The 72,089-nt window shown below is 38.2% G+C and overlaps 2 protein-coding genes across 5 annotated transcripts; one reads left to right on the top strand and one right to left on the bottom strand.

Moving 5' to 3' along the window:
• The first annotated feature begins 24,867 nt into the window (after positions 1-24,867).
• Positions 24,868-30,470, top strand: otulina (OTU deubiquitinase with linear linkage specificity a). Its single transcript, XM_028792073.2, has 3 exons — positions 24,868-25,053; positions 25,946-26,067; positions 29,978-30,470. Exons 1-3 carry the CDS (start codon positions 24,916-24,918, stop codon positions 30,432-30,434), a joined length of 717 nt encoding a protein of 238 aa, XP_028647906.1. The 5' UTR covers positions 24,868-24,915; the 3' UTR covers positions 30,435-30,470.
• Positions 30,471-35,339: 4,869 nt separating this feature from the next.
• LOC114643506 (mediator of RNA polymerase II transcription subunit 1-like) lies at positions 35,340-69,551 on the bottom strand. Of its 4 annotated transcripts, none has more exons than XM_051928861.1 (9): positions 69,234-69,551; positions 66,685-66,750; positions 66,195-66,313; positions 61,021-61,145; positions 52,173-52,292; positions 47,902-48,106; positions 42,253-42,348; positions 36,816-36,918; positions 35,340-35,488 (listed from the first exon to the last, which is right to left on the bottom strand). In XM_051928861.1, exons 5-9 carry the CDS (start codon positions 52,197-52,199, stop codon positions 35,374-35,376), a joined length of 546 nt encoding a protein of 181 aa, XP_051784821.1. In that variant the 5' UTR covers positions 52,200-52,292; positions 61,021-61,145; positions 66,195-66,313; positions 66,685-66,750; positions 69,234-69,551; the 3' UTR covers positions 35,340-35,373. The 4 variants fall into 4 exon arrangements, with proteins under 4 accessions (XP_051784821.1, XP_028647907.2, XP_051784823.1 ...); XM_028792074.2 differs by having other exon boundaries at positions 66,208-66,313; XM_051928863.1 differs by lacking the exon at positions 61,021-61,145.
• Positions 69,552-72,089: the final 2,538 nt, after the last annotated feature.

Raw genomic sequence — 72,089 nt, 5'->3', positions numbered from 1 at the left:
CTGATCATGAGGGCAGAGTGAGGAAGTTGCTGCTAATCCCACGAACCTACCGGCGGCAGGTTTGTGAGTTGGCACATGCCCACCTCCTGGGAGGCCATCTAGGCACCGAGAAGACTTTAGAGCAGATTAAGCTCAGATTTTATTGGCCGGGAATAAATGAGGAGGTTCGCCGTTTTTGCATTTCTTCTCCAGAATGTCAATTACGGCAAATTCCTAGGAAGGACCGTGCTCCTCTCGTTCCCCTTCCCCTGATTGATGTTCCCTTTGAGCGTATTGGGGTCAATATAGTAGGACCTCTGGAGCCCGAGGACATAAATATATATTAGTCCTCGTAGATTACGCTACCCGATATCCAGAGGCAGTTCCGTTGCACTCTGCCACTACTAAAGCTATCACACGGGAACTAGTGGGTGTATTTGCACGTGTCGAGATACCTAAAGAAATCCTTACAGATCAAGAGACGCACTTTACCTCGACGGCGTTCAAGGAAACGGCCAAATTACTCAAAATAAAGCACTTAAGGACCGCTGTGTATCATCCTCAAACCGATGGTCTTGTCGAGAGGTTCAATCAAACTCTCAAGCAAATGCTGCGCAAGGTGGTCAGCGCAGACGGGAGGAACTAGGATCAGCTCCTCCCCCTCTTACTCTTTGCTCTTTGCTTTGAGTCCACGACCTCTCGGACAGGTCCACTCGACCCAGTGGGTCTGGGCTAAGGGGGGGGCCTTGTCACACACATGCACATGGGAAACAGCTGAAGGGCCTAAACACTTGTAATTCTACACCAGGCCAGGGGGCGGCGGAGTGTACTGACTATCTCTCTCAGTCCCTTGCAGACCTTTCCCAGGAAATCCCGCTTCTTGCCGGCCCCAAGGATGACGTCACTTCCGGGCATGAGGACGCCACTCCCAGTTCCTGCAACGCTGACGTCATTTCCTTTCCAGGCCTTTAAAACTGCCATCTTGCCTCAGGACAGGCAGTTCTGTTCTGGACTCTGAACTATACACATCGTGTACATAAAAAGAGCAATTTTGCAGCCGAGCATAATATATGGGTGGCTGCCCCAACCCTTTATGATGTCTCCGACTCATTCTTGTGACACTGCAAACCTGCATACAGAAGCGTAGAAAGAGTGAGCTTTTAAACTTTACTGAATTAGTGCGGAGGTCAAGTATTACATAACCACTTCCCCAGTAACTGAGACGGAGTCCCAGACAACAGGTACCAGAATAGCATCTCCCATAAAAGACAAAACAGAGGCAAAACAGTTCAAACATAAAAATACAGAATATAAACAATATGATGAAACATAATTTTGATAGAGAAACAGATTCCTTGAACCAGAAAGTAATTTAATGTAATATTAATATCAATAAACATAAAAGCAAAAATAATTAACCTGTTATCTCATAGTAGTGTGTTTTGCATAAACCTGAAAATTGAACCAAGTGTTTAAAAAACACTCCACAGTAAATTGAAGCTTCTGGTACATTGGACATTTGTTTAATGACACAGACTGTGATCACTGAATGGCTCAAACATCACTAGAGGTTTATAGGGATATTAGCCAAAGAGGCGTTGCCTGGATATATTTGTATAGTGGGTTAAGTTAAGGAAATATTTCTGTTTTTTAAATGTTGACCCTTTTGTGGGTGTGGTGTGTGTTCACCCTATGATGGATTGGTGCCTTCACCAGGATTTGTAACTGCCTTGCATCCCTATATTAGCTAGGATAGGTTTCAGCCAAGCAACCCTGGTCTGGATTAAGGTTGGGAGCGCAGAACCTTACCACACCCACCACATGACGAACCACCTCAGGATCCCAAATTAGGACACAAGTGCAGTCATGCAATGGGTGACACCTCAGCACCAGACTAATTCAAATGGAATGGAACAGTGTGAGGTTTTTTACGGTGGTTGGAGTGCCAACCCCAAACTGACCGCCAACCCCAAACTTTTCCCTGCAAGTTGGAGGACCTGCTTGAGGGGTTGGATGCAGGTCAACGTCATACCCAGGAAGGAGCAATTGCAGGGTAAGGACCATGCTCAAGGGATTAAGAGAGTTAGAAAAAGACATGACATGACAGGACCCTTTTATCTTTGCTGGCTGACATGTAATTGTCCCGTCGGTCATCTACACTCCTTCTCCATCAATTTAATTGCTTCAAAAGTCAAGAATTTGTTCTTTTTGTGTTTGATTACAGTAGGTTCCATAATTGCAGTAACTCCTTGTTGGGTTGGAGACATGAATGTACCATATTTTATTGTTCCTGGTTTACTGTGGTTTTGTGAAAAGATGTTGAGTCATACATTATTAAACTGAATGTGTGTTTCATTAGTTGAATCACAGAAACAATGGAAAGAGAAAGAGAACCTGTTCAATTTATTCTTTTCAAAATACATATTTTTGAGCATCTGGTGTGTTCAAACCAGTGGAAGGATAATGCAGTTAACAGTATGCAGTGGTTTCACATAAAATGACAATTTTTACACTGAGTTTTTAATATCAAGATGAAGCAAAGCTTTATGGGAAATATACTGCCACAAAGCATGTGAAAATGTAGACCTTCTTGAATTGCGGTTATAAGGCACATAATACGCACAGTTGCATCCCAATAACCTTGCTCACTTTAAGGACAGTTGTAAGTCCTTAACATTTTTAAAATGAATGTTATAAGCCGCAACACTCACTCACTACTCATTTCACATCCGTATGTTTCCCTTCTCTCCATGTGTTGGTTCATGCAGCTCAAGATGCTACTTTTTTCTTTAAGTGGAAATTGCAAATTTATACAGTAAAGGCAAAATGTCTGGAGCACTTTGCATTCCTGCTATAAGTGTATTGACTTCAGAGCAATTCCAGTGCATGAGAAACTACAAGCCATAAATAATTCAAATTAAAAATCCATTGTCTATTCAATTATAGATCACGAAAATAGAGGTTTTGGTATACAATCTTCAGATTTCATCACAGAAAGGCCAGGTCTGCACATGTGTCTTTTTTGAATGACAGTTACTTAGCTGCTTATACTTCTGTTCTAACAAAACTCCTATGAACAACAGCTCATAGTAAATTTAAATGCTCAATGAAAAGTGATATTGCGGGTTGGATAATGGATGGATGGATGAAAAGTGATTTTTTTAAAACTGTCAGTCGTTAACTATTGTATTATTTTTATTTTTCAGATTTTGTGTGGCTTCTGTCATTATGAATATAAATGAAGAATATAAAACATGAATTGATTTATTAATTAAAATGTAATAAAGAAGTTGAATAATCCAATAAAATATATATCTTTGCTTAAAATATGATAAGAAGGTGTGCCATGGTGTATCTCCAACATCAACGGACTCCACAGATATATGGATGGGCTGATTTTAACACTCACAAACAGCTTTTAATTGTAGGGAGAAATCAAAGTATGAAAAGAACAGTCAAACAAACAGAACCTGCTGCCCCTCAGGACCTTCCAAAAACAGTGGATTTTGAGTTAAAAGATCTGGAAGATGAAAAGAAAGAGTTCGGGGCAGGTAAAAGTAAAAAAAAAAATTGTAGAATAATTGTAGTCAAATCCATCCATCCATTATCCAACCCACTACATCCTAACTACAGGGTTACAGGGATCTGCTGAAGCCAATCCCAGCCAACACAGGGTGCAAGGCAGGAAACAAACCCCGGGCAGGGCGCCAGCCCACCATAGTGTAGTCAAATGGCATTTGCATAATTCAAGCCTAAACTAAAAATACACAAGATGACCCATACAGTAAATTGAAGGTCTTCATCCCAACGCTAGAATGACGAGCATGCCGCATGACTGCCTTAAACAGTCACATGATGGTGACGTCACACATGCATTGACATCAGTCATGTGCCTCGCTTTGTTTTTAGTTTCTTCTTCAGATACTCCTTTTTGAAGCACTAATTACAGTACATGTTAAGTCAGTGTACTGACAAGTTTAGAGAGAGAATCACGAGATGGACATTTACACAAAAACTGTCAAAACTGAGAGATCAATAGCACGCGCAGTCAGTCAGTCTCCAGCCTGCTATATCCTAACACAGGGGTCTGCTGGAGCGAATCCCAGCCAACACAGGGCGCAAGGCAGGAACAAATCCCGGGCCCACCGCGGGACACACACACACACCAAGCACACACTAGGGACAATTTAGGATCACCAATGCACCTAACCTGCATGTCTTTGGACTGTGGGAGGAAACCAGAGCACCCGGAGGAAACCCACGCAGACACGGAGAGAACATGCAAACTCCACGCAGGGAGGACCCTGGAAGCAAACCCGGGTCTCCTTACTGTGAGGCAGCAGCGCTACCACTGCAACACCAATAGCACGAGCACCAAAGCCAAAATGTGGAACAAAAATTGTGGTCAATTGACAAAAAAGTACATTTAGAAGAGAAAGTTATTTTAAAAGGATCATTTAGAAAAGAGGTTTTGAATCCACAATTCAGAAGAGGAAGTAAAATGTTGGACAACCTTTTAACTTGTTGTTACCCAAAGGTCATGACATGTAAGGAAAATGCCCGAAAGAATGAATGGCACTACTACACTAATAACAGAAGCCTCAAATGGAGGCAATCATGAAAATACAATATGGTGCTCGAAATGATTCAAAATACTATTTAACAATTAAAGTGAAAAGAGAATCCAAAAAAACAAGTCAGATGCAAAGTCAAAGATCTAACAAAAAAAAAAAACCAATGGTACATGAAGGAAAAAAAAACATTTAAAGACAGAAACAGAAAACAAATCGTAACAGTACATTGACATATATATGAAAGGTAGGAGGTTCAGAATGATCACAAAATAAATCCTAAGAACATCAACTGTTATAAAGGGGTGGTGGGGGCAGTTATTATTATTAAAACACATTAGGGAAAGATGGTTGTAAGAAGTAACATAACTATACAAAATGAAAAACTGATTTTGTACCTGTTTTTAATAAAAGTAATGTGAATAGTGCATTGATGTCCTGGTAAAGAAAAGCATATTAAAGAATACAAGAGGACATGTTACTTGGGCCTTTTATAGTGGTCTGTCCGGCGAAATACAGGACTTATGGTCACTTACGTTACCTATCATTTCCTATTACCATTTTTTTCGTTTCTGCGTCCCTGAGTATGCATCTCTTGGGCACTTGCTCTGAAAGTGGAACCCACCATCCTGGCAGCATCCTCCCTGTTTTATCTGCCAGTTAGCTTAAATGCTTGCTTTCATGTTATTATACTTTATAAGGCCTCACTCTTCTATCTAGTGCCCCCTTTAGCCTGCAGTCCTGATCCCAAACCAGGGTATCCCACTATGCAGGGCTTACTGCACCCGGGACCCTCAGACTAAAGTGCAGAATTACAGCTTTGTCAGTTGAGGTGTGTTTCTCACGTCAGCAGCTCTCTTTTGACATTGTCCTTTCCTGTGTGCCACTATAGGTCTTGCAATCTTTGCCATTCACACAACGACATACCTGTACAGCTTTAAATGAAATATATGGTGAGTTTTCTGTTTACAGCAGTGCAAGTCTGCAGCCCTACCTTATACTTCAATAAATGCATGTCTGCATTTCACTGTTTGAATGCAGGTATATAGCTATATTATTTAACACAGTCGAAATAATACGATGATCTTAAAAAAGAGCTTCAAAAACTTCCATTTCAGTTTGTGAAACAGTAACACAAAGGTAAATACAATGCACTAACCATGTGGGCTGCACTTATAATAAAAAAAATGAAATCTGATGCACTGCTAAGTATATACTGTATAGTGAAGTAACCTCAAACTAAGGTGACATGTCTGCATTTTCCTTAGCAAATGTTTCTTATGTGCAGCTGTTAAAATTACATTTGAGTAACAATATTAATACACACACGTGTGATTATGAAAACATTTTACATTAATTGACTATCAATAGTTACAATAATGTCAATCAATAAATCCTATGTCATCTTGAAGTTAGCGCAGAAAATGTATTAATCAGCATTGACAAAAGCTCACCCGGCACAACCATTCATCAGAACTAAAATCCTGTACTTTCAGAATTAGGCTTTAGAGACTTCTATTGAATTGCAGTTAAATACAGCAGTTTATCGTGCAGCCTTGAATCCTAGGATTTCTATCATCTAGGACATTTCAAGGTTAAACCCACGTTTTGTCTCCAGCCGCATCAAGGAAAACAAGACGGTCATTGAAATTTTCTGTAATGCTGTTTGGCAACCTTGCTCACAATGGCACAAAGAGTTGCAGGTATTTTCTTTAAAGATGCTGTTGGACATAGTGTCTGTTTTTGTAAAGCAATGGGGTATATAATTTTCTTGAAAGCAAGAGTTGAAGCCAACTTAACATTACATTACATTACTGGTGCAAATGTGTGGCAGGGGAGTCCGCTAAAAAAGCATCACTTCCAGTTGCTTTAGCGTCAAGGTCTACTAATCTCTAATAAATAAACGTCCAAGTCCCTTTGCGTACATGTTTGCCTGCCTATGCTTTGCTTCATTTCTAAAATTAAAAACTGGGTATGGAAGGTGAGCACATAGGGAAGAAGCGTGAGAGGAAATGCAACCAGCAGAACAGGTTAACATCAGATCAGAACCCTGTGCATGGAAAAGAAGACTTAAGTGGCTTTAATACATTTTAAAAGTGACTGGGTTTGGTGTTGTGGTAAAATGGCTTTCTTTCAAAAGCAAAGATGTATATTCATACACATTACTGTACTGTCTTCCAAAAAGGTTACAAAAGTCTGTTTTTTTTTAATTTACAAGCAAATACAGCAATTGCTGTATTTTTATGTTATAACATGTTTTTTTATCATTTATGATCACCATAATACATGCCTTACACATTTCTTTGTGCATGAAATACACCTTATGGAAATATAAATTTGCATAGTCAGAAAAGTTACAAAACTCTCAAGAATTAATAAAAAAAAAATAACCTGCACAAAGTGTGACTGGAGGGCAGCATGGGGTGCAGCGTTAACTGTTACTGGTTCCAATCATTCCCCCAGTGTCAGTGTGGGTAGTCCGCTTTTCTTTCCCTATGCCAAAGATGTGAGGTCAAGTCAACTTTAAATCTGCACAAGTCAGTGTCCTACAATGGACTCGCTCTACCGTAAACGGTTGATTCCAGCCTTTTGTCCAATGCCTATCAGAACAGGCTCCAGCCCCTGTGACTCCGAATTTTTAAAAGACATCACAAAGTGAATGGGACATTGGAAATGTGGCCCGTAATGACAACCAGCTGACATTCAAACTGAATTTAAATTAGGACAGAGATTTACTTGCAACACACTAGCTGTTTGGCATGTAGTGAAATGACACAAATACAGAAGAGAATTGGCAGCACAGTATTATAGGAAGTATTGCTCCAGAGCAAACCAGGGAACATCTGACATGACAGGTCATGAATGAAAGACACTGTGAAGTAATAATAATGCATTCATCTATTAACTTCTAATCCACTTGTCCGTTTGAAGTTCATGGGTAATAAAGAACAGAAAAGTTCATTTTTGTTTTTAAAAAAAGAGGTAGACAAATTGATCACATGCTTCCTGAAGAGCTGCTTTACAAACAGAAACTTTTAATATATAATAGAACAAACATTGTTTGGCTTAACAAAATAAAAATAAACATAACTTTTTTTTACATAAATAATGTGTGATATGTGTCTTGTATCTCTAAATCAGCAATCAAATTTAACCGACATCTCACAGATGGCATTCGCTTTGTAAAAATCCTCACTACATAGGAAGCAGTGCCACCTTGTGGTCAACCTAGAGTACTGTATACATTCATTTTTTCTGACAATAACGTCCTTAAAGGCTTGGTTGGGACATCACTTAAAACTAGAAACAAGAATGTGTTTAAATATGAATCCTCTGAGTGTTTAAGGCTATACTATTTATTTTCTCAAAATCAGCATGTTATGAAATATAAAATAAATACATAGATTCTCTTCATGTATATTTGGGTGGCACAGTACTTAGCTGAGTGGAATGGTGTGGTGCAATAAACTAACAAGGCCATTGGACAGACTTCTAAGATACTGTTCAGATTTAATTTTCTCATGGATTTTTTTCTCTCCATATCTTCTAAATATTTTTGTGATAGATTAAACAGACAAGGCAGACTCCTTAAACTGCTGAAGTAAGTAATGATACAGTGCCAAAGACCTGCTTCATTTGTGAGTTCTGCTCTGTTTATTTCTCTCATTGCACTGCCTTTACAATGTGTATCTCCCTTAAGTTGCCTCATACCTGTTTTTTTCATACTCCGCAGATTTAACGATCAGGTTCCTCTTTGAAAATGACTATGTATTTTTTCTGTTATTAGGACAAGGGCCACATTTATAAATTAAATAAAATAAAAATATTTTACAAAGCCTTTCTCTATGTTGATATTTATTTAGTTGTTTTACTACCTGTATTTTGAAGGGGCCACACTCCCTGAATAATAGGTCGTTTTTTATCACAACTTAATTGTTATCCCAAAAACACACACACACACCTAAAAGTACATAGCAGTGGGAAAAAATATGGAATATCAGAGAAAAATAGCACTTGACTTTTCATGCCCATTTAACTTCTTGAAACTGTTACAAAGGCAATGCATCAACATCATCATACAGTATAGAGTGTCTAGTACAGCAGCAACAGCACAGGGTGGTTTGTGACCTATGGCTGAGGGTTTTTCTCTCCAGCTGTGTCTAGGAGACTTAGGTGTGGGAAAAAATTCCAAAGGCTGACTGGATGGATGAATTCCAACAAGACAACACTCAAATGTAAAGGCATTATGATTGACAGTCTGTGAGCAGGTGTGAGACCAGCAGCAAGCTTTTTATCATCTTATTCAAATTTGTACAATACTTGATATAACTACTCTCTCTCTTTGTCTATGTAACCAACATATTTCAGCAAGTTCCTGGCTAATGAAAGATTTTGTGCCTGACCTTCAGACAATTGGACTTCATGTTTTTGTCACTTGGTTTATTTGACTTGACTTGACTTACCCATCCCATATCTTATAACCATAATGTATTGCATAATATCACTGAAGTATAATGTAAAGAAACAATCTCCTGAGCGTGGCAAAGAGCTGGAGATCTTCAGCCTGACTCTGCTGGGTTTTTTTGCTGTTTCATGAATCATCAAACTAACATCATGTTGCACTAATTTTCCATTAATGAACAGAGAGACGGCTTGAAGTCAACACTGGTGAGGAGCACAGAAGAGAAAAGAAACACAGAACAGAGGAAAAAAAACGAAAGCACGAAGAAGCAGACCGTGCTGCACTTGCAGGTATGCTTAGAAATCTAAATTTGTTTTACTTCGAGTAATCTAGCTAACGTTACATCAACTGCTATTACACTAAAGTTAGTGGTTTGGTGGAGTTCACAATGAAGCAACAATACTATTATGTGTAATAATTTAGATTTTGAGAGTTTAGCCAATATCATTTGATATTTCTACTTGACACACAGTTGAGGATTATTTATTACCGCCATGTAGGTCTCAGGACCTTTACATGTTGTTAAGGGCTGCTAATGTTAGTCAACATATGAAGTGCACCAAGAATTGTTGCAGTAAAAACATGTTTGTAAATATTAAAAATATTAGAAATATTGAATCATTTTCACTTTTCAAATCTAAACTTAAAACTCATTTGTTTAAGACTGCTTTTTCTCTTTGATTACAATTGCTCTGTCTGATTTTAATTTTTGTATTTTAGTTTTGTTAATAATCTGTGTTTTATCAATTGTTTGGTGTCCTTGAGTGTTTAGAAAGGTGCCTACAAATAAATAAAATGTATTATTATTATACAGGCTCTCTTGGCTATTACTTAGTTATTGGCTGAATTGTGGAAATATACAAAAAGAGCAGCTAGCTCACATTAACTTGTTTGTTTGTTAATTTTACTGGTAGTTAATATTACTGATTTAATTAATGCCATATTGCTATCTGCTGTCATTGGAAGGACAAAATGAAGTTTACATAAATTCATAAGTGTAGGAGATAGTCACGTGTTGAATTTTTAAATATCTAAATATTGAACTTCATTTTGACTCTGTATTTACTGCATCAAAGTAAGTTTATTAAGCATGTTCAGTTGTAGTATTAGTAGTTTTTATTTTACTATTGTTATTAGTAGTAGTAGAAGTAGTGGTAGTAGTATTTTATATATTATTATTATCAGCAGTAGTAGTAGCAGTAGTATTTATTTACAAGTAGTATCTTCTTCTTATTATTATTATTGGTATTAGTAGTAGTAGTAGAAAAAATATTGTTTTTGCTGTTGTATAATGTCACAAGTGATACTGTTGACTATATAGAAAAACAAAGAGTAACAGTACATGATTCCCTGGACCATTATTATTATTATTAATAAATAATAATAATAATAAATAGGAAACAAATCAATTGATATATCATTGCCATTAAATACCATCCATCCATCCATTTTCCAATCCGCTGAATCTGAACACAAGGTCACGGGAGTCTGCTGGAACCAATCCCAGCCAACACAGGGCGCAAGGCGGGAACCAACCCCAGGCAGGACGCCAGCCCACAGCAGGGCACATGCACACACTAGGGACAATTTAAGATCGCCAATCCACCTAACCTGCATGTCTTTGGAGCATGGGAGGAAACCACAGCACCTGGAGGAAAGCCACGCAGACACTGCGAGAACATGCAAACTCCATGCAGGGAGGACCCCATTAAATACCATTAAAGTCCAAATCTATGGATTGCCCTAAGGATTGCAGCAACCCTCCCAGTTATTGTTGCATCTGCTGAGTGAAATTTTTCCAAGCTAAAGCTCATCAAGACATACCTGAGGTCATCCATGGCATGAGAACATATAAGCAGCTTGGCTATCCTCAGCTTCAACTCAGACCTTGCACAGAAGCTGTTGTTTGATGACCTAATAGAGTACTTTGCCTCCAGAAAATGTAGACATGTGCTGTTGTGATATGCAACAAAGAATCTGAAGAAACCCTTAAACAGTCACTTTCAAGTTTTTGTTATTTGAAAAAGTTAGTTTAGTTTGTGATGCTTTATTCTTTGTTTATTTTTTATTTATTTATATATTGTGACCATTAGGGGGCATTGTAGCACATCAAACCACAGACACAACTTCACAGTCATCAGTTCCAGCATAAATAAAAGGTTTATTAACATAAATACCTTGTACAAAAGGCACCAAACTCAACATAAACCACACAATTCTTCTCCTTCTCATTTTCCTCTTGCCTTCCACTTGACCAGGTGAACTTTGTCCTTCTTCCACCCAACTCCAACTCGCCTGATTTAGGTCAAGCTCCTCCTTTTATTTTGGACCTGGGAGTACTTCTGGTGCCAGCGCAATGTCCAATGAAAGCTCTTCTAGGTCAATCAAAAATCCCATAAAGTAGAGACTGTGAATCCTTTCAGCTCCCCCTGGCAGCCCTCATGGAACCCAACAGGGCTGACCCACAGGACTAGAGGTCCCAGTATGCCCTGTGGTCGTCCATGTGGGAATTCTAAACCAGGGAGGCTGCTACCTAGTGTACTGGGGGAAAAAATAATCAGCAGTCTCCCATGGTCCTTCCATTACAGTGGCCTCCCAGCCGAGTAAGGATTCCTGTTCAACCCTGGCTGGGATGCCAGTCCCTGCATGCTGTCTATTACAATATGTATTGCTTAAATTAAATCTGTTATAAGAAATAATAATGTAGCGGATTGAGGGAGGGGCAGGTTGGTAAGTTTAAGGAGCACAAGAAAAATATTCTGCTTTAGGCCCCAGTTTGGCTAGTGGAAGCACTGGGCTCAAGGCAGGAACAATCCTCGGACAGTGCGCCAGTCCATTTCAGGGTGCATTATCTTTTTGTACATTTGGAAAATGTTGAATAAGCACAATTAATTAAAAATATTAGATCATTAGAAAGTTTGCAGATTGGTTATTGTATGTATTCTATTCAAAAAAAGTGATACCAGGATGGACCTGGTGGAGCTGGCATGGTAATATCTTGCTCAGCTTGTTAGTAAGATTATTCATGAAAGTGCTCTGTAATTCAGCTCCCAACTGCTATTTGAGAGTGAAGCTTGCATATCAGGTACGGCCCTGATGAGTGTTTTTATGTGACGACTTCTGATATACACGACTCCTCCCAAGGCTTTCAGCATTGATAATCTAAAAAGCTGTTGTCCTTGTTTCCTGCAAAGCAGTGCTTTTAGTCAGATAACTTCTAGCTATCATTATAAAAAGGAATTGCATGAGTAGGAGGGTGATGCTTGGATTTGAGCTTTGCCTAACAACTTTTGCTTTACTTCTATATTTCCTTACAATTGCTAAGCCTTCATTTTCCACACTGATTTTTGTCTTCTTTTTGATAATTTAACTCTCTTTGTACATTTACCATACATTTTTGCTTGAGTACTAAAATGAGCTTTTTACTTAAAAATCCGAATTGTGATCCAGTTTGCTCAGAAATTGCCCAAGTTCAAAAAGGCAAGATTCAGTCCAGGGTCCAATATAATCTGGGGGTTCATCCATAAATAATGGGTTATGCTTATTGGTGAATGACTCTCAGAGTTGCTCTTATGAGCCACTTTTCAAAACTTCAGTAAATAAACACTTAAGCTATATATGCTCAGTATGAATAAGACATAAATTAACAAAATAACCAGAGTTGTGATAGTTACTGAAATAAATGAATCTGTTACAGATTACTAATTGGTTTTCTAAAATTGCAATGGGATTATGTTACTTATTACTTCCTGGAAAAAGTAATCATATTTCTAATGACATTACTTTTAAGTCATTCTCTAAACCCATGCAAATATGTAGCATCTTTACAATAAAAGGATGACACACAAATGTTCTCTCAGTATTTTAATAAGGAGGAAATAATTCATACAGTGAACTTGAATTCAGTAGTTAAACAACAAAATGATTTCATTTGCATTACCACTGTGCCATTTCAAACCTATGAATTAACAAGTACAGGCCTTTAGTTCACAAAACGAATTCTTAATAAAAACATAAACCTAAATAATTTATATAGAATAATTCATAATATCCTCTGTTTGCCTTTTGAAATTTTCCTCTTCATTTGATATTATTCATCTGTTTTGCAAATAAAGACTTAATTTCAACCCTGTCATTGGATCTTGTCTATTTATTTGTCAGCCAATCACACAAAAATGGCTGAACCACACCTCCTGACAGCAAGGACTGGAGGGCAGGATGACCACCACCCAGCTGAAAGCAACAACAACAACATTTATTTATATAGCACATTTTCATACAAATAATGTAGCTCAAAGTGATTTACATGATGAAGAAAGAGAAAAAAGACAAAGTAAGAATTAAAATTGAAGAACACTAATTAACATAGAATAAAAGTAAGGTCCGGTGGCCAGGGAGGACAGAAAAAACAAAAAAAAAACTCCAGATGGCTGGACACAAAATAAAATCCAGGTTCCAGGCCATGAGACCGCCCAGCCCCCTCTAGGCATTCTACCTAACATAAATGATCAGTCCTCATTGTATTCAGGGTTTTCATGGAAGGACTTGATGATGACGGTCACATGGACTTCTGGCCTTTAATCCATCAATGTAGGGACATCAAGGTGCTTTGATTAGGTGGTGGTGGCGCAGGAACAGGCAAACTGAAGGTGAGTTTGGAGAAACTTAAAAGGCTTCCCTGGGAACAAAGCGAAAGGCAACATAATGTCCTCTCCTGGAAATGTGGCTGTAGGTAACAACTCTAAACTCTTGTCTTCTTCTGGAGCATCCCCTGCAACTTCTGGAAAGCTTGACCAGGCTCCCAGTGGCCTTCGGTGTCACATCCAAACTTTGAGCAGACTTCAGAATACTCTTGATGACTTTCAGAAGCTATATTTTAAACACAACTTCAGGAGTTTCAGTTCCTTTACTACAACAGTATGAAAAAAAACCTCAAAAGACTGAACAGATGTGATGGTGTGCCTTGGGGTGGATGATGTTACGGTAGTAAAGAAAAAAACTGGAAGAAGTGAAACGGTTGAAACAGTGGCAAAAACAGGAAACTTGGCTTTTGTGTTGACTGGAGGCACGTGCACAGCACAAGCAGCTGCTGTTGCGTAAGGGGCAGTGGCTGGCTTTCATTGAGCCTTGATGCCTCTAGAAGTCTCTCTCTCTAAAAGGTATTCAGTATTACCCCAAGCCATTTCAACCTCATCATCCAAATTGTAAAAATTATCACCATCCTGTAAATCCTATATTCTAGCTAAAAAAAGATGAGGCTTCTACCAATTTATCCTAAATGCTTATGAAGTTATTATATGTACGCTAACATATGATAGGAGTTAGGCACTTATTCAGAGCTTGATAATGATCACAGGAATGACCATCCGCCGTATCTAGATAATACTTCAAAAACTGTAGTTCCCTTTGTACTGAACTGCTGAAAAGTTTTCTTTTTTTAATGGAAGTTTGTTTTGTTAGGAACTTGAGAGTTCCCAAGCATGAAACTCCCAATAATTGCTTAAAATGCCCACTAGAGGGGGGAAACCATCTATGGAGAGTAGCTTCCCGGCCAAGGAAAGCTTGTGAGCTGTTTGCTTCATGCACAATGATTCGATTCTCACCTAAAAAAGAGTAGATCATCAGCTTTTAGCTCCACCAAAAGAGAGAGAAGAGATGAATTATGATTATTATTCATGGTGGCTCCAAAATCCGTACTAACCCCTACTTTCTCTTCTGTTCTTTTTCCGGTTTCCTGTGGTGGCAAAATGCGCCGCCACCACCACCTAATCAAAGCACCATGATGTCCCTACATTGATGGATTAAAGGCCAGAAGTCCACGTGACCATCATCAAGTCCTTCCATGAGAACCCTGAATACAATGAGGACTGATTGATATCATTTATGTTAGGTAGAATGCCTAGAGGGGGCTGGGTGGTCTCATGGCCTGGAACCCCTGCAGATTTTATTTTTTTGTTTTTTCTGTCCTCCCTGGCCATTGGACCTTACTTTTATTCTATGTTAATAAGTGTTCTCTTATTTTAATTCTTATTTTGTCTTTTTTTCTTTTTCTTCATCATGTAAAGCACTTTGAGCTGCATTATTTGTATGAAAATGTGCTATATAAATAAATGTTGTTGTTGTTGTTGAATGCACCTAGTTTTGAGGGAATTCCTGTAATTCCAGTAACAGATCTAGTGCCTGCTTATAGGTACGTTATTTTGTCCATCATGTCTAGCCAGAGTTCATTTTGTGGTAAAAGGAATGTCCTTTTGGGCTAAAATGGAGGTGTTAACACAACTCTGATGTACACCTTTGTTGTCAGATGAAGAAAGGGGTATAGCTGCAGTTCATCCATTCATTTTAGTGTTCACTCTGGAATGCATTTGAGGGCGAGGCTGGATTTCTGCATCCATTAAATTGGCTCTCTTATCTGACATTGTTTGTCACTAAAAGTCTACCAAAATTAGCAGTGCCAACTTAGTTCAATACCTGAAAAGATAAATAAATGTCTCAAATTATCACAACTTCACTACATTAAATAAATATACTTTTTATACAAGAAAGTTACTTTTTTATCTGCATTCCACTTGTTATTGTGTGACTTTGTTTTTAACTCTTATTAGCGCTGATTTAAATTTAAAAATTACATTTTCAACCTATATAGTTTTGAGCATGGATATTTAAAATGTCTAAGTTAATATTCTGTCAAAAATGTATTTAAGGATTTGGAGATTATACAGTTTCTGGTATCATTTTGTGAGCCTGGTGCCATAATATGTGCCACAGTCAATACGGGCATGGTCACGTGGGTCGCAACATGAGACGTCAGTAGCATTATGGCTGAAAAGTTTTCACTGATATTCAATTCCTATGCAAGTGTGCAGATTTTCCCTTAAAAGATTTTACGGGCAATTTTGTTTTTTTTTTTATCTTTGTTTCTCAGTATGTTTGCTTTGTATTTTAGGTTTCAATTTGTGTTTGGTAATAGTGTTATCTGACTTTTGACTATGAACTTTCCATGTATTTTTCCTCCTTATTCTCTTGATCTCCCTCACTAAAATACTGTCTCTTTGTTTGAGTCTATATAACAAATCTTAGTGTATTTCAACAAAATTACACATACAATGACAAGCAGTAACTAATTAGAAACCAAAATAAGCACTGTGGTTAGCACTCTTTCATCTTGAAACTAGGGTCATGGTCTTGAATCCCACACCTATATGTTGAATGTCTGCACAGATTTTTTTTCTTTACTTCATTTTTGCTCTCATATCCCCAAAGATGTCTGTGTTAGGTTGCTTTGCAATATTAAATTGGCCCTGTGAGAGTTTCAGTATGTGTCTTAGCAGGCCCTGCGATGGACAGCCACTCTGTCCAGTGCTGGTTCCTGATATTGCAGGGAAAGGCTCTGGTCACCTTCGGGGCAGAATTGGATTAAGTAGTATAGCAAGAGGCACTATTGGATAACAGCATTGTCTATTTAGACTTTAAGGACAAGATGAAAGAATGGGAAACTTCCTTACAGCTATTAGGAAGCCCCTATGTCTGCAGAGGGACCTGTGAACCAGTTATGCAGTGTGCATAGCCTGTCTGGAGCCCACTTCTCCATTTTCATTTTCTGAGAGTGCAGTAGCACTTAGTGCTGTTATAGAGAACCCCAGAAAACTAGCACTAGAGCTTCTACATGTCCTCCATGATAACAGAAGTGATTCTGGCACATACTGGGAAGCATTCTTAAGCTGAGGCATAAATGGCTCATCTAAAGGATTAATTTGAGGATCCTGGACACCCTGAGACCTTCCATATTCTGTACCTTGATCCCCATTGATGCCCAAATAGTTTCATTAGATGTCCAAAACATTTTCTCTGTCTCTTTTTGATTCAAAGTAGCAGTATCTTCACCCTGAGGTTTTTCTTTGTCTATCTCCTTAACTTGTAATAGAAGGTGAACCAAATAATGTATCTACATGTATTTCAGTCACTTGTAAACATGTACTCATTATTTTAGCCACTAAGTAAAACTTATGACAAGAGATGAAGATTGGGCACAGACTATCCTGTAAAGTGAGAGGAAGACATCATACCGTATAAAAACATTGCAGTAAAATGAATAGAGGTGAATAGAATTTAAAAGTAAATAAAATATCAGGAACAATACGTAAAGAACAGGGAATACTAGAGGGAAGCAGGAGACCATCTATCATCTCCTCGTGTGTTTCACATTCTTTAGAGCTTTGAAAATGTGCATTTAAATATAATCTCTATTGCCATGACTTGTAGTTTCCAGACATGATGCTGTGTATTCCAACATCCTGTGGGCCTTTGGAAACATTTATGTAGTATGCCCTTTTTGTGAACTATGACTAATACATTAGGCCTCCCCTATCCTTCTCATATATTAAACCTTTCAGCTCCCATGGTGTAAGAATATATAACATCTCCGCTGCTATATACTGTACAAACACAATTCAAAGCTTCCTTTGTGCAACTCTAAGTCACATTGAGGTGTCTTTCTTGTACAACTAGGAAAAAATCTAAAAGCATGGTACCCAGATGAGGGCTTGTAGGCATTTCCACAGTCACCTAGGGAATGTTCTTAGGGCCAGTCCCAAGTGAAAGAGGACTCACAACATAATTAAGAATGTTTCAATATAGATGTCTAACCACAATATATCCTACCGTTGTTTGACAACCAACAAGCAAGTTTCCTTTACCAAAGTCTTATGTCTGAATGTTTTCACAGAGCTGGCTTTGCATGTGACTTCTCATCCTTGGCAGGTCCATCTGATCTAGCTCCATCCTCACCAGACACTTGTTGGTGACTATCTCCATGTTTGACTCAGGGTCACAGTATGTTCATTCCAGACATGATTCTTGATGTTTTCTTATTCACTGTGCCAAACACATCACATCTCCTTAGTGGGCATGTTCAGATTTCCTGAACCTCCCTCCTCCCTTTTTCCAATACAATGAAGGACCTTCAACATGGTGACTACTGGCATCACCTTCTCCTCTTCACCCTGTATTAAACACTCCACAGCACTGCAATTTGGCATTCTGTCTAGGACCAGTGTCGGAGTGTGACAACTTTTCATTAGATGTGACTTTCCATAACTTTAACCTGAAGAGTTCCCTTTTGTTTTTCTATGTACTTTTGTTTTGTAGCTAGCTGGCTGATTCATTAAACAGGGTTTTTGCCACAAGGCACCACAATTCTTCATCCTATTTTGTGTTCCACTTTGTCAACTGTTTTCCTGTAGTTTAATGGCTGACAGACCCACGCAACATGATAATTTGTGAGGAGAAGGTCCTGGAAGAGTGTAAAGGAAGTGTGCTCATTTCTATATACAAAGGAAAGGGTGATTGGAGCATGCTTTTGGAACAAATAATGAAGGTGGTTGAGATACTACTAGAGAAAAGGATCACAGAAGAGGTGAAATTTAATTAAATTAACTTTTATTTCATGCTCTGTGTTTTGTTTCGGGAGGGTCCTAGGGTGACCCTTTTTCTCTTTATACTCTTTATTATGTAGACCTTAACTAAATGCCTCAAATCCCATATGCTTACCTCATTTTCAGGTACTGCAGTTAAGCACTAACTCCTTCCTTGTAATCTCAGGCAATTAAAAAGAGCACCATAATTGACAGGAGAAAGTTACACATTTATTCATGTATTATAGATCAAACAGATAATGACATAAAACAAAAGCAAAATAAAATGTGAACCCTGGTATTACTAGATCTTTAGTCTTTTCCAGGAGGCCCATTTTTTTTGCGTTGCTTCAAGTTGCAGCCGTAAATCAGTGCATTCGTGGATTGACCTTTACCCAAGCAGCCATCTTCTCCACTAATCAGCTTTTTACTGATCCTATAAAGCTAATCTAGGTATGATGTGGTCATCTTACCTCCAACACAACTTTGCCTTTTTATAATTAAATTTCTTGTCTCCTTAAAGTTCTCCCAGATCCTATATGCCTCTGTCACTGGAGTCAGAAGGCTATAACGTGGAATGCTTGTGCAATTATGAACAGGGGTTGTAAGTAGTGCCCTTGTGCACATCCAAAGTTTAAAAAACTAAAATCATGACTCTAAAAATGAGTTGCTGTAGCTCATGCTTCTGACGTCATAAATGGCAGCCAGCAGCACAATATCTTTGTGTAACTCACAAAAAACAGACGTGCATTATAGTATCGGTTTTGCGTTATAGATGGCAGCAAAAACACCCATAGCCAATATATAGCAGAGATAATTAGTTTAAGTAAAAAGTGTAATTATCAGGTCATTCTTAAGGAAATACCAAAGCATTAGTTGACAAAGTACATTCTCAGTGAATAAGTATGCTTAGCCAAGCAGCTTTTAACATAACGCAGTATTTTAAAGGTCAGCTTCTTAAATATCACAGGAAAAGTTCTTTTCTTTCCAGAAAAGTTCTGCTCATTTCTCCAACACCATGGAAAGACATTTTTGTTGTCAAGCAAAGCAGGAAAGCATCTGGTGAAGGGGCGCATTTTTATTGTAAAGTTATTGAGAAGGAGGCACAAATGATGGCGAGTTGGACTTTCAGAAAAAAGGTGTGGATGAATGGCGAGTGTCTGCGGTGATGTCAGTATATGAGGAAGCCTGAACGATGGTCAAGATAGTAAATGTGGATAGTTAAAATAAATGGGGATAGTGAAAGGTTTATGGTAACCAGAGAAATGCATAAAAGACTGAAATTGGAGCTCTTTCTGATGACCTTGTCCAGTTGGCAAAAGATGAGGAGGACTTGAAGGAAAATACACTGAAAAGGAAAGCCAGTTTGGAAGTGAAAGGCCTCAATGTAAAAGAAAGAAAGATCAAGGTGACTTTTGGAGGTGAAAGGGCCAGACGTGTGAGAGCTGAGTGGGAGAAAATCCATCCAATGCACAAGTTGTCCTAAGTAGGTGCAAAAAAGATGTAGTAGTGTGAAAGGTATCTTGCAGGAGAAGAGTGCAACTTTTGCAGAAAGTGTGTGAGAGGGGTGCAGAATAGTGATGCTAATTTACATACAGGCAATGGGGCTGTTTTAGAAAAATTAAGGGAGTTATGCCAGAGCTTATATAAAGAATTTACATTGTTGAATTTTATTTTGTTCTTTTTACCTTTTAATGATTGTTTCAAACATCCCTTTGAACAGAGAATAACAGTGATATGAAGATAAAGAATCCAAATTGTACTCCAATTTAGTCCTTACACATCAAACACCATCATCAATGCACTAAGAATGCTCAAAAAGTTCAGATTAAGGATTTGCCATCTCAAATTGAAAAAGTCCGGTCCATGTGCTGTTTTTTCTTTTTGTATCCATGAAGACACAAACACAACAAATTGGAATATTAATTTTCCAGCAAACATATAAACACATTTGAAAACAATGAAGTTGAGGCAAATCTTTTAACAAGGCTAGTTCTGTTTTGTAGCAGGTGGAACCTGTTATTTACCATATTTCTGTTACAAAATACATGTTTCAGGGAGTTACTATATACTTATTCCTGCATACCTCTGGGGCAGTGCAGTGGTGCTGTATATACAGTGGTGCCTCAAACATTCAGCAATCTCAGCTCTGGTCATTGTCCATGTACAATTTACACATTCTTCCTGGGCCTCAAAGGGCTTTCCTCAAACATCCTCAAAGTTGTGCATAATGGGTAACTGCCGGTGGGCATCATGTAAGCCTGTGATGAACTGGTGTCCTATCCACCGCTGTTTCCTCTCTTATATTTAAAGATGCTGGGATAAGCTCCTCTATAACCCTGAACTGGATTAAGTAAGGTTGAAAATGTTATGCTATACTAGCTATGTTACGTGTCAAATACAGGAAAGTGAATGATTTAGAAATACATGATATATCTTGTTTTGCAACTGCTGCATTCCTCCTAGACCTTTCTTTGGTATCTTCATGTGTCTCTGTCTCTCATGGCCAGCACTTACTCCATAAAGACTCATTCTCGGACACATTTCGAAGCATCTTGCTTGCCTCCTGTCCGTTTTTTGACTACTACCAATGGTAGACAGGATCCCATTACTCACTGTGAAAACATTATTTGTATTCTTGCGGATACTTCCCATTCTTGAAAGGAACTCTCATCATTCGTACTACACCTTTCCTTGGTATCCTCATGTTTCTTAACCTGTCTTGTGTGGCACTTCCTTTCGACTGCACTTGACTGAGCAACCAAAGCAAAACGGGCCAGATTGCAGGGAAGAACTGGACACACACACAAGCAAACAATAGAGTTTTATTATATACTAGATTGTTATAACATGTTGGTCTGGTTTAGATATGGGATCATTTAAAATATCAGGGGAAGCCATCATGCACAGCCAAGACCTGAATATGGTCCTAAAGCCTCAACGTTCGCCCCAAATAAAGCACTTTGAATGGGGTAGGGCAAAATCCTCAACACCTCATTGCACTCTTAAAAAAAAGATGCCAGAGTGATTCTTCCAAGCAATGCAACAGGGGAACCATTTTTAGTTCCCAAAAGAACCATCCACTTGAATGTTTAAGAAAGAACCCTTTAGTTTCATCTAAGAAGTTCTATACATAGCCATGAACAGATGAATACAAATGTATGAAACACCAATGGGTTCATGATTTCAAAAGGGTTTTTGCAGCATACAATAACACAGACTAAGTTCAAATTTTCTTGATCTGTTAGTATCCTTCTATGTTGCCTACATTAAATATTTATGTTTTGTCCACATATTAGCAACTGTTTCAAAGCCCAAAAAAACAATTGCACATGCAAAGAACTCTTCTCAGAATGAAATGGTTCTTTCCCAAGCAATAGTTCTACGAGGAACTGCACAACCCTGTAAAGTGCCCTTTAAAGATTTATTATTTTTAAGTGCAAATGTTATTTCCATAGAAGATATCGGGACATGAAACCCCCAAAACACTACACTGGCATGTAACTTTGGTTTACTTCTATATTAAAAACTAAAGTAACTGCTATGCAGTATGTACTGAAAAAAGGAGACGTTACCTGAACTGTGCGATGCTATAAATGGACATGTGTTACTCATCCCCTCTAAGATTATAATGTTTTAAAATCTTTATTATGTGATTTTTATATATTATATATATATATATATATATATATATATATATATATATATATATATATATATATGGAATAGCATTAGAACATTTTACAGAATTAATAATAAGAAATTTTAATTTTCTTCTTTATTGAATATTACTTTTATCACAGTAAAACATTTCAGCAGAATTGAGAAATACATTAAAAATGATAGCTTGCAGGGTTAGTATTTTCCACTAGATGTCAGCATAACATTTCAAATTGACCTTAGTTTAACGTGTAGAAAAAAAACGTCGATTTTTTGATTAGAAGAATCAGATTCACATATTGTTTCCTATATATAAATTACAAATATTAATTTGCCACTTCTTTCGACTTTCAAATGCATACATTTATTTACATAACTCTCTAGATTATCCTGATTTCCAGCGCATTTCAGTCGGTAATCTAGAAACAGACATGTGAATATCTATTTTATTACGAACAAAGATCTGTTCAAACTGGAGTACATCCGCACTCTCTACACACACCCCTAGAAACAAAACGGGGACTTTGCCCTGCCGGCGGAAATGTCTTTAGCGTCATCTTCCCCTCACATTATTGCTATGTTATATTTAAAATTTTACCTTAGCGTTGATTTTCATGTATTAATTCCATATGTATTTAAACGTAAACAATAGTATACTTCATTAATTCAATCTATTGTTTCTGGTGAAAAAAATAGCGTTTAGCCGCCATCCACGTTTTACTGGCCTTGTTTTGTAGGTGAAATGTCAAAGGTTGAAAAAGTTTTTATTCATTTGCATTTCATAGCTTCCGCAGAATTGCGATACGGTAAGAAAAAAAAAAATTTTGTTCGTATCTGAAACATTAATTTACAGCAATTCAAATCGCCTCGTTATTCAGACCATAGACATATATAGATAGACGCCGCATTCACAGTATTGCCCAGTGGACACGATACGTCAGCGCGTCCGCCATATTGCGGGTGGCAAAAGTGCCATTTAAACTAATACAGGTAGACGTGGAAACCGGGTTTTCTGATGAAAAAACAATAACGTCTAAAACAGTATCGTTTACATACAACAGATTTTGGCGAATCGTTTAAATGCAATTATTTATATCCATTTATACACTAATAATGGAAATTATTAAATAATAATTATTATTGTTAAATAATTCCTATCATATAAGTAACATTTCTCGGACTGCCTTCTTCCATCTCCGAAACATTTCTAGACTTTGTCCTGTTCTTATACAACACAGTACTGAAGTATTGGTTAATGCCCTAGTCACCTCACGTATAGATTACTGTAATGCTATTCTATCTGGCATCCCACAAAAACCTATCCATCGCTTACAATTTCTTCAAAATTCTACTGCCAGGATAATAACCTGCTGTTCTAAATCCACTGAACATTTTGCACCTATTGCATTCTCTCTCAACTTCACTGGCTCCCTATTAACTACAGCAATACAAAATACTGCTCTTAACATTTAAAGCTCTCCACAACCTCACTGATCTACAGACTTACACTCAAGTTCGCTCACTCAGATCCTCATCTGCACCTCTACTTTCTGTACCACTCATCAAACTCGGTTCTATGGGAGCTCGAGCGTCTCTCATAGTGCTCCTCAACTCTGGAATTCTCTTCCCTCTCATATAAGTCAGCTCGATTCAATAACACATTTTAAAACTACCCTCAAAACTTATCTTTTCAAACTGGCATACCAATTGTGAATTTTGCACTGTTACTGTCAGTTATCTTTGTCTTTCTTTTAACAGTGAAGTGATACACTCAATGACAAAAATAAACAATTGTATACTAATTGGCTTAATAATTTCTGAAAACATTTCACTCATTCCTCTCTCAATCTCTCTCTCTCTCTCTCACACACACACACACACAATGTGGTTACTTAAATATATACAGGATAGGCTCTAAAATCCATGAAACAGAACTGTCTTACATAGCTTTTTCCATGTGTGTTGCCACTCTGTAATTTGAGAGAAGACAGACACAACTAAACACATGAGCATAAAATGATGGTTGTCAATTTCAAACTGTTTCCTCAATGTGCTCCTTGAGGAAAAAACACATCATCTGAACCAATCTCAGCCTGAACAAACTGATTGATCAAAGATACACTGGCAGCTTGTCCTATTGTCGACTGTCGGATAACACACTCAGCTACTTTGACCACCTTGACTGTACAATCAGAAGGAATCATCAATCCTCCTTTGTTTTTTAATGTGAGCAAGTGGTAGCTTTGATCATATGATGCAGGTACGGCATCTGTTACCAAACTAGCACGGCACACATCACAGGACATCTTTCTCAAAATCCCGTCTAAGGGCTACCTCCCACTGCTTCCTGTGGTGGATTTCTTTGGGAAACCTTTAAAGTTTGAGAAATGTTAACAGCTAACAACAATCTACATAGTTAGTGACTAAATACGTTTAGCCAAAACGTTGTTTGGAGGCTCACTTGAGAACATACAGTAAATGCACAGCTTTGTTATTTTAGCCTGTCGTAGTAAAACTTAAGATTATAAAACGGGATTTTCTAATGGCCAAATATAACCAAAACAATTGTTCAGCTTTACCTACGAAATGTAATCCCTGTGATCTGGTTTGGAGCGTACAGCAGTTTGTACAATCCCAAGCAGCACATGCGTGAGGCACCTTTATCCATTAACGCCACAGCAGTGCCACACGCAATATGGCGGCGACGTTGACGTACGATGCTGCTGGTCATGCGGCGTCTGGTAATTCTATGTCTATGATTCAGACTTGCGCGGTTCGCGGAAAATGTGTCGCATGGCGATGACGTCAACGCGACGCCGTCGAGTTGTTGATGAGAAGTTCGGCTTGGAGGGTCATGTCGTGGGTGCAAGCGATATCGTCGTCTGGGGAGGATGTTTTTGATGAATATATGGATGATATGCAGCCCCAGCAGAACGAATGGCGGTGTAATATGGAAAAACGTGTTAAGGTAAACGTCTCCAGTTTGAACGCAGATGGTACAACAGTTGGCGAGTAAGTTTTAAGTTTGAGCTGGAGTCATTAGCCTGAACATGTAGTTAAAAAAAAAAAGAACAATTCAGAATCAGTTATAATTTACCAAGACGAAACCTAGTTCAGGGGTATAAAACAGCTGATAAACAAGATTGCCAGCTTGACGTTTACAGTGTCAGGTCAGTTTCTCGAAACTGGCTTTGTGTTTTCGACAATTGTAAATGTACATTTGCTGATAAAGTCATTAAAATGTTTAGGGGAGCATGTCTGTCTGTCTCGCGTTATCAGATTAAAAAAAAAATAACGTTTTTAATGAGGAAACCCTTAAGGTTAACTTTTGTATTGTTTGTTCTCTCAGCCTCGGTAGGTGTCCACTGGTTGTAAAGTCAGAAAAAAAAAATCTGTTCAGGGTCCCCAGTGCTCTTACAGTTTGGCCGTAATAGCTTGATCTAAGGCACCTGCGTCAGTTGGTTCCAGGAGAGAAGCAGCTCAGTCCCCCCTAACCCTTAGCTGTACCCTGAGAAGCAGCAGCTCACTTTGAGGCTCTTTGCGCAGGTGAAGCTCCATACCCTGCTTCAGAGAGTGTAGTGTGTCTTGAAGCTTTGCACATAAAAAAAAAAATATTTGACCACTTTTATCTACATTATTATTCTTTGGGTTACTGTTCAAAGCTCGTTGCCGAGTTAAAAGCTTAGATTGACCATTTAAATTAAGGGTGTTACTAGAGGACTTAGCCAAAACGTGTTAGTTGTGCACTGTCTAGTACAACAATCCAAGTGGCCAAATTTACCAAGAACCTCCCGCAAATCAGAAACAGAGTGCAATATAAAATTATTTTAAAATGACCCTGCGGTCTTTTTTCTTTGCAGGATGGTTATCGGGATGGAATTGAAGCAGGTAAAGAATCTGCACTTCAGAATGGATTTAATCAAGGGTATGTAGCTGGTGCTACTAGCATGAAGACCATTGGAGAGTTGAAGGGGATTTTAAGGTAAATATGAACCTTAAATGCTAAAAATGGAACTAATATTAAACTACCACTGTAATTCTTCCAGGTTGTTCTAGTAATTCATTTCCTGTACTTTGCATCCCACAAACTGAATTTTTGATTTATAAAGAAATGAGTAAATATGTAAGGAGTACATTAAAACCACAAATACCATGCATTGTGAGGGCAAAAAGTGAATTAGTTGAGCATAACCACACAAATATATTAACCTTGTAAAATGTATTTGAACTACAAGTTGTAATACAATTAACACCACCATTAGACTACATGCTGAAATTGAATCTTAATTATGGTGTTGGGTTGTTTCTTTATGGATCGTCTGGGTTTTACTTATTTAATTTTTTAACAAAGACATATACATAAATGACTTGCTCATCCTCAATGCAGTATTGGTACTTGTGCTTAAAAGTCTTGGCACAGTAGAGTTTCATTCTCCATACTGTAGTTTTGTTGTCATTACCAAATTGATTACAGTTCTGTGTACAGTGGTATTGTAATCCAGCATAAATCTATGTATGTACTGTAGATCACTTTGGGGTTTAGATTAAATAACTCAAAACACGTATTTTTAGTTAGAATTAAAGTTTTAAAGCAACAGTATTGCCATTTCTGATTAAAATCATATGTAGTTTTAGTCTTTTTCTACTTACAAGTTTTTGAAGTCAAAGATGTTAAAATAGTCAAAAGATAATTAGCAAACATGTAACATTCAGTTAGAACAAAATGTTCTATATAGCCAGAATGTCTTGAATATTAAATAGAAAAAAATGCTTAAAAAGTGTTGCTTTCTGCAGTAAAATAAATTGTATGAGAGTGAAGTGCAAATTTTGCAGTACATACAAAGGTATACAGTAATCCCTTGCTGTATCGCGCTTCGCCTTTCGCGGCTTCACTGTATCGTGTATTTTATATGTAAGCATATTTAAATATATATCGCGGATTTTTTGCTGGTTCGCGGATTTCTGCGGACAATGGGTCTTTTAATTTCTTGTACATGCTTCCTCAGTTGGTTTGCCCAGTTGATTTCATACAAGGGACGCTATTGGCAGATGGCTGAGAAGCTACCCAACTTATTTTTCTCTCTCTCTCTTGCGCTGACTTTCTCTGATCCTGACGTAGGGGGATTGAGCAGGGGGGCTGTTCGTACACCTAGACAATACGGACACTCGTCTAAAAATGCTGAAAGATTATCTTCACGTTGCTACCTTCTGTGCAGCTGCTTTGTGAAGCGACATGCTGCACGGTGCTTCGCATACTTAAAAGCCAAACAGCCCTATTGATTTGTTTGCTTTTCTCTATCTCTCTGACAGTATCTGCTCCTGAGCGCACTCCTTTGAAGAGGAAGATATGTTTGCATTCTTTTAATTGTGAGACGGAACTGTCGTCTCTGTCTTGTCATGGAGCACAGTTTAAACTTTTGAAAAAGAGACAAATGTTTGTTTGCAGTGTTTGAATAACGTTCCTGTCTCTCTACAACCTCCTGTGTTTCTGCGCAAATCTGTGACCCAAGCATGACAATATAAAAATAGCCATATAAACATATGGTTTCTACTTTGCGGATTTTCTTATTTCGCGGGTGGCTCTGGAACGCAACCCCCGCGATGGAGGAGGGATTACTGTACAGTGATCCCCCGCCAATCGTGGAAGTTACGTTCCAGACCCATCAGCGATAGGTGAAAATCCGCAATATAGAAAGATCATATAAACGTCTTTTTTTTTTTTTTTTTTTTTTTTTTAAATAGTTTAAGCCTTAAAATACCCATCCCACACACTTTAAATACATGTAAACTTATTAAAACACACTTTGTAAACACATATGATATGTGGATGTCGGGCTAAGGATATGAGTAACATCTCTCTATTATAAAAAAAAAATCTTGGCAGGGAGACTAGGGAGATGAGGCTTGATCTTCTCAGAAGACAATTTGACATCCTGCGAGAGACATTTCAACATCATGCAAGACAAGGCAGTGAGACAGAAGGACAGCTGCTGTACATGCTTTTAAATGATCAATGTGCACAGCGACAAGCAGAACAGGCATCTTGGCAGAAGCAGCGCAAGGCCAGTAGCTGATCCGTCCACTTCTGCTTAGCATGTGTTCAGCTCCCCCCCTTCACAACGCGAGCGGGAGAGACGCGAAGTGGCAGGAGTGTAGCGCGCCTCCGGGGAGGTTGAGTGAAGGGATCAAGACCAGATCACACTTTGACGACACACAAGACTAGACATTACAACCTTAGGAAGCAAAACCCATGAGACAGTGACTTTTGCATGTCACACCCTACTTACATACAAACAATTTAAAAGTTCACTGTCGTCTAACTTAGCAGTTGTTGGAATGCTTTTGGCAGACACACTCCAGGTGCTCCCAGCTCTTAAAATAATGACAAGCAGAACACGTAGCTCGCCAGTAGCAGCTGCAGCAAGACAGTGTGCCCTCACAACCCCCCCCTCCCCACACTCCTCCTCCTCCATCAGAACGCTAGCGGCAGAGACGCGAAGTGGCAAAAGGACAGCTGCTGTACAGGCTTTTAAGTGATTGATGCAAAGAGCGACAAGCACAACACACAGCTGGTCAGCAGCAAGACAGCAGCTGAACCGATCGCATCTCTTTAGTGTGCGTTCAGACCCCCCCTTCACAACGTGAGCAGCATTATAAGTCCTGCGAGTAAGAGATTTAACCACACCGGGGGCAGGAAATAAAGGACAAATACTGTTTTTACAAAAGTTTTAAAGTAAAAATGAAAATAATGCATATGTAACAAATCCCATGAAAATAACAATCTCTTTAAATTGTTTATCCGGTAAACCAAACCTGGGGGTGCGAGCGAAGCAAGCAGGGGGCAGAGCCCCCTATTAATAAATAAATCCGCAATATAGCAGGGGCATGATAGCTGAACCGCGATATAGTGGGGGATCACTCTATTTTATAGTGTTTTGTGAAGTACTGAACTTATCTTCTTATAACCACATCACAATTTTTTGTGCGTCCTTGATGTTAATTGAATTAAAAGAAATATAAACTGCATTTTCAGTGACCACAGCCCCTTAAGTGGACATGCTACTCATGATTGTCTAGTGTGGATTTAGATTATATTGCAGTCCAAATGCAACTACTCACATGCCAGTAGTATTTCATATATAGTATAGGCACCCATAATTCCACTTATACACATTAGTATAAGTAAACATAAAATGTTATATTTGTACTACAATCTTTGAACTTGTTCCTGTTCTTTAATGTGGAAAAGGATTTGAGGTTGTGATGGGAAGGGAGCAAATCTGTTGCACTGGCTAATAGAGATGTGTAGTAATTTATCAAATTTGTTTTAAAAACAAGGGCAAGTTTATGAAAAAAACTTAAATGTATGCTTTTTAGTTACAGTAGTGGTTTAAACAAACAATACATTTTTGGTGCAAGTGTATCAAGGTTTTTTATTTTTGTTTTTTTCATACATAAACTTGGTTATTTTTTTATTCCAGTTGAGAGCTGTGACAGAAAGTTGTCTATCCCAGAATTTAGCATTTACAAATCCATATTGAGGCCAGTTTAGAATCATTATCAAACAAAGCCTGTATCTCTTTACAAAAGAAAAGATTTCTGTAATGATTGTTACCTTTGTAATTATAATTATTTGTTTCTCTTAATTATCAGCGTGCTTATGTTTTGTATGACTCCTTGTTCAAAGTACTGTAAGCTTCAAACACATATGAGGAGTACATTTCCTTAGTTATTGCATGTTGAGAGCAGGTTCCCACTATTTCCTTTGAAAATAAGCATATTATTTCTGTTACTGTGTAGCAAAATGAATCTTCTATAAAAGAATTTTGAATTGCTTATTTTTGAATTGTAATTTTTTTTCAGTGGGTCTCTTTCTTTTGTGTTTTGCTTAGTGCTTTACTGACATGGTGCCAAATGCAGAAAATGGATTCCAGGATCATTGATGATTTGAAGCAGCTTCTTCAGACAGCTGCTGACCAAGAGGCAGTGCTTCTTGAGAGACTAAGGATTTCTCAACAGGAAACAAATGTCAGTGAAGTTACAGATGATATTGAGCTCCTGGAACTAAATGCTGTTGTACAGGAAACCAGCTGTGGAGGCTGTGGTAATTCTGTAGAGGATCCATGCAGTAAACTTGATAATGAATTTGACAAAGAACATCGTAAAAAACAAGATCTATTTTCCAAATCAGTTGAATGTTGGACATTTCACAAAGTATCAGATTCTGAAAATGAGCATGTAGCAAATCTTTTAATTCAGAGTTTTGAACTAGCCAGTGCATTAAATCTTCCAGCAGAGCTGCTACAGCATATTAAATATCTTGGGACAATTCAGGTAAATGTGAAATAAGGAACTCCTACAATGTATTTTTGTAACAATTGCTGTGTTTTTTTTTTTTTTTTTTTACAAATGATTTTTAATTAGACAGGATGTTTATGGCAAACTGTATATCAGTGTTCATATTTTTTTAAAGTTACATACAGCAAGGTATAATTTTCTTAATATTCTGCAGATGGTCTGTATGCCTCTCCTTCCCACCAGTTAAAGCATTTCTTACTGGGCTACATTTTGTTGCCATACACAATATCCTATACGTCCAAATATTAATGAGTTCAGCAATAATTTTAGAAATTGGATTTCTTGATTTAGTAACTGTGGAAGCATCAATAAATCAAATCAAGCTTTTCTGCCCTATTTTTATTTCTCCACAACAATGTTATGGCAGGGAATAAGAGTATAGCTAGTGACTTTAAAGAATAATGGCAGCCTTGAAGTGTGCAGAAAGGTATTGTGCTAAGATAGCTACACATGCAGGCACCTTTTTAAAACATATTAGGTGTTAGGTTAGTAATGAAAAGGCCACACTTTTTCTTGGACACAGCATACAGATGGTGACTGAGCAGACCTTGTTGCTGAATCTTTATACTTCTGACTTTGTTATAAAAAGAGACAAAGAGGGCAACAAGTGCTTTTTTAAGAACACAAACCGTAAAAGCAAGCAGGAAATATTTTTTAAAAGATTCTAAGTGCAGCTGATTTTTGAATTTTGTAATCAGAATTGGAAACGGGTACCATAAGCTTATTGGTTGATTGCACCCATTCCCTCAGCTTTGAAAGAGTCTATTCTTGGGATGGAGACGAGAGAGAGAGAGGGCAGTTTTGGTCACACTGTAGTCTTTGTTTAATATGACATCTTTCCTGTTCTCTGAAATATCAAACACTGGGTGAAGAATTTGTTTTCCTAAATGAATGTAACAGTTGTTTTGTATGCCATAGCTTCTAGTGGTGTTCTGATAACGGTCAAAAGAATCTAAACAAATATAAAAATCTACAGTGCATCCGTAAAGTATTCACAGCACATAACTTTTTCAACATTTTGTTATGTTACAGCCTTATTCCAAAATGGATTAAATTCATTTTTTTCCTCAGAATTCTACACACAACACCCCATAATGACAACGTGAAAAAAGTTTGAGGTTTTTGCAAATTTATTAAAAAAAAAAAAAAAAAAACAGAAATCACATGTACATAAGTATTCACAGCCTTTGCTCAATACTTTGTCGATGCACCTTTGGCAGCAATTACAGCCTCAAGTCTTTTTGTATATGATGCCACAAGCTTGGCACACATATCCTTGGCCAGGTTCGCCCATTCCTCTTTGCAGCACCTCTCAAGCTCCATCAGGTTGGATGGGAAGCGTCGGTGCACAGCCATTTTAAGATCTCTCCAGAGATGTTCAATCGGATTCAAGTCTGGGCTCTGGCTGGGCCACTCAAGGACATTCACAGAGTTGTCCTGAAGCCACTCCTTTGATATCTTGGCTGTGTGCTTAGGGTCATTGTCCTGCTGAAAGATGAGCCGTCTCCCCAGTCTGAGGTCAAGAGCGCTCTGGAGCATGTTTTCATCCAGGATGTCTCAGTACATTGCTGCAGTCATCTTTCCCTTTATCCGGACTAGTCTCTCAGTCCCTGCCACTGAAAAACATCCCCACAGCATGATGCTGCCACCACCATGCTTCACTGTAGGGATGGTATTGACCTGGTGATGAGCGGTGCCTGGTTTCCTCCAAACGTGACGCTTGGCATTCACACCAAAGAGTTCAATCTTTGTCTCATCAGACCAGGGAATTTTCTTTCTAATGGTCTGAGAGTCCTTCAGGTGCCTTTTGGCAAACTCCAGGCGGGCTGCCATGTGCCCTTTTACTAAGGAGTGGCTTCCGTCTGGCCACTCTACCATACAGGCCTGATTGGTGGAATTGCTGCAGAGATGGTTGTCCTTCTGGAAGGTTCTCCTCTCTCCACAGCGGACAACTGTTTTGTGAAACGTTCCGATTTGCAAGGAAACATCTTCCACAGATTTTTAGAATTAGTCAAATCAATTTAATGTGTTTTGCATAGGAGTACTTATTTTTAGGAACATTTGTATTTAATTAAATTGAATTTAAAAAAATAAAACAAAGAAAGAATGAGCATGTATAAAGTAACAAAATAATCCCATCACCTGACTCCAACTTAGTGAGGAAGTGGTTCCCAAACTCAGTCTTGGGAACCTACTGAGACTGCAGGTTTTCATTCCAACCAACTTTTGTTTTTAATTGGTCTCCTCCTCTAATTAAGTGAGCTTCTATTGCCCAGTACTTTGGGGTGAGTTGTTTTTTTTTTTTTTTTTTTAAACTAAAATATTGTAATCCAGATTTTCATTCTGCTTTTTCTGGTGGTCTGGTTATTTATTATTGAGTGGGTTGGATGGCCTGTTGCAGCCTTTAATCATTCAGTATTTGCCCATTTATCTGCTGTGCTTGTTTTCAATTGCCATTATTAGCATACAATGACAGGATCCAACTACACAGAAAAAAGGACAGAATAATCAGAAAACATCAAGAATTAACTATTTAAATCTATGGCAAAAGTAAGATTTCTAAATGTTTTATAAGTGAAAAAAATATTGCTGTGCTTTTCTGAATTCAGAATAAGAGAAAAAAAAAACAAAAACATCTCATTGAGATCAATTACTATCAATTATTATCACTGAGTTTAGGAGCCGCTGCTGTAAGAAATGTAATATTCGAAATTACAATTGGCAAAAGTGACTAAATGAAATTTTAAAGTGTATTGGACCAGCCTGACTGAAAAAAAAAACAAAAAAAAAGGCCAACAAAGAGGAAGAGTTCTCATCACCCCTAGACACCAGATAAGAAATCATCCGCAAAAAGTCATTGTTTGAGGTTTGGGCCAGATGCTCCATTAATCCCCAATGCAGAGAGCTCAAGAAAAGTTAGGTTATAGAAAAAAGACTTCCAGTAGTCAACTGAAACAGAATGAAGGTTTCAGGCAAGTGTCTATTTGGCTGAGATGGTACCCTGAGAGAATAACCTCTGCCGTATTGGGCGGAGACAGATAATGTGTAAGGTATAGGAGAAGGAAATCATGAGGTGAGAAAATTTGGACTGAGCATGGAGGAGAGGGAATTTGAAACACCAGCCATTAGGGAGTGACAGTGGGACAATTCCAACACATGTGGAGAAATGTTCTTGCAACATTTAAGGAGCAGAAGTGAGAAAGGGGATAAATGGAGGAAACACCTATAGCGAAACACAGATACATTGGTAAGATCCAAGCAATGGACGAAAATTAAACTGTGCTTAAGGCTAGACAGTATTACCATGAAGCCCAACCATTAAACACAGCATGACCCTACAGTCTACTTCCCGCACTACTATTAGATAAAAAGGAGTCATGAGTTCATCTGGGTCACCTCAAAGCAACATTAGTCGGACATTTGATTGATTGGTCTAATTTAATTGGCACAATTGATTAATCACATGTTGTGATAAAGGTACCGTCAGAGAATGGAGTTACTGTTTTAAACAGAAAGCACTTTCATTAATGTACAAGTATGTGATGCTAAATTGTGACTATCATTGCACAGTTCAACCCACAATTCCTATATTTTATCAAATAGTAGTATGGGAAACATACTTCAGGGTTATGTGGTGCGTGATGGTTGGCTTATTGATAAGTGTAATTAATAGGACTGCAGTTAAGTCTAGTAGATTCTAAAAAGTTTTGCATAATCTTTCTTTCAAGTGATAGTGGATACACCACAAGAGAGGAGATCTATTGAATAGCACTCCTGCATGTGATCAGTAATATACCATTGATTAATTAAAAGGTAGAAGGCAGTACTTGAACTGGAGTCATGCTGTTCTACAGCCCCACACAGGTTTGCTAAATTGTGAGGACTTGTGCGGTACTGCACAACATAGCACAGAAACACGGACGGCCTAAGCACATCAACAATTGCAATTCAAAAACATTTGGAGGTCATACATTGAATATAAAGACTTTCACATATTGCAGCATAGAATCACTTTGCCAAGTAAATGTCAATTTAAAAAAAAAAAAAAAAAAGTTCAATAAGAAGGTTCATAATATCACAATTCTGCACACAAAGTCTGCATCAATTCATGCTGTGCACTGCATGACGGCACATTGCGATTTCTACTTAGTTGCCTGTTTTTTCTTTTACTTGTGACTCCAGTAGACAGACCAACAAAAAGAATGTTTTTGCAATTCTCTATTTCAGTCAGTAATACCTCAAGTTTACAATCACTTGGATTTTGTTTTCTGCCTGTTTTTCCCCCTCTGTTCTTCCATAGTTTGTAATAAGATTATGGAGGAAACGGGCAAATGTATGGTGATTAGGGTAAAAATACTCCAAAAATAAATAAATAAAATAAAAAGATGATTTTTCAAAGCATATGATTAGTGGCAGCCAGTGAAGGGGATTGGGTAAAAGTACATACACAGATGCATTGTTTGAAGTTGATTTCAGATTTATAAAGGAACTTGGGGAGGCACACAGCATGCGTGTGGTTTTATAAAATCTGATTTGTATGTGCTTATGGAGTGTTTGCCTTTTGAACATAAGCAAACTTTTAGTATGGATCTACGCAAGATTTTACAGGTAGGCCCCCTACACCTTAGTCCCTACATTGCAGGAATGCTCAATCAGTAATGAAAAATGTTACAAATTAGTGACTACTTTTAGAGACTAAATTGGTCAGTCTTAATTTACACATATTTAATCCTTTACCTTAAGAAAACATATACTAATACAGATTTTTGCCACTTTTATACATTCATTTCACTGCAGATGACATATACTGTGTTTACCAAGACAGTAGAAAAACCTTAAGCACAAAGCAAATATTTATTTAAACAGAAATACGTAATTATATTTAAATGAGTAAGAAGTAATATGGATCGGATGGGAAATGTGAGAACAGCTAGTTGGTTACGGCTTCAGGTTGGCATGGACTCCCTACTTCAACAAGGGAAGCACTCTTCAGTTTGTGCATTTTTCTACAAATGGCCCTCATAGTGACAGGGATGGACATGCATCTGCAGAAGGGGAAGAAGAAAAAAATCTCTGACAAAGGTTGATATGCAAGTCCACTCAATCATGTATCACATTTAGGTTTTAGGTTTCTAATGCTGGTAATGCAAGTTCAAGTAAGCAGAGTAAGTTGGTTAGGTAGCATAAGAAACTTAATGAAATCCAGATTGCTTTGTATACCCAGGTTAAGGGCAGCAATAATATACTTTTGGGGCATATAGTTCCTGGGAACAGTGAGTCAGTCTGTGCTAGGCTAGCTATATATAAAATAAGCATTATATGGGAGGCAGGGAGAGAATTTTCCATTAAAGTCACCTAAAGATGTATGGTGTAATGGAACCTTTTCAGAAAAGCCTAATTCTCAATCACAAACTCAGTTGTACTTAATAGTTTGAACAGGTGCATTTTTAAGTAAAAAAAAAAAAAGTGTACATTATAGGCTTGATCTGGGGGAAAAAAAGGTGCATTTGGCAAGCAGACTCACTCATCCTACTATTACCCAAGTCCATTTATTTCAGTTTGGCTTTAAATTAATCCAGCGCCAGTCCCAACCAACTAACCAGACAGGGAGAATGTACAAAATTCCCCAAAGAGTGACAGGGCTGCTATCATAATGTCTGTAAGGCGAGGACATATGCAGTCTGCCATTTCTTCACTAAAAGTACAACTCTGAAACAAGTCATACATCCTCTAATCTCTATATTGAAAAAGCCCCAATCTGCAGCATACTGTGTGTCCACAACTTTATAAATTTCACAAAAGGGTGAAGTACTCGCTTTTTGCAAAATTACAGGATAGCAGAACATGTACTGGTCCTCAGTACATATACTGAAAACTTTAATACTGTTTATACATTAAAAAAATAAATAAAAATAAAGAGTTAACTTTTAGTCCATAGAAAAATATAGATGACACTCGCAGAGAAGCTTACAAATAAGAGGTAGTTGCACACAAAGTGATAAAAATACTGGAAGAGAATATCAGAAATGAACAAGGTGTATTTATGGACAATAATAAATAGCAGTACTTTGCATCTAGTGCTAAATATTGTCATGTTTCATTTAGTAGTTACAAAAATATCTATTTTCATTTGAAAGAGAAGGGATTTTAATCAAGTTAATGTATAATTTTTCCCATCTAGCACAATGTAAAGCAGGGAGCACACAGTGGTGACCCTTGAAGAGCTAGAGGCTGCAAGGTTTCCATTATAGTCAGTGTCTTAATGCAGAGTCCCATGTTACTTGTGATAAAAGAGGAGAAAGGGACTTTAAAATCCATGTTGGAAAACCACATTTTTATGCAAATCTTTTTGATGAAATTGGGAATACTCACCGCTGAAGAACCCTTGAAATGAAATCATCCATTGATGCTTCCATTTTTTCCGACTTATAGAATGTGCCTTGAATGTGCCTTGAGCTGACTACGTTCACAAGTACTGAAAATATATAAAAAAATAATTAAAAAAATCTGCATTTAGTTTTGATTTCACTCCTGTTATTTCTCTTTCGGATCTCGGTCATTTTCGTCAACCTGCTTGTAAAATAAGGCCATGTAGTAATTCACCTTTATGGAAACTCAAGCATTTAAGCCTCGTTATGGTTAATGACTTGTGAGAGAAATATGTTAATGGAAAGTTGGGTAATTAATCTCCCCTTAACTCTTTAATTAAAATAATGTCTTCCTCTGTCCAGGGTTTGTTCATGTCTGGTGCATTGCAGGGTCCACTGATACACACAGCCACATTCTTGAACTACCAATAACCTTATTCACACTTTTTTTAAGCACAAGTAGAAAAAAATACACAGTATCCAGGTAGAATATGCACATCCATAGTATCTGAACTAAAGCCAATTGTTCCATGAGGCAGCAGGAAAACATAAAAAGGAGGTGCCCGAGCCACCCCACCCTGTGGTGTTCACAACGGTTGAATTGTATTACTCTGTAGCTGCAAGGTGCAAGTGAAGAATGCAAATATCTTGCATATACATTGGTGAATGTAGCCTTAGAAATGTGCCAGTTATGCGTACAAGGACTCAACTTTTTTCAAAGAGAACTTGTATCTGTGACAGTTTTATCCTTCGTTGCACCTTGCATCCCAAGATACAGTGTGCAAAATGCTTCCCAACCTGCAAATTTGGTCCATATTATTTAGTAAACTGTTTTAACAAGTTTATTTTTTAAACTTTAAGTCTTTGGGACATCATGTTGGCATCTCCCAATTAATTTTTACAGCCAATCCACGGGCTGTTTTTCTGTCCTCCCTAGCCATCAGACCTTACTTTTATTATATGTTAGTTAGTGTTGCCTAATTTTATTTTCTTATATAATTGTCTTTTTTTTCTTTCTTCATCCTGTAAAGCATTTTGAGCTACATCATTTGTATGAAAATGTGCTATATACAGTTAGGTCCATAAATATTTGGACAGAGACAACTTTTTTCTAATTTTGGTTCTGTACATTACCACAATGAATTTTAAATGAAACAACTCAGATGAGGTTGAAGTGCAGACTTTCAGCTTTAATTCAGTGGGGTGAACAAAACGATTGCATAAAAATGTGAGGCAACTAAAACATTTTTTTAACACAATTTCAGGGGCTCAAAAGTAATTGGACAAATTAAATAGAAATGAATATTTTATTTCCAGTTAATACTTGATTGAAAACCCTTTGCTGGCAATGACAGCCTGAAGTCTTGAACTCATGGACATCACCAGATGCTGGGTTTCCTCCTTTTTAATGCTCTGCCAGGCCTTTACTGCAGTGGCTTTCAGTTGCTGTTTGTTTGTTTGTGGGCCTTTCTGCCCGAAGTTTAGTCTTCAACAAGTGAAATGCATGCTCAATTGGGTTAAGATCAGGTGACTGACTTGGCCATTCAAAAATATTCCACTTCTTTGCTTTAATAAACTCCTGGGTTGCTTTGGCTGTATGTTTTGGGTCATTGTCCATCTGTATCATGAAACGCCGCCCAATCAATTTGACTGCATTTAGCTGGATTTGAGCAGACAGTATGTCTCTGAACTCCTCAGAATTCATTCGGCTGCTTCTGTCCTGTGTCACATCATCAATAAACACTAGTGTCCCAGTGCCACTGGCAGCCATGCACGCCCAAGCCATCATACTGCCTCCACCGTGTTTTACAGATGATGTGGTATGCTTTGGATAATGAGCCGTTCCACGCCTTCTCCATACTTTTTTATTGCCATCATTCTGGTAGAGGTTGATCTTGGTTTCATCTGTCCAAAGAATGTTTTCCAGAACTGTGCTGGCTTTTTTAGATGTTTTTTAGCAAAGTCCAATCCAGCCTTTCTATTCTTGAGGCTTATGAGTGGCTTGCACCTTGCAGTGCACCCTCTGTATTTACTTTCTTGCAGTCTTCTCTTTATGGTAGACTTGGATATCGATACGCCTACCCCCTGGAGAGTGTTATTCACTTGGCTGGCTGTTGTCAAGAGGTTTCTGTTCACCATGAAAAAGATTCTGCGATCATCCACCACTGTTGTCTTCCGTGGACGTCCAGGTCTTTTTGCGTTGCTGAGTTCACCAGTGCTTGCTTTCTTTCTCAGGATGTACCAAACTGTAGATTTTGCCACTCGTAATATTGGAGCAATTTCTCAGATGGGTTTTTTCTGTTTTCTCAGCTTAAGGATGGCTTCTTTCACCTGCCTGGAGAGCTCCTTTGACCGCATGTTGTCTGTTCACAGCAAAATCTTCCACATGCAAGCACCACACCTCAAATCAACTCCAGGCCTTTTATCTGCTTAATTGATAATGACATAACGACGGACTTGCCCACACCTGCCCATTAAATAGCCGTTGAGTCAATTGTCCAATTACTTTTGAGCCCCTGAAATGAAGGGATTGTGTTAAAAAAAATGCTTTAGTTGCCTCACATTTTTATGCAATCGTTTTGTTCACCCCACTGAATTAAAGCTGAAAGTCTGCACTTCAACCTCATCTGAGTTGTTTCATTTAAAATTCATTGTGGTATTGTACAGAACCAAAATTAGAAAAAAAGTTGTCTGTCCAAATATTTACAGTATGGACCTAACTGTAAATAAATGTTGTTGTTGTTATACCTAAAGGTAGGGAAAGCCTGCTTTGTAACTGTCGAAGACTGCTTACTGTATGTAAATATGGCTGAACTCTTTTTTGATGTTTTACTGACCTGGGTAGCCTAGTCACAAAGTGATTAGTGCTGCTTTTTCAAAGCTTTGGAAGACCAAATTCATATCCCAGCCTGGTTGCGGTTTGTGTGATGCGCACACTCACTTTACGTTGTTGAATTCCATTATGAAAATGCCCATTTCTTCTATGCAACTTTCCTTGTGTGTTATGTTTTTCTTCACAGTATTTAGCCATATTGATTGATGGGATTATTAACTTACTTTACTGTGAACTTTATATGACTCCAGGCTGCAGTTACATGCAGCTGCAAAAAGCAATTTATGTTTTCAACAAATAAGAATAAACTGTATAGTAATCAGCTTAGTGAGTTTCTGTTCTGTACAGAAGAGTTACAGTATGTAAAAAGCCAGCCACAAAACTTTGCATCTCCTAAAAATAGTGAGGCTTGTTGGTGTCTGGTACTCGGGTATTTACGATTTGAACAAACATTGACTGCTATGCTTAACCTTAGATTTATTCATTTCCTCCAAAGTATTTGTGAAAGTTCTTTGTTACTCTGGTTTTCCTTCCACAATCTTAAGTTGTCTCAGTTAGGCTAATGGAAAAGTCCAAATTGGGTCAACAACACTAAATTGGCCCTAGTGTATGGTTGGGGTGTGTGTATATTTGTATTTGCCCTGCAATGGACTGATGCCATGTCCAGGGATTGTTCCCACCTTCACACTTTGCTGTCTGGGATAGGCTCCAGCACCCTCACAACCCTGTTCAGGACAAAGCAGGGTAGAAAGAGACTGACTGTCAGACAAATTAATGCAATTATGCCTTACGATGGACTTGGCATCCTGTCCTTATTTAGGTGCTGCTTTGGGCCCAGTACTGCTGGGGAAGACATGTCATACATGTGCAAGTACTGTTCCACCCATTCTCAAATCAGTTTAAAAGTATCAAACCAAGTACACACACTGATCAGCCACAACATTAAAGCCACTGACAGGTGAAGTGAATAACTTTATCTTGTTACAGTGGCACCTGTCAAGGGGTGGAATATACAGGTATTAGGCTGCAAGTGAACTGTTCTTGAAGGAGATGTGTTGGAAGGAGGAAAAAATGGGCAACTGTGCGGATCGGAGTGACTTTGACAAGGGATGAATTGTGAGGACTAGATGACTGGGTCAGAACATCTCCAAAATGGCAGGTCTTGTGGGGTGTTCCAGGTATGCAGTGGTTAGCACCTTCCAACAGTGGTCCAAATAAGGACAACCAGGGTCATTGATGCATGTGGGGAGAGATGGCTAGCCTGTCTAGTCCAATCCCCCACAAGAGCTACTGTAGCACAAATAGTTGAAAACTTAATGTTGGCCATGAAAGAAAGGTGCATCACTGCTTGCTGCCTAGGGGGTGCATAGCCATAGACTGGTCAGGGTGCCCATGCTGACCCCCTGTCCACCACCAAAAACCCCATGCTTACAATGAGCATGCAAGTATCAGAACTGGACCGTGGAGCAATGGAAGAAGGTGACCTGGTCTTATGAATCATTTTCTTTTAGATCATGTGTACAGGGCCAGGTGTATACACACGTGCATCATTTACCTGGGAAGAAATGGCAGCAGAATGCACTATGAAAAGAAGGAAAGCCAGTGGAGGCAGTGTGATGCCCTGGGCACTGTTCTGCTGAGAAGCATTGGGTCCTGACATTCATGTGGAGGTTACTTTGATACGTACCACCTACCTAGACAGTGGCTTGGCTAGGATTCATGCCAAAGACTTTGGAGTTGTGAGGTGGGAAACACAAACAACTGTGCAGTAAAACCCAAAACTGACACGACCACCCTGCAAACAGGTTAGGAACTGAACCTAGTCTCCTGCAGCTGTAAGTTATCACTGCTAACTACTGCAAACTCAAACTGATCAGGGCGCGTCTTTCATCCCAACATCCTCTAGTAATCTACATGTACTATATAATAAAATGTTAAAAGGTGTGTGTGTGTGTGTGCGCACGTGCATGTCTAGTCCCTCAGAGCAATTGGATTGGCCAGTTTGGCTTTGATGAAATAAATCGAAACAGGAAGTGTGAGTGTGAAACACATGAGGAGGAGTAAAAACATGTAAGGCACACTAAGAGTTGCCTTTAAAGATGGGAAATATAAAAGTAGACAGGAGGAGAGAAAGGTGTCTCAAAAAGAACGACAGTCTGAGAAGCAGTCTTTACATGAATATGCTTAAGAAAGGGAGTGCCGGTTAAGAGAGACTGAGAAACACACAAACACGAAGGAAAGGCACTGAAGGTACATGTAGGGCAGGACATGGAATAATTAAAATATGTTTGCACTACCCATGCTATCTGCCGAAGACTGGTAAAAGCAAATATTTTAATGTCAAGAATGGAGCAAAAACCATTATTTATAAGGCTAATGGTCTTAAAAAGTCAAAAGTTTAATAGCATATTTAACATTTTCACGTATACATAATCAAAGGGTAGAGCCTATCTCAAGAACATTGGGTGTAAGGTAAGAACCAGCCCTTGATGGGACCAGTTCACTGCAGAAATTAAACTAGTGACTGCACCTTAGATTCTAATTATATAGCAGCCATCCTTTCCTCCCTCCCTTCCCCAATATTGTGTAGGATTTCGTCAATACATACCTGTTGCTAAAGACACCATGGTGGGATGCTCAAAGGTGATACAGAAGCTCATATCAGATGAAGGATAAACCTCAAAATGCCGAGCTCCAGAGACTGCTGCACAAGACAGAGTACCAAAATGCAAGCTTCAGTACAAAATATTCAGGCATTTTCTTGTTCTCTTTGAAAATGACAAAAAAATTATATTAATAAAAACTCACATTTTGATTACTGGTAGTAACAGCCAAAACTGAAATCATACCAATTCATGGTCAGTTGCTCAAAAATTCTTTTCTGTTACTAATTGGATTCCTCAGGCAGGTGGCTTTCGAACTTCGATGTGGCCTGCCACAAGGGACGCAAATTGACTCTGTAACCAGTTGCCATTTTTAACGAGACCTCTAACTGGCCATTACATCTCTGTACTGTATCTGCTTGTTCTTTATGTACAGACTTGAGTTTTGGCACACAAGCACTTCTCACCATAGTTTAGATTTTTGACATATAGTTCACCACCTTCCCAACATGTGATGGCACAGGTTCTATCTATGTGACCTATTGAGTGAGGAAACCGTGCCACATAGGTGGTTTGTGGTGCACTTGTTAGCATCTTGGCCTTTTTAACCATGAAATATAGATTCAATCAGAAGAAAACACAAGAATACTGTATACAAGGAAGCACTCCAAAACTAACAATAGTTTACATTCAAAAGGTTTGATAGTATATTATTTGTAATCACTTTTTCAATTTCCACTTTCTCACCTGGCCAACACACTGACTAACTCAGCTGGTTACTATAAAAAGTGAAGAATTTTTTTATTACGTTTTTGTTGACATACATACAGAAAATGGCAGTTGGCCAGTAATGGTGTGATGGATAGATGCCTCGTCCTGGGCTGGATCCTCTTTTGTGCTCAATGATGCTGGATAAGCTTAGCTGCAGGTCACCCAGAGTTGGATAAGCAGATACAGAAAATTAATAGATACTTAAATTTTATACATCTGGTTGAATACATCTTACTGACCAATATGCTCAGGGTTACTGCAGCCAATAAGTTGTAAAGATTTCTGTTATATAGCCTCCTTAGTGTTACTCGGGCTAAGAAAACCACACTAAAAGCGTTAGTCCTGAGTGTCACTCGGGCAACTAACTGTTTTCATCAACTCAGTGTGTTTTGTTATAGTATACGAGTATCTGCTCATCATTAGTCGATTTTAAATAAGTGATCTGTAGTGAGAGTATGGAGCAGGTTGAGGAGACCCTTGAGAGGTGAAGGTATGTTCTAGAGAGGAGAGGAATGAAGGTCAGTAGGAACAAGACAGAACACGTGTGTGAATGAGAGTGAGGTCAGTGGAATGGTGAGGATGCAAGGAGTAGAGTTGGTGAAGATGGAGGAGTTTAAATACTTGGGATCAACAGTACAAAGTAACAGGGATTTTGGAAGAGAGGTGAAAAAGAGTGCAGGCAGGGTGGAATGCTGCAGAAGAGAGGAGTAATTTGTGACAGACGGAATCAGAAACAGTGAAAGGGAAGGTCTACAGGACGGTAGTGAGACCAGCAATGTTATATTGGTTGGAGACGGTGGCACTGACCAGAAAGTAGGAGACAGAGCTGGAGGTAGCAGAGTTAAAGATGCTAAGATTTGCACTGGGTGTGATGAGGATGGATATGATTAGAAATGAGTACATCAGAGGGTCAGCTCAGGTTGGGCATTTGGGAGACAAAGTCAGAGAGAGGGGAGATTGTGTTGGTTTGGACATGTGCGGAGGAGAGATGCTGGGTATATTGGCAAAAGGATGCTAAGGATAGAGCTGCCAGGAATAAGCAAAAATAAGGAAAGGAGGAAGGCCTAAGAGGAGGTTTATGGATGTGGTGAGTGAGGTCATGCAGGTGATGGGTATAACAGAGCAAGATGCAGAGAACAGGAAGATATGGAAAAATATGTTCCGCTGTGGCAACCCCTAATGGGAGCAGCCAAAAGATGTGCTATTATTATGGTTACTTAAACTAAACTATTTTAAAATCCCCCCTTTGTCAAATCACTTTATTATGGTAGAAGTATAAACCCAAATTACTGAACAAAACAGAGTGGGGGAAAATTCTTTCACAAAACTTGTCACGGGGTAAGAAAAGGTTGTGAACCCCAAGGTCACTTGCAGTATTTTGTCACGGCAATGATGGTCGTGTTTTTTTTTTTTTTTAAAAAAACACATACAAAGTACAGTGAAAGTCTTACTTGCAGAGGAGAGAGGCTGGGTATATTGGGAGAAGGATGCTAAGGATAGAGCTGCCAGGGAAGAGGAAAAGAGGAAGGCCTAAGCGAAGGATTATGGATGTGGTGAGAGAGGACATGCAGGTGATGGGTGTGACTAAGCAAGATGCAGAGGACAGAAAGATATGAAAGAAGATGATCTGTTGTGGCGACCCCTAATGGGAGCAGCCGAAAGAAGAAGAAGAAGTATTTCTAATGTGCCAAGGGTAAGGATTGTTGCCTAAGCTTGTGTATTTAATAGAAACTTAAAACAAGAAAGGAAAAGGTTGTGAAATTATGAAAGCCAACAGTTTTAATTTAAAATGAATTTCATTTAAGAATAATTAACTGCTCCATCAGACTCCAGAATGTTCAAATTATCTTTCACAACTTAAGTCAGCGATACATTACACAACTTTTAAATCAGAAAGAATGAATTGCATTTTTAAAATCGGTTTTGGTGCATTTCAATTCATTCATTACAATGAGAATCTTACCTGCATGTTCCATACAGATTAGTTACAGTAATAGTAGTTAAAGTACCATCACACGTATAGAGTACATTGAAATTTCTTGCATGTGTAACTGTTTGTATGACAATTTAGAAGATAACTAAATCCAGTGGCAGAGAATTAATATATCAAACAGTTAAAATAATTTACAAAAATAGTGAGCAGAAAAGTCAGTTAAATGCAATTGGGACTACAATTAAATCTTAAATGAGCAGCTGTTGAGTACCCCTAGAAATTTGATTCTGTTCATCTGGACAAAGTTTTTAAGTGGGAGAAATATTTCGAGACTTATCCAAGTCTCTTCCTCAGTCTCAATTGACTGCAGGTTTCCCCAACCTTATAAACAGTACCTTTGCTTAATCACAGAGACTAGCACCATTGACAAAGGGCCAGTTGATCAGTGATATGCAAATTGTCCACTGATTAGTAGACGTGTGAACCATTCATAGAGGGTTGAGGAATGGCTGCAATCACAGCATTGTAAGATGGCAACTGATGTACCCTTAGGCCCCCTCCTCTGTTCAGAGATGGTCGTTCCTTTTTCACGTAAATGGCCTCCTTGATTCCTCTCTCAATTGAGACTGAGGAAGAGACTTGGATAAGTCTCGAAATATTTCTCCCACTTAAAAACTTTGTCCAGATGAACAGAATCAAATTTCTAGGATTTCCTTACCTGGATTATTGAGCATGCATCGAGACAGCTGTTGAGTACACTCATGACTAAAAAAGATAAAAACTATCCGTTAGTTTAGAGGTGGGAGTTATAATGTTCCTGATCTATTTGCCTTAGGGTTTAGCATTCATCTAAATTCTGGGGTCACTTTTAATACTACATCAGACTCAACTGTATTTTCTTATGTCAATGAAAAGGAGAAAGCCAATCTCAGCTAAGCATATTAATTGAAGTATTTCAGCTTGATTCTGTTCTTCCTTTCAAACTCTTTACATAATGTCCACTTTCACAATTTTCCATGAATGCCAGTCCCACCTTCCACAAACTGAGAGCACTAAACATTACTGTCAAACCTAGAAAATCTTAAGAGACCAGAGTTCAGTATAGTAAGCAAAATCCAATTAGCAAAATGAAAGGCAATGTATTGCTTAATGGATATTGCGCTATGTATTGATTTGAAGTTAGAACATTTTTGTTTAAAACATGTTATGAAAACATCAGATTAAAAGGGATATAGGATTAAGTGGTCTTTGATATTTAAATGGTATTAACACCATATACTTAGGATTCAATTGAATAATTGAAAGGGAGTTTAAAGGTTTCAATCAATTCATATTACATCAGAATTTTATAATTTGCAGCTTGCAGAAATTGATTACTTGTAGCAGGAGAGTACTGCTTCACTGAATATTTGCATTTGCTGATTAGTTAAAAAATACTGTTCAATTCTGGGGTGTTAAGTGACTAACAAAATCCTAGATTTCTCACAGGGGTCAGAATGTTGTAGCTCAGTGTTTCTGAACCTTTCTGGTGTTGAAACCCACTTTTTCCTATGCAAGTGTCTTTGTGACACTTTGTCCCCCTTGGGGAATCTAGTCAGAGTGGCAACCCACAGCAACTTACTTCACAACCCACCACAACCACACTACCATTAGAAACAATAGCAACATGCAACCCACAGTTGACAGCCCATGACCCGACAGTGGTTAAGAATCACTGCTGTAACTCATACCACAGATATCTGGAACTAGGATGAAGTTTGCCATACAGCTTTCAACAAAGAAAGAAATACCACATAAAGTAGTTGCTTGTGCGCTTTCTCCTTTCTCAACATCTGCTTATACCACCACCACCACCACCAGTGTTGCACTCCAAGTATGTTTTGTTAAGAAATGGGAGTTTGAAAATGGCTTATTTTTTTCAGAAGGCCAAAAGCATTAAAATTGTCAAAATAAGGATTCCACAATGTAATAAGTGTGTGGCATGAGAACACCAGCTCATGTGGTTTCCAGATTGTTCCAAATTATTGAAAATTAGTTTCAGGTACATTTCTAGTTTCAATGACTCACTGAAATAGATTGTTATTATCCACCATGGTAAACTGAATTCCCATTCGTATCCTAACCTTTGAGACAGGAACCATAATCCTTCTGAAACAGACCATTCACATGTGGTACACTGCTGCCATGATGGTTGGTTAATCGACCAATAAAGATATTTAGATAACTTGTGAAATTGATATGTACAGCTACTCATATCAAGAAACTGAATATGTGCCACGCTAACATACCCCATGACTTCAACATGCATTGCTCAAACACAACAGAATGATTTCATAGACTCTTGGATTTTACCACATTTAGGTCCAAATATACAGTAAGTGTGGTTGTGTTCCTTAGCACAAAGAAATGACTCCTTATTTTTGATGAACAAGAATTGGAGTCTGTTCAGTAATTTGCTGCCATAGCTCATCCTCGTTTTGTGCATTCTGAAATGCGATTTTTCGCATGTTAGTTAATAAACCATAGTCCTAGTGTTATTGTACTCTAATTGTTCCATCAACCTTCAAATCAAATCAGTTGTTAGTGTTTTTTCACAATGGAATTATGTGAGCAACTACTCAAATCAATACCAAATATATAATAACACAACAGTAAAACAGTAGAAAGTTTTTCTTCAGTCACAGAACCATAGCCACAAGGAACAAATTGCGAAGTAACGTGGTAGAGAGTAGTAATTTAAAAAATTGGACTTGATGTTATTTTGGAAAAAATTAGATGAATGGAATTTGGCAATCTTGTTGGGCTAAATGGCATGTTCTCAAAGATGCTCTGCCAGGCTGACTCAGAGTTAGATTAAGCAGGTTTGACAAGGTTATGTTAATTTCCTTTTACACTACAAATTTGTTTGCGGTTCTCCATTTGCTTTATTATTAAAAGGCACATGGCTTACCGCAGTCAGACCTGCTTGTAGAGATACAACTGCTTAACAGGGTATTGAATGCACACTGATGGCGGAGCACTTCTAGGATAGCAGGAACCTGTTCTGGATGGCTGAATGGAATTTTGCTAAGCAGAACACCTTCCAATGGCCTCTTTTGGTTTCCAGGGACATACTGGGAAAGGATATAGCTTTGGACCTCATCACCTGGAAGAGACTAAAATTTTTTGGTGAAAGAAAGTCATTTGAATAATGCAGGCATTACAAAACAATATTAAGTCCAGAAACCATACATTTGGGTTATACACTCAATGTGATTTTTCACCTTAAAAATGATCATCCTTTTCACAAGGAAGAAAGAACTGGATTAAGAGATAAAAATCTCTGTACAGTTGGGGAAGGGCTACTGACTCCTGGCCCACTTGGGTATTTAGGAAAAGTGAAACACTAAATACAAAAAGCAGCTATTAAATATAACCATTAGTAGAATGATAAATTTAATACAAAAAAAAAATGTACAATAATACAACTTAAATGAGCATACTGTTGCAGAGAAGCTTGTGTATGAAACTATAGTAATTATAGGCAATAACAGTATTGTGCCCAGCACTCATGTCTCGCTGATGCAATATCATAGGTTTGAATCCCATACCCGGTGGGTGAGCCCTGCAATGGATTTGTGGCACATTGCAATAGCAGTTAACATCAATACAACTATTTCAAAACCAATTTATAAAACATTATCTCCTAACTATATTTCTTGAATTGAAAATGAAAGCTCAAGAAAGGCATTAAGTATTATATGAAGCACAAAGGTAGAACGAAAATGTCTTCTGCTACTGATTGCAACCCAATAAGTCTTGAAACGCGGCGGTTTGGGAATCTTTCCTCTGATATACTAGAAAAGGGTTGATAAATTAAGCAGTAAAAACTATCAGTCGGGGATGAGTTGTATAGAGTTTGTTTAGTAAGAAAGAAGACGACGACGACAACAATCTTAGGAGCTGCTAAGCATTCTCAGGACAAGATAGTAAGGAGAGAGCAATGAACAAAATGAGGCTGATAGAAGCTACCCACCTCTGTGAATTTTCAATTTAAAGGATTCGCTAATATAATGAAAACATGGTTTGTTTTTTTTCTTTTGATCTTTCTTAGAGATATATTGTTGCATGAAAAAAAAAAATGTTATTCATGTAGTTCATGGTTTCAAATAGCATCTAGAATAATTGCGGCCATGAGGGCTTTTAACCTTTTGGCAATAAGGCAGCCACCACACTCCAGGAATTTCAAGCAAGTGATTGTATATTAATTTATTGATTGGTTTTATCTAAAAGGATTACTGTAAGCATGTTCAAGTTAACCAAAGTGCCTGGAAGTGCTCATATGCTGAAATATAAGGTGCCATCAGGCACAGGTAAGACGCGTGTCAAAAGAATTCTCAGTGGCCAAGAGTTCGTTTTAAAGGTATTTAGTGAAAGTTAAAAGTGAATAATCCAAACAAGAATAAAAGAAAAAATAGTTACACACGTAGAATAAAAGACAAAAAAAAGGAAAAAATGTATCTTCTATAAACTTAGCTTTTCTTGAAAGACTTTAGTTGTTTCTATACTTAAAGATTCTTAATTATTTCTTCTTCTGTATGCCTTAGCGTACGGTGCGGTACTTAAAAAAACAAGGTTTTCTTTACTTATTTCTCACATTCAAAGAGCCCGTAGGCCATCGAGCACTGTTACGTGCGGTCACGTTAAAAACCATATGCCTCTACACCTTATACAAGGCAAGGCTGTCACTAACTAACTGAAGAATAAGGTTTACTCCAAGCTGTTAGAAATGGCAAGAACATACCAATACGATTCCATTTACAGGGGTTATAGGAACCTCCCATAGTTTATGCATTGTCATCTAATAAATATTCATGAATTTTATAGAACAAGTAAAATGGCTCTTATAATAGAATTCCAAAACAACTAAAACTATCCTTTAAAATAAGACTGTCTGATCAATGTTCAAGAATCTCTTGGGGTCACTACCGAAGGGATAAACATTGTACTTCTTATTAGTGGTGAGGGAATAATTGAGCTATACGTATAAAGTGTGTTAAGCTTCTAGAGAATCCTAAGGGTAAATGAAATCTGTTTACTTAAATATAGTGTGTGTATGAAAGGCTTCAGACATGTAGGTGTGGTTTATGCAGTGTAATACATTCCATGTATGCTGAATGTACAGTAGATGTAACAACTCAGGCCATTTAACTATGTCAACACCACAGATACCAATTTGGATTTCTTCAACTAATCCCAACTTGGCATTGAGACCTGGTAATGTAAATATAGCATACCAGTCATTATAGTAAACAATTCTTTTTTTGCTTGACAAAAATAACATCCAGCATTACAAGAATTCCATCCAGACCCAAATAGCACCTTTTTACATACCATCCCACGTTTTGACACAGTAGTGTTTATGAGCTAGATAATAAACTAAACCAGCCTGCAAAAACATCAGAGTGTGGCAGGTTGCTGCTGTTTCAGCTCTTCAAGACTGCTTCGAATTGACAGACTGGGACATTTTCAGGGAGGCTGCTATGGATGGTGACTCCATCAATCTGGAGGAGTATACAGACTCTGTGACTGGCTGCATCTCCAAATGCACATAACTGAGGAACCTACGTGGATCCATAACACGTCATCAATAATCAAGAAAGCCCAGCAGAGACTACACTTCCTGAGGAGGCTGAAGCGAGCAAGTCTTCCCCCTTCCATCCTCACCATGTTCTACAGAGGCACCATTGAGAGTGCTCTGACCAGCTGCATCACTATCTGGTATGGCAACTGAAACATATCTGACCGTAAGTGCCTGCAAAGGATAGTGAAGACAGCAGAGAACATTATTGGGGTGCCTCTCCCTTCACTACAGGATGTATTTTACAAACGTAGTGTCCGCATGGCCTGAAAGCATTGTGCAGGACCCCTTACACCCCTCAGATGGACTTTTCACACTTCTGCCATCCAAGAGAAGATACTGCAGCATCAGAGCCAGATCTGCCAGGCTGCAGGATAGTTTTAACCCCCAAGCTGTCAGACTCCATAACACCATGCTACCCCCTGGGGTCTTCCACACTGCCTCAACCACCTCTAAAAACACTTTCCTGCAAAGATGAGTGTGCATGTAGAAAAGAACCGAAAATCTCCTACTGACCTTTAAAGTATTTTGCACACTGCACTTTGACATGCTGTGAAACATTCTGACCTGTCATTGTTTACACATGTCTTAAACAACTATTATCATACACTGAATTTCTGTATTATCTATATCTATTATTTATTATATTACATATTTATTGACTATATGTATCTACTGTAGATTGCATAATACCATACAATGCATCAATGTTCATATTGCTTACTACACATCAATATTGCTGCTACTTTCTTGTCTTTGCACAATGTCTTGTCTTGTTTGTGTTTTAATTTTAAATTTTAACTTTTTTTAATTTAATTTTAAATTTTTTATTTGCACAGTTGTTACACTGTGGACCCTGAGCTTCGCAATTTCATCTATCTGTATACTTGCATATGGTTGAGATGACAATAAAATTCGCTTTGACTTTGACTTTACTTTCTTTAGCATTGTAGTGGCCCACTACAATGTTGCTTGGAAGAGTACTATGGCTGACAGAGACAAGTAAAGATGCTAATGAGTTGTAAACATGTTGGGAATAATCTTAATACAACTGAGATACTTTGCGTTGGTGCAGTGGTAACACTGCTGCCTCTCAAAAAGTAAGAGCTGCATTTGTGTTCTGGGTGCATGTTCAAGTTTCTTCCTACAGTCCAAGACATTCAGATTAGGAGAAATGCATTTGTGCAGCTGAATTGGCCCTACTGAGCGAGCGATAGCCCTGCAATGGACTTTCTAGGTGTTGCTCCTGACTTTTGCCCAATGACAGGTATTATACACCTCAACTGCCCAGCTGGGCTTTTTCCCATTTCAACCCGGCAGAAGATACCATAGCATTTGAATCAGTTCTGCCATATTCTACAAAAGCTTTTACCCTTTGACTGTCCAAACTCCGAGCTCTGTACTGCCCCACTACCCTCCTATCTGTTCCTAATCGCTTATTTGAGGTACATTTGTTACATTTATTACTATGGTTTTATTTATTTATTACTAGCTATAAAATTTTTTACATACCCACACAACTATGAAGTAAAATATATTCAATTTTCAATATATTTTGATTTGCAATTTAAATTTAAAGTACATTCGAATAAGTCACTTACTTGTAAAAAATAAGACTGCGTCCTCATATCTTGTATTTCACACTTCCTCTGTTCAAGTACAGTTTTTATTAAAAGTTCAAAAAAAATTATTCCTGTGTAGCTCCATATTAATGGAAATTCCTACAAAAAAATAAAACAAATGTATTGTTAGTTTTTAATTTAGTGGTCATATAATAATATGGCAAAAAACCAACAGTTCAGATTGCCCAATTTAGCACCTCCTTAATGCTTAAAATCTTATATATAAATGTCTATACGTGGAAGTCTGTCTGTCCGGCCCAGAAGTGCAAGACGACAACATAAAGCTCAAAGAAATCGACTGTCACCAAAGTGAAACCGCCGAGAAAAGAGAAACTCGCTTAACAGGCTAATACATAAGCGAGGTGAGCACAATGGCAAAACAAAACCTCCGAGGAGAGAGAGAGAAACTTGCTTAGTCGCTGATAGACAACGGAAGTGAGCACGTCGGCAAAACAAAACCGCCAAGGAAAGAGAACCTCGCTTAGCCCCTACTGCACAACCGATGCAATTGAGGGCAGTTGTGAAGGTATTCTGTCACCCCATTGGTCTGAAGTATGGATGTTTGGAATTGGCTTGTATCAGAAGCCTTTAAGTACCTGGATGCCCTATTGGTTCACAGACAGGTAGACATGTTGGTTTCACCACACACACGTTTATTATACAGTATATACATTGTCCAAGTGCACAATCCCAGTGCCGCAGCACCAATCACCCCTTAAGTCCTTGGCCACACAACACAATGCCTTCTAGTCTCTGATCCGCCTCCACTCCTCTCCTCTGAGCTCCATCCTTCTTCCACCCGACTCTTGCCAATGACTGGAGAGAAGCGGCCCCTTTTATACACCCCGGATGGACTCCAGGTGCATCCTGAGGAGCTTCTGTAACCACACCCTTGTGTGGCGGAAGCTCTGGCGGAGTATCCGGAAGTCCTCCGGGTGTCCCCAATCATCTTCCCCCCAGCACTTCCGGGTGTGGCGGAAGTGCTGAGGTCCAGGGCTCCCAAGGCATCAGACGCCCCCTGGCGGTGACCACGGGCCCCTACAGGGTTGAGCTTCCAAGCTCTGTAGCCGTGGCCCCCAAAGCAACCAGGGCGGGTGCCTCCTTGTGTTCTGGAGGAGGCACAAGCCCTCCTGTCCTCCTGGGCATCCCGGCCGGGCATAAACCCCAGCCGGGTACCACAAGGGGTTGGACAGAAAACCTATAAATTTGCTTGCTTTACCTCACCCCCTCTCTCTCTCTCTGACCAAGTGATTAAAGACCATCTCGCACCATGAACTGAAAAGGACAACACAATGAAGAGCACAGCTCGGCAGCCATATTGAGACAGGCATGTGGCCTGTTCTGAAGAAAGCGGACCACAAATGATGCCTTAACTAGAGACATTTTAAGTAACTAACAAGTTTGTGTGCCGCCTGAAACTCCACATCACCATTTATCAAGTTGTATGGTTGCCAATATTCAAATGTACTTTGGATATTATTATTTATGAATATTATCAATACTACATTATTTTACATGTAACTTAACTCCTGCTTGTCTTTTACTACACCTAATTGCCTGAGGTTATAAATGTAGAAGGGAAGGTGGGGAGAAGTTATATGGTACAGTACCTTATAAACAGTGGTAAGTCTGAGATTTGAAGCATTCTGACAAAGGCTACATACAGTATTAATAATGCAAAAGGGGAAAGTAGAATAAAATATTACTCTACCAAGACAAAACAAGTATATACTATACAGAATTGTCTTTTTTTCTTTTAAGTCTCTTAATGAAGGGCTGATAAGGTCAGTTGGCCAAGGTGGACAGAAAATAAAAAAAAAATCTTTTAGGGGATCCAGGCCAAAAGATTGTCCTCACTATGTATTGTGCCTAACATAAATGTTCTAATTTGTTTTAGGTTTCATCTTCGAGGATTCAATATAGCGAGTCTCGTGGCAGGCTGGGGTATCTACTTTCATTCAAACACCACAGGTGGCTGCGCATGACTTTTTTCAGATGGTGATGCCTTAGAATGCCACCACAGAAGAACCGTAAAAGAACACAGACAAAAACAAACATTAATAAAGATTTCAGATTCATCGAAAACAATGATAATTCTATGCATATATATTGTAAGGGCAAAACTAAATTGTAGTTATGAGAAGGCCAAGTTAAAAAAAAAGTAGGCTCTTGCAATTCTTAAAATGATATACAATATTAGCCTGGTGTATCTCTATTGGTAATGTATTTCAGATCTTTGATGTATAACAACAGAAAGTTGTCTCACCACTCTTTTTAGGCTTGGTTCTTGGAATAATAAGAAGACCACTATTATAAGATCTAAGGTTACGGCTTGGAATGTAGGGGGATAGGCACTCCAAGACTTAGGAATGAGCAGGGTTAAGGCTTTATACAACATTAGTAGTATTTTAACAGCAATTCTGAAGAACATGGGTAACCAACATAATGCTAAAACTGGTGAGATATGCTCAGATTTTCTTTTTTTGGCTAGGATTCTTGCTGCTGCATTCTGGACTAACTGCAACCGATTGATGTCTTTCTAAGGTAGACCAGTTAAGAGTGCATTAGTTGGCTAGATTACTGTAAAAACAAAAGCATTAATTAATTTCTCAGCATCTTGCAATATTATAAGAGGTCTAAGTTTTGCAGACTGGGAAATAGGCAGTCTTACTAATGTGATTAATCTGCAATTTAAAGTTTGGGTCAGAGTCCATGATTGCGCCTAAATTCTTTACTTCTGCCTTGACTTTTAATTCTAAGGGATCAAGTTTTTTTCTAATACCTTCATTATTTCCATTTTTACAAATGAAAAGTTTAGAACAGAGTCCATAATTACACCTAAATTGTTTACATTGGCCTTGATTTTCATTTACTAATGACTAAGATTTCAGCTTTTTTCTCTTATTTATCTAGAGGAAATTATTCCTCATCCATTCAGAAATGCAAGACAAACATTGGGTCAGAGATCTTAGAGTGTCAGGACCATCAGGCACTATAGATAAATAAAGCTGCATGTCATCTACATAGCTGTGGTAGTTCACCTTGTGTTTTGAAATTATCTTGCCAAATGGGAGCATACAGATTGAAAATAACAGCGGGCCCAGAATAGATGAGAAGTGTCCAGCTGCAGCCAGGACAGTTTTAGACCTCGGACAGATCCGAGCACTTCAGACACTATGAGGTCCATAAATTAAACGCACCCTTCTGGAGCCATACCTCTGTTTCGCTGGTGAACTGACACCTGTATGACACGCACCTCATGACGATTTCAGTTTCCTTTAGTTCCTGCACTCAAACGTGAATTCAGCATTTATTAAACTTCTAAACTATCGAGGTCTTTCAGTTCTGCATCCGAAGCGGTTGTTTTGATGTCATAATTAGAAAGAAATTGAACAAAAAAATCTTAACATTTTGTATTTTATAGTATATGTTTTGTATCTGAATTTGCCATGTCTCATTCATGAGACTGCACTTTTTAATATGTTAGTTATATGCTGCACTCAATGGAGTAGTGGCTCTGTGGCAAAGGATCTACACGGACAATCAGAAGGTTGACCCCATATAAAAATGGGAAATGCTAAGGAAGAAGAATAAATAATATGCTGCACTCAGTTACGATCAACACTACATATTCTTATGGACTCTGAATTGAATCCATCCATCCATCCATCCATTTTCCAACCCGCTGAATCTGAACACAGGGTCACGGGGGTCTGCTGGAGCCAATCCCAGCCAACACAGGGCACAATCATATAATTTGTGTAAACAGTCAAAATATACAATACTATGAGCCGGACAACTAGGAGCTTGAGTACTCTTTGTGGTTCTCTCTATGCCATATCATTAGTACTGTATTATTACTGGTGTACAGAATTTTAATATTTATATTAACAATGTATTAATTGTGGAGGAGTTTATGCTCCAGAGGAAAGACGCACTCGCCCTCAGAAGCGCGAAGAGGCATAACGTAGTCGTTTGTAAGCCGAGCGGCTGTCTGTACCCATATGGGATGGCTCATGACCTCGCAGCAAGTACGAAAAGATCTCTATTAAATTAGCAAGACACTTTATCCTGATGAAGCTTTTTTGTTTATTATAAATATTTTTTGCACACGCATTCAGTTTGCCACCATTACTATAATAGTACATTTAGCACAAAAGTGTACCGCAAACACGGGGGTTGAGGGTGTGTGAAAAGTGGGTGGAGTCAAAAGAGATGCAACTGACAGGGGCGTCATCTTACGGGCCTCAGAATGTCTTGGCTCGCTGAATCTGTCAAAGGCCTAAAACTGTCCTGACTGCAGCTGGACTCTATTGGAATAGACCCTTTTGGTACCCCATATTAAATATCATGGATCTCTGAACTACAATCACCACAACTAACAAATAATTTTCTAACTGTCAATAAGGCTGGAACCAGTTTTGAGACACTGCCAGAGATGCCCACCCATTGACTAATGTGGTTTATTAGAATAATAGTATTCAGGCACTAAACAGCTTCACTTTTTTTTCTGAAAAGACCAAACACACACAGGAATGTGTTAATTTCATAGATACAGTAAGTATCCAAGATAGTATCTTATATTGCTTCTTGCTTCCAGGAATAACTAAGAGTTTGGAAGCTGTTGGGAAGAACAAGATATCTCTTATGATTCATTTGAAGCCACTGTAGCAGACTAGATCATATACCTACATCTGCTTACAGACATTTACAGAAAAACCATGATCAATAATTGCAAAAAGCATGGTGTCAGCAAAATTATAATCTGCTGTACCAACACCCCATCATTAAGTACAAGGAATGAGATAATAATAAGCAACTGTATCTTATAAAAATCACTCTTCTACATTGAAGTGAAGTCTCTGTAATAAATGGAATGCAGTCATAAGCTGCTGTGTGTTAATATTTTCATGATGAAATCCCTATTTGTAAGCAATGTGTAAAAGAAAAAAATCAAGCGTAAGAAAAGAAAATTTAATTGGCTGAATTTTGTTTTTATTATAACTTAAATAAATATGGGAGCCACAGAAAAGCAAAATATGGAGAAAATAAAAAATAGCCTTTTCATATTCATGCAATACCAAATCAAATGTGCAAGTATGAGAGAGCTTTGAAATCTTAAAGGACTGGAAGATCAGTAGAAAGGGCCCTTCTTGGTCACAGATATTCCATAAAGCAGGCATTCTGAAACAGTTATGTAAGCCATTACAGAGGTTTGACTACTCAATGTTTACTACACCCTGAAATTGTCCTGCAAATCTGCAAAGACATCTCGTCATTTTCATTTACTATAAACAATGAAACAGAGACACAGTTGAGAGTATTACAGAAAAAGTGAATAGAAAGTTTGGGTTTTTTTTTTTTTTAAAATCTGGAACATACATACATAACAACTGCAAGTCAGAAAATGTTGTTTCTTATGTAAAATTCACCGTAACAGTGGATGAAACATTTAAGCATATCTAAAACAAAAAAAGTTACCAAATAAAAGATTTAGAGCAGCAGACCGGCCCCTAACTGCTTCAAAGGCTATGGCTCTATATTTTGCTTTGGGCATTTTGGAAGATGACTTTGAAACATTAATTATTTATATATAAATGCAGTAAATACAATTTTCTATTTTTGGATAAATTAATTGGCTTGATATGATTTCCAGCATCTTTCAGAATGCCTGCTTTGACCCCACATGTAATGCCAGTTGCAAATATACAGTCAAGCACAGGGGAGGGTTTACCATCAGGGCGTTCCGATTCCATGCCCAGGGTCCCATGACAGCAAGGGGCCTTAAAATTAAACCCAAAAATGACACAATGGAATATCCGATGGCTATAATTATATCTGAGGATGAGTAGAAACTACTAAACTACTAAACCCCCTCTCCTGTACGACCCACACCCTGCTTGATGAAATGATGTATTTGTGAGTCCAGATGGTCAAGTGTGTAGATATAGGGGGCAATGAAGCAAAAAAGTCTCACATTGAAATCATAAGTGAAAAATGCCAGTCCACACATTGCATGGGTAACGGTATGATCAACTACTTGTGAAGGAGCTACATCACCCAGGGTCTGTGGGGGGTCTTAATCCGCCCTTCGTCAAGCATCAGATACAAGTTGTTACAATTTCCCAATACTTACTCCATCAATGTGCACTGAACATGATGAATGAAAGTGTAAGTTTAAAGATGGAATTTTACTGTAGACTTTGGAGTTCCATTAAGTAGAAGTGCAATCTCTATATCTTACATAAAAACATTCATCCTTAAAGAATTGCACATAAAACCATTGTCATTCCATTTAATATGTTCAGGTTATTTTCTATACTTTATAACATTTTCTAACTTAATTTGTAACAAAATACTAACTTTCTTTTCGCTTCAGGTCTATTAATTTCTTTTGGAACATTACACCAACAGATAAACAGATGCATAAGCCTTAACAGGTTTTGTCATTTTGACTTCATTTAGAAAAAGCAGATTAAACTCTCTGTACTCTTTTGGTTTTAGTAACAGTCATATTTTCTCAAACCATACCAGCACTATTTTTCTCAAAGTAAATACACCAAGTAAATTCTAATAAACTAATCAAAAATAATTCACTATAATATTTAAATTAATCCACAAATCCATCCATTTTCTAATCAGGTTATCCACTTCCGAGCTGCTGGTAGTCATTACCTATCCTGGCACCACTGGGAATTTAAAGCTAATTACACAAATACAAAGCAAAGCCTCATGGCTAAAAACAGAAACACATTACACCGTAACATTTTCTAGCCTAGAGTACTTAATTTAATTTGGTGTCACAGGAGCCGAAAGATATATTGGTCCTGTGGGCTTAAGGTTGCTGTGTGTGGTTTACATCAGGAAACAACCCCAGCCAGTCAGTCCATCGCAGACCCACTACACCACCAACATTCAAACCAGTCTGGAATCAGCAATTAAACTGGAAAGTACATCTTTGGGAAGGTGGAAGCAAATCCCACACAGAAATGAGGAGGATGTGTAAGCTCCACACAGGAAATGGCTGGGCACAAAATTTGAACCCAAGAGGTTTGATTGATGATTTGGCAGTGGCACCCACTGTGCTACCATGTCATACAAAGGAAAAAAAATGTCTTAAAAATATGTCAAAATGCTCTCTCATTAATACCAGAAGTTTTTTTTTCATTAATTCATTCTTTACATTTAATTTACTTAAAAAAATCCATCTGTCTTCCAAATCCTATAAAACCATTTTCTATATTAAACTCCATCCATCCCACCATTTACTAAACTCTATTACCTTTGTTGCAGATAGCCAGAACATATTTTGAGAGCTTCAGGCACAAGGTGAGATCCCAAATTTCACACATCACTACACTGAAAGCATACCACCATAGTGGACCTTTGTCAAGTTGCCCAATAACTTAATAAGCAAATCTTTGTAATGTTGAATGAAAACTGGAATATCTGAAGAAAAACCCTTTGACATATGGGGAGAAAATATAAAGTCCAGTGCAGACAGGGCATGGTTGAAACAGAGCCTCCTGTGACTGTGAGGTAGCAGTGCTAACCATAGTGTCACCACCATCACAATAAAATTAACCTAATGAAATGAAGACTATACAAAGAAGAAACAGTATTATTAAAATAAATTTAACATTTCAGTATTAAGATAATAGTTTCATCAGATGAGCAAATAAAAAGTTCACTTGGAAAATGCATCTCAGTGTCATAATGGATTTGCAGAATACTCCATGACTGAACCAGAATCTTCCCTTTTCCTCTAAAGGTTAATTTGAAAAATGTTGCCCCGACTATATAACCTTTATTATAATACTAGCCATGTGCGCCCAACTACGTTGCACATGTTAAAGTTGTCTGTGAAGGGCTTCCTGTTTAAACGCGGCTGCCAGGCGTGAACTGGGCCCTTCGTTGCACAGCATTATGATTTTTTTATAAGGGCAACAAAATTACAAAACAAAACCCTTGGACATTGATTTGATAGGAACGGCCTACTCGGAATCACTGTCCGAATAGTAATTATGTGGTGGTGGAGGAGCATTTCTGCTTCTCTCCGTTCACAGTCCGTCTTGTTTTCATGACGCTGTCGTTTCCTCTCACGATCTCTTCTCAACCTTTCTCCAATCTTGCAGGTTGCTTTGTGGCAATCCAAAGAGTAAGGAAGAACCAATGCTTCTTTCTTGAACTCCAAACGCTGACTGATGGAAAATCACAGAAGTGTGTCCGACTTATATACTCTGACTGCCGACTCCAAGAAGTGGGTGAACATTCGATTTGGACAAAGTGCTGCCAACAACGGTCGGTAGAAACACAAAAAACCACAGTCTCGACAACGAAGCAGGTGTCGACGCCAGATCTAAACACAAGGAGTGGTGTCAACAGTGTTTGTAAACAAAAGTAACAACCAAGGTGTTGTGTATTCAGCCAGTACAAACAGCACGTAGTCTTCTTTAGTTCAATCCTCTTTAATCACCACACTCCAACCTCATCCAACGATCCTCCCCCTCACTTCCTCTCCTCCTCCATCATTACTGCCCTCTACTGAACACAGCAGGAACACCACACAAGGCAGTGAATTCACGGACAAACAAAGATCAAGATCCAAATGAAGATTATATATAAAGATTAATGTTTTGTGATTATTTCTTGGTAATAAATGTTGATTTACAGGATACTCCAATTTTCCCCCCCAAAAATGCAATGCAATCAAAAACAGTATAAGATTTTTTTTTTAAATATACTGAATAAGAAACCTATTGTAAAGGCATTTAGTACTAGAACAATAGATTTGTAACTTGCAAAGAAGAACCAAAATAAAAAGGACCTGTTAAACTTTGTAGTCTTTCAATTAAAATGGAGAGAACAGGAAGAGGATGGGCAAACGTCAGAAAGAAGCAGGCTGGCAGCTCCATGCTTACTGCATCATCCAAAGGTGGGAACAAAGACACTCTAAAAGAAGAGCAATAAATATACCTTCAGATTAACAAGGATGTTTTCTAAAATAAAATATCAGTTTGATAAAGGTAAAATCAGCAGTAGCACACTATTCAAACAATGCGAATAGTTTAAAATCCTAAATTTCAATACCTGGAGAGGGGAAAACAAAGTCAAAATGATCACAATAAATGAACAGTTCATAGAGGTTTCTTGACCTGTTATATATTTAAAATGGACCGCATTTTGTCTTTATGTAACAAAAATAACTTATAATAAGTACTTATATATTAAACAAATTCAATTGGATTTCCTTAACAATTTAATTTGTTGTTCACCCCACTGCTGCAGAAACATCAAAAATACAACAACACATATGGCATGGATAACACTGCAGATAACACACAACTTGCAGCAACATCAAAATTAAACATAACTTGATCTAAATATAACATGCTCCAAACAACTCCAGTAACAGAGATGATACTAGTAACTCAGAATGGACACTAACAGTAAGTCTGTATTGTAAATAGTTAATAGTGTATCTATTATTTTGTGACATTTATTTACTGTTTCTTTGTTGCTGTTTCCGTAACAGGGATTTTTTTTTTTTTTTTTTTAAACCAGTGCTGGCACATAACAACAAATGGCCTAACCAAGCTGTCAATGTAAGCCTGAGGAAGATATTGGGCTTTTTCTAGCCCAGAAAGATCTCCAGCCGTGACCTCCTCCTTCTCCAAATGTCAACAAAAAGGACATAGGTACTATCATAATAAAGAGGCACAGGAATTGGTTGGGCCATGTGATGAGGAGAGAGGGCGATACCATCATTAAAACAGCACTTCACCGGACACAAGAAGGATGTAGGAATTGTGGGAGACCAAGAACAACCTGGCGATAAATGGTGGAGAACAAGATGAAAGCGTTGAACTATATTTGGTGTTCACTGGAGACGATGGCCAAAGACAGACAGCTGGTGATGAACTTTGTTGCTGCCCTACACACCAGAGGACATAAGGACAGTAAGTAAGTATTTATTAACGCTCACATTTCAAGTTTTTACTTTATTTGTTGTCACATCCTGCAGTATATTTATTTAATTTTACCTGAAATATTTCTCCATACTAGTGCAGATGTTTACACAATGGAGTCATTGTCAAAAATCAAACAGATGATTCTATTGAAGTTAATATTTTATGGGGTAAAAATGGTTTGTGACAATGCAAAAAATGCTACAATATCACTGGCTGGATAGGTGGTTTGCTGCTGAAGTGGAATGGAAAGGATTTTGTTAAGGGATTTCTTGTCAAATATACTGTGTGGACAGGAGTGCAACTCCAATTACCTGGACCACCAGTTGTTAAACCTCCCTGTCTGTCATTATGATTTGGCATACCAGACTGTCCTGTAGCTAGACAGTACAAACTCCACTGTGCTTTTATAAATGTTAGTGAAGATCTAGGGTTGACAGACTTTGCCTTTTCAAAGGTAGAAGGTGCCGTTAAGCCTTCTTAACAAGATAGTTGGTGTTGTGGGGCCACAAGATCCTCATATGGACTCCAGAAAAATTAAAGCTACCCATGATTTTGTAAGTTGCCCTGATTAATGATGAACGGGATATGACTCCTCCAAGGCTTTTGAAGTGCACACTCAGTTCTGTTTTTCTTAATTGGAGGGATGGATTGTTATTTCACTATTCAGCAAAAACATTCACTTCTTCCATAAAGGCTTTCTTATAGTGTTAATCAGACCCACTGCCATCGTGTCATCAATAAACTGAATGACAGATTTTGTGCCATAACTGGCAATGCTGTGGTGGACACCCCACATTGTCCATCTACTACAGATTTACACAGCTTGTGTTGGATTTATTTAAAATTGTTGTATTACAAAAGTAAATGGTAAACTTCAAGGGGTTGCCCACAGAACATTAGAGTGCTTTGGCTTTTAAATCAAGACTGTTAGGTATGCATTCCATGAAACTTAGGTCTACCAGTCACAAAGAGGAAGACATTTAATGAATAAACAAACTTATTTCTCCCCAGGGGGAAAATTGGGTTTTTTATGCTAGCTAGCTAGCTAGCTAGATAGATATAGTGGCCTGAACACATGCCAGAATGACTAAAATGAAAAAAAATTAAAAAGAAAGAAAACTTTTGACTTCATGGTCCCAGTGAGGCATTATGCAGGCATATTGATGTTGATATAAAGAAGTCCCAATAGTATTTCTTGAAACACCTATGCCGAATAATTCTTTTATGGAAATTTCTCAGTGGTAGAGTGTTAGTGAGAGGATGTGCAGCATTGTTCATAATGACACCGAGTTTTGTTTTAATTCTCTCCTTCACTACAACCTGCTGAATTAATCAGCTTTTTGATTTGGTGGTCCTCTTGAAGTGATGTTACCAGCCGATCACAACACAGTGTAGAGAGGATGTAAAAAAAAAAAAAAAAAAAAAACTCACACTGATCATCACAGAGTTATAGAACATGTGAAGGATGTCATTACCCTTATTAAAAGGAATGCATGTTCTGCTCTCTCTTAAATAGTTCTTCTGGGGTATGAGACCATTCAGCCTGTTATCGACGTGGACCTCCATCAAGTACTTGTAGGAGTGCACCATCACCACATCCACTCCTTGATAAGTGACCGGACGTACAGGATCGTTGTTGCAGTGAAAGTCAATAACCAATTCCTTGACTTTGCAGAGGTTAAAATGCAGACAATTTTCTTTGCACCAAGAAATAGACTTTTCCACCCGATTCTTGTTTCATCCCCCGAACAATACACCCCATAAGTGACATGACCTGGTGTTATTTCTAAACTGAGGTGTACAGAGTAAAGAGAAATGGAGACAGGACTGTTCCTTGTGGTGCTCCAGTATTTCTCACATTCATCTCAGAAACATAGTCCTTGAGTCTTACAAACTGGTCTGCCCAACAGATAGACCATTATCAAGGACACCATAAGTTCATGCACCTGTGTATCTCTTAGCTTACCCCTTAAGAGGGATGGCTGGATGCTATTGAAGGTACTGGAGAAATTGGGGGGAAAAAAACAATCCTCACAGAGCTCCCAGCTTCGTCCAAGTGAAAATAAGCCTTGTGGAGCAGATAGATAATTGTATCCTCCACTCCTTGTCAAATTAGTAAACTGCAGTGTAGATCCATTTTTACAATTTGAATCAAAATGGAGCCAAAGTCAACTCATTAACAATAAATGCAAGGAATTTTCCATTGAAGGAAACATCTACACTGCAAAGTGCACACAGAGTCTTCTACGTCGAAACTTTAGTAACTTGAGATAATTTGATTTCCTCCTACACTTTTCAGGCATGTGGTCAAAGTCCTCCTACACTCTTTGCCACTTTTAACAATTACTTCAGTTAAATACTGGTGATTTAGCTGTGTGTAACTTCTCAGAAGAAGATGCTTTTGAACACAGAAGCATCTGACCTACCGACTGAAGGTATCCAAGTACAAAGCGGAAAACATGGAAAGGATTTGGACCAAAGCAGCATCACCTAGTGGCAGGGGTACTGAACTGCAAAGTAGAAAATTGTGCAGTGGACACCATTGACATACTGTGTGAGATTAAGGAAGACACTTAACCCAAGTCATCAGCTCCAGAAATAAATAACTGCTTTATATCATTGTAACTTGTCAATGGTTTTGTACAAAACTGAACTTATTAAAAAAAAAAAAGTTATATATTCATATGCAAAACACTCTGACCCATGGTCCCAGAAGAAGTACAACACCCCAAGCAGTTCCCAATAATGTCATCTGATTTTTCCTTTTTAATATAATTTAAACCTGCTGGGTAGTTGGGCTTTTGTTCTTTTCTGGGAATAACACTGCAAATGAAGCCCATACCTCCAACTCTGTTTGTGTAGGACTGTTTGTTGTGCTACGAGTGAAGGACTGGTGTTTATGATGCTCATGTCATGTGATTGACATCTTGCTTTGCTATGTATGGTTGGTGTGTATAACTTTCATTTAACAATTACATTATGCAATGTGTTTCATGGTCAGCACTACCCACACTGGTTGTTTTTCAGTCAGGCATACACCTTTGTCTCCACTTGTACTAAGAAGGACCAAAGTCCAATTATTTGGGCAAGGTAGCCTGTACCTCCAATTCTGAAGTCACGTTACATGTGATTAAGAGCAAAATCAAGAATCAAGGCCCAGCGATTCACTAGTTTTCACATGAGAGACAAACAGCCCTTAGCATTTTTTATATTAGGTTGTGGCCACTAGGGGGTGCATAGAGCCCAAACACCAGATAATACAGTTGCACACCAGGTTAAGATACAATACAAATTCTATTTGGTAGCAGTACATTATCACAATAACAATCAGTCCAGCACTATGCCAACAAATAAAGCACCTCCAGCTCCTTTTGAGTCTCCTCTGTGAGCATTGTCCAGCTTGCTCCTGACTCCCCACGAGGAGAGATGCCTCCTTTTATGTCAGACCCATTAGCCCTTCTGATTTTATGGCACTGCATGGCGGAAGCATTTCCAGGTCATGTAGACACTCCCTGAAATAGGGTGGTCCATTCTTCACAGCAGCCCCAAGTGACACCAAACAGGGTCACCCTTCCATGCAGGTGTCCAGCTAGAGGAGTACTGCCACCTCTCATTTGTGTGGGATGAACTGTTCAAAATATCTCTTCATCCCTTATCCAGGATGAATCGAGATATTCTAAACCTAAAAATTCTCTTTTGAATGCTAGTTGTGCATCAAGGAGTAACATCCTCTCGCCCTTTAGTAGGTATATTAGAACAAAACAATGAGAGAAAAAAAAAAAAAAGGTGAGGGAATAAAAATCCCACCTTGCTTGGATCTCCATTCTGTCACTTTGAGACATTTATTCTGCTAACACTGAATAGATGCATGCAACTTGTTATTACATCCAAAAAAAACTTGCCTGCAGAATTTCTATACAATATGTAACAATCTGCTCTACCATCAACTAAAAAATAAACAAATTTCTCTTGAGAATGTAAACTTCTACAGCACTACTACACTGTATAATCGATGACACAATTTACTCACCACTCAAGCATACCTTTCATCATTGTGCTCCATTGAATCCACAAGCAAAGGTGAAATAGGTAGCCTGTATGTCAAGCTCGTTCCTTCAACGGTCACCAGTAGAATTTCTCCAAAACGGCCTTGATTTAAAATAAATCATCTTTCAGCAGTGACATACAGCACCCAAATGGATCTCAAATCTTCAATATAAATAATTAAGGTTAAGTGATAGACATGTCATAAATAGAACCATGGGTGTTTTCCTTATTAAAAGGTCTGCTATGCTATCTCTTCTCTAAATTAAAAGGAGTAAAAAAAATGGTACTATGCTAAATCACAGATCCCAAATGTATTCATTAAAAACATCCATTTTCTGAACTAGCCTATTCTATTCCAGGGCCATTGGCCAATCTCAGAACTACAGGGCAATCCTGAGAACAGCCTTGGCTGGGGTGCCAGTCCTTTACATGGCACAGTCAAACATTTTAAATAATTAAAAAAATTATTATACCGTGCATGACTGGATCCTCCAGTTGGTCATATGGAGACACAAAATATTCAACCGTCATTGGTTTACCTACAGAGAATCAGCACATTTTTACAAACCTAGTTGAATTTTATATTGTGCAACAGTTTTTTCTATGTAATGCTATTCACCAAAATACAATCTCCTGAAATAATGTCTGATATTTATAAATAATGAATGACCTTAAATATCTAGGAACTGATATCAGTAATAATCTATACAGGAATACAAAAATGATCTATCCTAAATCAGATCTTAAACTTATAGTGGACATAGATCTCATGCTGCCCTTTCACTGTAGTGTGATCCAGTCTATTGTCACACCACAATAGAGCTGAAAGTGATAAGTTATCATTTAAAACTTCCTTCAGGTTACCATACAGCAAAAATTATTGGAGCGGACATCAAACACTTGATAAGTGTATGCCAGATGGCGATTATGAAGATGCAGATTTTCCTTCCAGTGAATCATGGAGGACAGACACACACAAACTGCTTAAGAGATTTTTCTTCTCAGTGCTCTACAGCATTAACAAAAACAAAACAAAACAAAAAAAACTCAACCCCTGGTGGTGAAAAAGTTTTTGGTCATATCAAGAAGCTATACTTTTTTTTTAAATGAAAATTTGAGTTTGTGTACATTTTTTTTTAAACCAGTTTGTCTCCATGTTCATTTTGTTTGTGTCTGCTTGAATGGAACATAAAGGAGAAATTTCACATTTTCTTCAAATAAATGATTAAACGAAGACTTTAAACAATTAAATGTACTGCTTAACTGGACTTGAGACTGAGTTTTTTTGGACTGAGAGTACAGTATTTCAACTGAATTGGTTATAAAAAAAATTTTTATGGACCACATTGAAAACATTTTCTATAAAACAAAGTAAATATTAACAATAAACTTGATCTACGGAATCTCCAGGCAACAAAGTAGAATGTCAGTTGTGTTGCTCATTGACCAATAAACTCATTTAAGTTAACTCAATTGGAAATGCCAGGCATGGCTTATATTTTGTTTGATCCTCAGCAATATAAAATTGTGTCAGTTTCACATTCTTAGATACTGTGCACTACATACACTAAAGTATTCACAAAAAAATAATTGAAAGCCAGGAATTAGAATTTTTACAACTCCAGTCCCATGTTCAAATCAGCTAATACCCTACCAATGGGAGCTGTACCCTAGGTAATCTGGTCCTTTTCTACTACCCCAATAATGTGCAATTTAGCTTAATTGGCATGTCTAAAAATTTTCCCATGTGAGGACCCCTAGGGTGGGATCAGGACACATTTATATCGTATGGGATTTCCAACTGAGGTAGAGGTAACATTCTTGCTGCAGAATCTGGTCAATATTTTTTTTTAGAGTGTTGGTAGTGTCTAAATGTCACTATGAAACAAATCCCTGGAAAAGCCTCAAGGTTACATTGAACATTTGATACAAAATCTACAGGTTTCGAATGAATGTGCAGGCGTACAAGGCCACGATGCTTCAAATTTTTTACATATATTCATGGTACTGCTTTTAATAAAAGTCACCAACTGTGTAACTGATCTGCATGGAATGGAAAATTGCCAAGGTCACAGAGCCATTGACTCAACAAGACCCAACATTTCAAAGTCTGAACAAAAGGCTCAGAGATTCCAGTTGCTTAGCGTAGTGTACGACAGCCCTTATATTGGACATATTCTTAAATTCTAAGTTGCTGTGTAGCACTCAAGGTCTTGAAATCACAAAAAAATAAATCCTCATATTGTTTAGCTGCTGCAAAACAAAACTCATTTTAGTCTCCCAATTTGTAAACCTGTTTGCTACCAATCCATCTCATTTTCTTTTTTTTGCATGTATAATCCCTCAGATTTGCTAAGTGTAAGCAGCAGCAGCTGCCACCAGATGTTTATGCTGCTGAAGTTTGTGCCCCGTCTTTCTTCAGACACCAGCCATAGCTCTCAGCAACTCAAGATGGGTTAAAACATCCAAGATTCTTGCAAGAACACCACTAGTCTTGCCATGGCTTGTGCTGGTCACTTAGATATCAATCAGAAGGTAACAAAAAGAATCTAACATATAGATGCCATTTAGCTTTGACTGTTATTCCTTAAAAGAGTTTAAAATTATTAATTGCAATGGCAGCTATCCAAACTATTCAGAAATCACTGTTCTAACAGTTTCTTGTTAGCTCTCAAAGTAATTTGGTGTCATATAAAACACAAAATTACACTAGATAGATAGAGATAGATAGATATAGATAGATACTTTATTAATCCCAAGGGGAAAAATTCACATACTTCAGCAGCAGCATACTGATACAAAAAACAATATTAAAGATTGATAATAATGCAGGTAAAAACAGACAATAACTTTGTATAATGTTAACGTTTAAATTAAGTACACATCCAAAAGGTAAATTATGTTTCAGAACAGTATTCAAGTACGGTATATTATGGAAGCCTTTTTTTGTCTGCAGTACCCAATATTTGTTTTAGGATCTGCAGCAACATGTAAAATGAAAATGTAGTAGAAGTAAAATTACCTTCTTGTCTTGGTGTCAAGTTTCCAACGCTCCCATTTAGGACTGTATCAAGTCTGGAGTCAGAGTGAACTGTCTGCCTTAGTCAACCAAATAAAATTTAAATTATGGACTAGACATTAACTACAAGATGAACCTGCAAAGTCAGTCTTCTGTGTTTTTGGACAACTGAAATTTTGACAGAAATACTAAAAACTGGAGAAATATAAATAGAGGTTATTGGAGAACACTAACAAAATACTACCATAGTAATGAAAGGAAGTAAAAATGAAATCATCCTTTGAAGAAGGTTAGCATAATAGTTTTCATGAAAGCCTTCGAATTTAAAGAGTTTCAAAAATATTTTCATTTTTATTTAGATCAGTTTGTTAAGGTGGCCCATTATTAAAATTGGCACACTGTTACTGTACAATCAATATTTTTAAAAATTGTGTATCATGTCATGTAACTAAATAGATAATAAATGATCCATTTATTTTAGAACCAAAATCCAGCGACATGACCAAACAGCTCTCACCGAGTCTTCGAGGTTTACACATTATGTGTGAGGCGTGGTGCCCAAGTTTCTTCTTCCTTCCACACCCCAAAGCCATACAAGATAATCTTGTATCACATCTAAAAAGGCCCAGTGTGAGCAAATGGCACTAACTCATCAGTGAACCATTTGAGAAAGGCTTATTCTCTGTGCCTAATGCTGTCCAGGAAAAGGTCCCCACCAACATTGAAAAAGAAAAAGAAGCATCAGAAAATTAATGAATGCGTAAGTAAGTAAATCTGGTTCAGGTATATCATAGGATTATAGTAAGAACCACCACTAATAATTTATACAAAAGAAGTGGTTACAGAAAGTTTATGTGCAAAAGACCACATTTACATACATTTATGGGATGGGGACTCAACAACCTTCACATAGAAAAAACTCTAACCACGATGATTTTTCACACCATATTTTGGAATAAATATGCCGGGCACTGCAACATCTGTTTCACTCTCAAAAATGTTGACCTATGCAAGGAGTTAAAAATTAAACTAATACAACTACAACTACACAGACAAAAAAAATTGTTATATGATTAACCGATTCACACCACCTAGTCTAAATTTTCTTGAGCCCAACATACCAATCAAGGCCTGTGAATAAAAGTAAAACACTGTTGAATTATGAAGTAAAAAAATGCATATTGTATATAGGTTATCAATGCATTGATGGGTGTTCATTTGTTCTTGACAAATTTTGTACAGAAGTGAAGAATGAATATCCTTATATTCCGAAAAAAAAGTTGTAGTAATTTGGTTACAATTTTCTATATCTTTCCTCCTGCGGCTTAGGAATTTCTGCGCTTACAAGTATAAAAACTAACAAGAGAAAGGCTAGAAATGGTTGAAGAAAAGAACAGGTTTATCCAGGATTCCACCTAACATTAAAAAAGCTCTATAAATCAAGTCCAAATATGTAACTGAAAATTTACAATGAGAAGTCTGTTTTATTAATTTCATCGTTGCCTATAAATTGATGCATACATATGGATTCAGAACGTATTCAGCCCCCTTCACTTTCTGCACACTTTGTGTTCCAATTTTAAACTTTAATTAGATAATCGCCATTTTTGCTCAATCTACACTCAGTCAGTCATTTTCCAACCCGCTGTATCCTAATACAGGGTCACGGGGGTCTGCTGGAGCTAATCCCAGCCAGCACAGGGCGCAAGGCAGGAACAAACCTCGGGCAGGGCGCAGGGCGCACACACACACACACACACCAAGCACACACTAGGGACAATTTAGGATCGCCAATGCACCTAATCTGCATGTTTTTGGACTGTGGGAGGAAACCGGAGCACTGTGGTATAGCAGGTCCACAGCTCCCATCAAAGGCCCGTTTTAAAATAATCACCGTGCTCGCGGCTTAGCGAGGGGGCGTGGTGGTTGTGTGGCTGAAGCGGTTCTCGGGGTGGTTTGCATTGTGGGCATTTCTCACGTAAGTGCACAGGTGAGAGACCGCCCGGATCTGTGATTGTTCCTGGGGCTGCCGATTTGCCACAGTTGCCATGCCCTCTTGATAAAATAGAAGCGTGAGTTGGCTGGGGAAGAGAAAAAAAAAAAAAAAAGAGAGACAACAGGTGAAAGAAAGCCAGAGGTTGCAGGAGAGCAGAAAGCTGCAGCAGCAGGAGAAAGTCGGTGCGGGAGAGCGAGCGAGTGCAGGCTCATGTGCAGCTGTACAGGTAGCCTGGGTGTTAGGCTGACACCCGAGGAGTAGCAGTAGTGGTCGCTCCCGCAGAGTTTATTCTGAAGGATGGGAGTGACCGGAAGGCGGATGACTCTCCGCATAAGGCCACGGAAGGCAGCGGGAGTCAGGACTTGGGGTGTGTATTCCCCAGCGTGGGCGCCCTGGTCGCTGTGGAACCCAAGTCGCTGTATAGAGGAGCCTACCAGAGCCAGGGGTCGGTAAGGCAATCTAAACAGTAGAACATTGCAGAGAAGGTCAGCTGCATGTAGAGCGACTCCCCTGTTGAGAAGCCCAGATGGAAGAAGCAGGGGGGCCGCCAGTAGTAGAAGCAGGATGCACCGGATTTTTAAAAGGACAGCTTCCAGCATGGTTTTAACCTCGTTGTTTTAAAGATTTTTCAAATGGATTTTAACATCCACTTTTCACTCTTGTTTTATGGATTATTTATTTAATGAAGAGAGATTTTGAATCACTGCACATTTAATTTGGACATTGTTCTATTGTTTTAATAAAAGCACTTGACACTTTTTGTACACCATCCTCTTGCTCTATTTTGTTGCCTCACTGCCTAGCTCATCGGTAGCATTACCAACGGTGACAGGTTCAGGGGCTCGCAGACAGAAGATGGGAGC

The sequence above is a fragment of the Erpetoichthys calabaricus genome, chromosome 6 (genome assembly GCF_900747795.2).
Source record: "Erpetoichthys calabaricus chromosome 6, fErpCal1.3, whole genome shotgun sequence".
NCBI lineage: Eukaryota > Metazoa > Chordata > Cladistia > Polypteriformes > Polypteridae > Erpetoichthys > Erpetoichthys calabaricus.
Note: the sequence above shows the minus strand (reverse complement) of the source record. Positions and strands in the feature narration are given on the sequence as shown.

Coding starts and splice junctions, on each gene's coding strand:
- otulina (XM_028792073.2), top strand. CDS start 24,916: ATGAGAAGTTCGGCTTGGAGGGTCATGTCGTGGGTGCAAGCGATATCG. Junction 25,054..25,945: donor ATATGGAAAAACGTGTTAAG/GTAAACGTCTCC, acceptor TTTTCTTTGCAG/GATGGTTATCGGGATGGAAT. Junction 26,068..29,977: donor GAGTTGAAGGGGATTTTAAG/GTAAATATGAAC, acceptor TGTTTTGCTTAG/TGCTTTACTGACATGGTGCC.
- LOC114643506 (XM_051928861.1), bottom strand. CDS start 52,199: ATGAGGACGCAGTCTTATTTTTTACAA. Junction 36,919..42,252: donor CATGGTGTCTTTAGCAACAG/GTATGTATTGAC, acceptor ATATATTTTCAG/TACTTGTGAACGTAGTCAGC. Junction 35,489..36,815: donor ATTTCAAGGGTTCTTCAGCG/GTGAGTATTCCC, acceptor CCCCTTCTGCAG/ATGCATGTCCATCCCTGTCA.